The sequence below is a fragment of the Primulina tabacum genome, chromosome 6 (assembly GCF_025594145.1).
Source record: "Primulina tabacum isolate GXHZ01 chromosome 6, ASM2559414v2, whole genome shotgun sequence".
In the NCBI taxonomy this organism is placed as follows: domain Eukaryota; kingdom Viridiplantae; phylum Streptophyta; class Magnoliopsida; order Lamiales; family Gesneriaceae; genus Primulina; species Primulina tabacum.
The window spans coordinates 8,678,609-8,750,697 of NC_134555.1; the positions used below are offsets into that span (position 1 = coordinate 8,678,609).

At 35.8% G+C, this 72,089-nt stretch overlaps 2 protein-coding genes across 2 annotated transcripts; both read left to right on the top strand.

Moving 5' to 3' along the window:
- Positions 1–12,942: 12,942 nt before the first annotated feature.
- Positions 12,943–31,451, top strand: LOC142550007 (uncharacterized). Its single transcript, XM_075659251.1, has 4 exons — positions 12,943–13,990; positions 14,576–15,107; positions 15,683–15,961; positions 31,226–31,451. Exons 1-4 carry the CDS (start codon positions 12,943–12,945, stop codon positions 31,449–31,451), a joined length of 2,085 nt encoding a protein of 694 aa, XP_075515366.1.
- Positions 31,452–47,590: 16,139 nt separating this feature from the next.
- LOC142549104 (uncharacterized) lies at positions 47,591–51,905 on the top strand. Its single transcript, XM_075657870.1, has 2 exons — positions 47,591–50,767; positions 51,181–51,905. The coding sequence occupies exons 1-2, from the start codon at positions 47,923–47,925 to the stop codon at positions 51,678–51,680; spliced, it is 3,345 nt and encodes a 1,114-aa protein (XP_075513985.1). The 5' UTR covers positions 47,591–47,922; the 3' UTR covers positions 51,681–51,905.
- Positions 51,906–72,089: the final 20,184 nt, after the last annotated feature.

Genomic DNA, 72,089 nt, shown 5'->3' on the forward strand with positions numbered 1-72,089 from the left:
TCTGTACTCTTCTATTACTCTGTTTCAAACAACTTTTCGTGCAAAATCGTGACATTCCCTCTCTGATAATGGCAGATAATCAATTTGATCCACTGGATATACGGAGCGAAATGGGCGCTAGTAGAGGTGATTCTCCACAGCGAACAACACCATCAACAACACCACCTACTGTGCTTCCCACTGAAAATCCTTTGCAGCTTGTGCCAATTGCTCAAGAACCCATCCCGTTAGAAGAAATCGCACCAGGGGAACCAGGAAATCCGTGGGATCCTGACAATCCTCCATATTACAACGCATATCGGAGTGCGTTTCCCCCGCAATCGGCAATCGTTCGCCGGAGATCCGAGCGGCAGGCTGGCTACAGCCCCAACTTTGACGCACCAAAGAAGCCACGTATGGCCACCTACTTCACTCTTGATCCAGACTTTTCGTCCGGAGATGACTCAAATGATGATAATTTTGAGTTGGTTCATCGAAAGCGGTCACCTCGTACAAAGAAAACATCTGCTCAGTCATCCTCATCTGCTCCTCCAACTGATAAATCTCTTGAGCCCCCTAACGAGGTATGTTTCTCTTCTGAGGATGAAAAATCTTTGGCAGACTTTATGAACAGTTTGAAAGAGGCGAAAGCCGGGCAGGACGTGGGGTCTGCTGGGGATGAAGCCACACCAGTTGTCTCTGAGGAGATTGAAACAAACTTTGATTCTGACTCTGAAGCCAAAGAATCTGAGACTGCCCCTGCTCCTGAAGTTGAACCTGAAGAACCTACTGATGGTGTTGACATTGGTGTTGAAGATAATATTGACAACACAGAAACTGTAGACTACAATCTTGCCCACTCCTTCTCGACAAGATTTTACTCTGATGCGGCTGTTAGTAGATGGGCTCTTTATGCTCATCGAGAATTTATCGAAGAACGAAATATCGACTTCGAGGCGTACGGAAGGTATAACTTAACTACGTTTTTGCAAAATCTAAGGCTGAGTTCTACTGTTAATTCTGTCATGCCTTATGCAAGAAGACCGATACTTGAATTCTACTGCAACTTGGTCTCCGCTATCGGAAATGGGAGATCTGTCAAGTACGACAGAGTGTTTGTTCGGAATATCATTTACGATTTCTCTCCGTTCTCTATCAATGAATTCTACAAAACCCCATCGGAAGACGATACTGCTGACCTTCCTCACATTGATACAATCACTTCTGTTCTTATTGGCGGAATTGTCACTGCGTTTCCATACCTTCCTCAACGCCTTTCTGCAGCAACTTTGACTTCGTTTTACTCTGTGCTACACAAAACGGCGATCCGTAACTGGACCCCATCTACAAACTCTACTGTGGTTACATGGCCACAAGCCACTGTCTTGTTCACTATAGGCAATGGGCGTCCTTTTAATTTTGGACAGTTGGTCTTCACCGCTGTCATGCAGTTTACTGAAGGGCAGATGAAATCTGTAAAATTACCATTTCCCTATCTTATATTTGGGATCCTTGAATTTCAAGGGTTTGTGCCTGATGAAGATGATCAGCTAACAAAGATTGGAGAACCATTAAAAATCTCTCCTGCTTTTCTCCGAGGAAATCGGAAAGTGGACCTTCCTTGGTCGGCCAATGTGGAAACTGATGTTGTTGTCCCCACAGCTGGTGTTACTCCAAGTGTTGGCAATACTAATCCATCCTCATCCAGGGCTGATGGATTTGTCAAGCTTTCCTCCTCTGCAATACATGCTCAAATTGCCTTTGGGCTTCAACAAATCCAACAGGCACGTGATACGATAACCTTTGCAACACAGCAGATCACTAATGCCACCACTACAATCGCCTATCATGAAAATCTGATTGCTAGGTATAAACTGTCACTTGAGGTAGGCTTGCATTTTGATCAAAAAGGGGGAGATGACGCAGGTGCTGATACTGATGCTGATGGTGATGGTGCAGTGCAGATGGAGATACCTGATTAATTCTTGTTGGGAGTTGTTTTACAAAGTTTCCTTGTTTAGTTTACTGGCGTGCTTTTTATTTGGTTGTGATAGTTGATACCTGACTTATTATCCAGTGTTGTAATTCAGTGTTGTCATAAACCAAATTGACAAATTCAGGGGGAGCCACACTTTAACAACTCAGGGGGAGCTGCAAACTAGTCAACCATCACCTTTGAAATTTTTGTCCAGAAATGCAAAAAAAGGGGGAGTTTGAAAGGAATCGAGAATTACAAATAATTATCAATTTTTTGCCTTTCTAGACACGATTTTGATTTGTTTCCTTAAAAATAATGATAAGCATATTGTTGGGAATTAATTGATATAATTGGGAACTTATCTTTAAGATAATTTACCGTTTTCTTGATTTTCCTTGTTTATAGGGATTTGGAGATCTAGGTCAAGGATATATATATATATATATATATATGGAGAGGGGTGTGCGGTGAAGAGGTTCTTGCGGCTGCTGGAGCTTTGAAGAAATCGTGGAAAAGATCTACATTGAAGATCAACTGAGGGTGCTCGACCAATCCACGAAGATAACTAAGTGTTGCTGCTTGGTGTTAACAACACTCGATGAACAACAATGACGCAGAGTGTTAATCAACGAGTGATTTCGTTTGGTGTTGAGCAATACGTGTTTTTGTTTATTCATCTGGACTTGATTTGTGTTTTCCTTGGAGTGTCAAGGAAAGTTGATTGTGTTATACTCACTAGTATTGATTTTGGTGTAAGCGATTAACTTAATTTTCTAGTGAATTTATTGCCATGAGGCTTCGCACAAGTATTCGTACGTGTGCATAATTTAAATTTGGTGTTTGATTTATTGGAAGTATCGTTGTGTGTTCTACTTATTAAATTCCGCTGCAGTGTTGTGTGACCGTGTTGACAACACCGAACACAACACCTACTTCTGATACACACAATACATTTATTTTTTGTACGTTTATATTAAGTAGACCTTTCAGATTTTTTTACTCAAAACTCTCCAAAATCATACCTTGATGCATTTGAGAATTTATGCTACTGTTTTGGACGAATTTTTCGAATTTTTTTTAAAAAAATAACTCTTATCATTAAAAAATGACACAAAATGTGCACACACATAATACACTTGAAAGGAAAAAAACTAAAACCAAAAAATAACATCATGACTCCGAAAAGCGCTTGATTTTAAAAAACCAAGACTTTGATACCAAATGATACAACCTTTATGCGATGGTGTTTGACAAGACTCAAAACAATGAAATACAAGAATAATATTTAAAAGATTATTTGCCTAGGTTTAAAAATCAAGCAAAAACACAGAATAAAAAATAAAATAATTTATTTAAAACAAAACGCAAAAATAAAAACGACAAGAACATTATGATTGGGAAAAACGTTGCTAATAGAAACAAGAACCTCGCTATATGATTCAACATAAATCCATTGTTGATAATTTAGACAAGAATTTTGGCACATAAAATCGCACGTCGACCAATCATGGCAATGAAAAAACAACCAAAATGTTTCCATAAATATACCTTGAATTATTTCGTATAATCGAGGAAAGAACCACAAGGTATCCAGATTCGAACACCACAATGATTTACTTTGATAAGCTCATGATTGTTCACAAGGACAGAAATTAAAAAGAAAATCATGTATGACTCTTGGAGCCCTCAAATTCAAGGATGAATTTCAATCAAAATTATCTTCTTTCACAAAATAACATGTGTCTGGAAAACCCATCTAGGACAAAATATATTTTCAACATCAGGCAGCTTAGATGCCTTTAAGGATGAAAAGAAGTTGAAGTAGAATTCGATATTGCAAGCCAAAGTAATCAATTCTATTATAATACCATATACTATATAGAACAACCAATAATAGGGACCTACCAAGGAATAATAATACTCAGGAACTTGGAGTTCGATATTAAAGGCATTCCAAGAAAAGAACCTGAACTGGTTCTTGAATTAGAATTTCGTGGGGAACACAAACTTTGGAAACAACTTGAGAACGGAATGAAACTCATTGCAGGAGACCGGATGTGGAAAATCCAATTACCACGAGTCTATTCTCAATATCCATCCTAGTCGGGATGTAATGTGAATAACATGAAAGAAGAATACTTTGTTTTTTATATTGATTCGGGAGATGAAATTTGTACGAAGAAAAGATGATTTTTCCCAAAGAATTGGAAGAAGAATTACCTCAAATAGTATGGCGATATTTCTCAAGTTGTAGCTTAATCTTATGCAAAGGAATTAAGAAAGCAGAATCCTAATATGAGGAGCATGAAAAACATCTTGGTACAAGGTAAAGACTCCGCCGATTTATTTCATGATACATGGACAAACTTTTTGTTAGAAACAATTTCCTAGAGATGTTCAAAAGCAACACTTAAGAAAATGAGATTAGGATATTAGTTTTAACAACATCATGCGATCACAAAACCATGGTCCAAAAAAAAAAAAAAAAAAAAAAAAAAAACTAACAGAGGCATTACAAAAAATGGCAGTCTGCGATCACAAAAGCATGGTCTAAAAACTAACATTGGCATTTACAAAAAATGGCAGTCCAATTTTGAAGCAAGTGTAATGATGAAAGAAAACCTTTACACCAAAAAATGAAAGATTTCAAAAGGTTTGGAGAAACAATGCTCCAAATAAAAGTAGATGAAGACCTCCAACGAGAGGAAATGGTATTTCTCAAGATAGATTTACAAGAGAATGACGTCGAGCTTGAATCCAAAGTATCACCATAAGATGTGAAGAAAAGGCTTAAATAAAGCTACAATGAGAACCCCTTGGCATGTTAGAAAGAAACCAGCTCAAAACCTATCTTAAAATTAAGAAAGACAAAGAGTGTGAGTTCGTAAGATGAAAGACTATCCCGGTGAACATCGTCGATAAGAATGATACATAGATTATTATCAAAGAACACTTGGACCTCAGTTTTATCAAAACAAGAATATCATCTTACAGTAGTCCAGATTTTCTGGTAATAACTCATGATGAGATCAAAAGAAACAAACTCAGGTTAATCATTAATTATCAAGAAAGCAATAAATTATTGAAATTTGATGAATATTTTATACATAAAAGATATTATTTAATCACTTGTATATGGAAGGCTAAAATGTTCTCTAAATTTGATTGCAAGTTCTGGTTCTATCAGATCCAAATAGAGGAAGAAATTAAGAACTTTACAGTTTTTTCATTCCACAAGGTCATTACACCGGAAGGAAAACAACCATTCATATATTGCCGCGGACTATTCTCCGAATCAAAGGCCATACGACGGCACATCAAGGAAAATTAATTGATGAAAAAGGCTTTTAAAAAATGATGATTGTTCTTATTTGCTAAGAAATTTACATTGAAATTTAATATTACACATGTTAAAGCTATTCTTAAAAATAAAATTGAATCTGAACCAGATAAGTCTAGAATTTTAAGATGAGATTCTGCCCGTGGAGCTCGTGAGTGGGATAAGATTTCTCGATTGTCAGAGTTGAAGTCTTTTAGTTAGTCTATTTTTATTATATTGGAGTCTAGTTGGTATTATATCAGAGTCTTTTTACCGGGAGATGTCCCATGTATTTGTATAGTTATTTGAAGTTGTTATGGTTAGTTAGGATTTTGTTTTGTTGTTGTGAGCCTTGTGGGCTATATTTTGAAATGATCTTGTGATTGTTGATTTGCGTCTAGTATGCCTTTTGTGTGTGATTTTTTCTGAATACAGCAGCGTAATCCTTGAGTCATTTTTATTTTATAGGTATTTTAAATTTTTTGTATGTCTTATTTACGGAAAGGTTATGCCGAAATTTTTTCAGGTTTAAGTATTTAAAAAAAAATTGTTGTAGATTTAAATTTAATCAATACTATATGTAATTATAATAACTGGGTCTCACTAGCATAAATTTATAAAATTTTAATATAATTAATTTATTATATTGATCTTTATATATGTATGTTCATAAACTTTTAAAATTATGTTAATATTTCAATCAATCCCACATTATTAACTATCACATTCATGAATTTTGAATTATAATCAAAATTAATATGAAAATTAATTAAATTATTTAAAATATAATTAAACATCAAATGTTATAAAATATTTAATTAAAAAACTAAATTTTACTTATTAAAAATTATTATTATTATTTTAAATTTATAAGCCAATAAAATATTATATATATTTTTGTGTTAATATTATTTTTAATAAATATAATTTTAAATTTCGATAGATTCTATGATCAGAATTTGAAAATAAAATAAATGGTGTTAATAATTTTTATTTTAAAATATTGTTAAAATTAAAAAAATTATGTTTTTAAAAAGTCCAAAGAAAATGAAAAGGACATGGAAGAGAAAAGAATGAATTTTATTTGCATTTATATTATTTTTAATATAAATGAAAGTTAGCACGTAAGTTTGAGATATTTGTTAATCAAATGTCCATTCAAATATTAGGTTGAATCAAAGATATTTTTTGATACTTTATAGTTGTATCTTATGCTTTAATTCTTATGTATAATAGAATTTCATGAAGCCATTAAAAGTCTATAAACATTTTGAATACTTTTAAACTTTTGTTGAGTTTTTAAAGTCAAGTTTGAATATCACATAACTTTTTAAAATTTTACAAAAGTTTATATTGGAAACTATTTAACTTTTATAGAATATATAAAAGTCTAGATTGAATACTTCTAGAATTTTAAACTAAAAAAAAATCGTTAAAATTTTAGAACCAATACACCCCTATAAGAATGTCTTTCACAACTTTCCAATGCAATGGATCGGGTTCACTTGATATTTACTTGAAAAACTTAGTGAATATGCTATATCAGGTCGTGTAGATATCGTAAAATACATAATACTACCAATGGCTTATGTATAGGGAACACACGTCATCGTCTCTATCTCCTCGCCAGTCTTGTGGCACATAAAATTGGATAAAGTCACGGCCTGATACATTGGTAGATATCCTCCATTGGACTCTTCCATAGAGATCTTCGTATGGTATCAATATAAGTGTCTCGGCTGACCCCAGCATCATCTTCGATCTATCTTTATAGATTTGTATTCTCAATATACATGATGCAACACCATGTCTTTCATGGATAATTTTCTTGCTAGCCATATTTTAGTTAATTGTAATAATCCTACACCATTTCCAATGAGTGAGATATCATCAACATAAATTATGAATGTCACTGCGCTCTTACTAATTTTTTTCACACATGATTTCTCAATATACTTTAACAAAACCAAACTTTTTGTTAGTGTTATCGAATCTGATGTTCCAACTTTTTGATGCATGTTTGAGACTGTTGGAACTCTTCAAGTTTGCAAATCTTGATTTTGATGTTAACAAAACTTGTTATTTTGTTACTAATGATTTACCTTAGTGTGCAAAAGCTAGGATCAGTTACAGAGTTGTCTAAATCGCAAATTGAAAACCCAACTGATCGTACAAACTGAATCAGTTGAACTGATATGTCAAACCAACAGTTCAGCTGATTGTCCGGCTGATAGGTGTTTCAGCAGGAGAATCTCAGAAGCCTGGCCAGCCGAAGAAGTGTTCAACTAATAAGAGCCTAGATGACTAGTTCAACTGAACAAGAGTGAAATCAGTTCAATTGACGAGTTAACTGATTTCACTAGCCCAACTGAAGATCAATTCAGCTGACTAGTTCGGAGCATCATTTAGAATTTTTCTGTTGTAGATCAAGACAAGCTCATTCAAGTGGATTACAGCTATGCACAAAGGTATAAAGAAATTGTCCAGTAAAAGGAAAATAATGAACGTTGCATTAGAGCATTAAAGACAAACGTTCCACAAGGACAGTCGAAAAGTCGAGACACAAAGTCCAAGGAACGAATTCAAAATACAACGGATACAATAATTGAGTCTCAATGTACGATCTAGCTTCGCGCCTATAAATAGAAGATGAAGATCAATGAAGACAAGTGAGCATATACACATATACACGAGAGAGTGTGGAAAAAGAAAGAGCACGCTTATTTGCCTATCAGCTTTCAAGAAGCATTCAGCCCAGAGGGAATACTGAAGTTTTATCAGCTTAGTTTAGAAGCCCACTTCCCTCAGTATGTGAGAACACCTTTTTGGTATATTCATTATTCAGTTCTCACACACAAACACACACCTCCACTCAAATACAGTCTTGCACAAAGACAATAAGCTTGTGTATGTAGTCTATGACACATAGATATTAAAGAATTATTGGCTGGAAGGTGCTGCCTTCAGTCTAGACTAGGAGTTCAGTTAGGCAGTGGGTAAGTCCTAAGCTGGGTGGGTTTGTACAAGTAGTTGTATAAATCAAAGTCTTCTAGTGGATCCTACCCGAGATGGTAAAAGGGGTGACGTAGGAGCAGTTGAAGTCTCCGAACTTCCATAAACATATCTTGTGTGTTTAACTGATTAACTACTATTTTCAAACTGTTTGGATCAGTAACAGTATCCGTCAGTTCCATTTTTACCATAACTGAACTGATGTATGCGAAAACTGATATCCCTTATTTCATTTATTCAGTTCACATAAGTTAAAACGCTTTCAAATATAACAGCTTTCTTCACGAAGGATTACTTTGAGTTTCTTCCGCTTGGTTTTTAAACCAAACTCGATTTAATTCATCGGTGTTAACATTCTTAGAACACGAGCCATTGCAGCTCATTGGATAATATTGTGTTTGAAACATCTTCAAAAGTGCTAGCAAAAGATCCTTCAGAGGCCATGATTGATCTATGAATTTTGCATAACCTATATACACTTCCCACTGATGTGAATCCTTCAGGGTGGTATATGTAAATATCTTGCTTATATCCTCTAGCAACCAGTCTAGCTTTGAAGATCAATATATTTTCATCCACCCCAAGTTTTTTCTTCTAAATAAAATTTGCATGCTATCGGAACGATTCACTCATGTGGATCCACTAAGATCTAGACTTGGTTTGAATACATGAAGTATATATCAGACTACATGGTTTCAAGCCATTTTGATGAACTGACATCATATATTTCTTCTTTGAATATCATTGGATCATATCTAGGGTCATGCTTATCATTGCCTTCTTCAAGAAATAGTCCATACCCAAAGATCATCTTAAGTTCCTCTCAGATCTTCTAAGATCTTGTACCTCTTTAATTGGTGGTTGGGGTGTGGGTTCTATAATATCAGTTGTGGTGTATCATTGCCTTCTTCAAGAAGCAAAACCATAGCCCTGATAGAATCCAAAAAAGTAGCTTTTATTAAAACAAATATTTGTGTTTCCTAGGGATAATAAAAATAGTTTCCAATTGAATTTTTTTGATATCTTACAAAGTAATACATAATGGATCTACTATCTAATTTGTCCCTCTTTGTCTGCTTCACATAAGCAGGGCATATCATATTCTTAGATAAGAATATTTGTGAAATTTTCACATACATATCTCATGTAGTGTTTTGTTCACTTCTTTTGTGTGAACATTGTTCAACAACATTGACGTTGTTTCAAGCGCATATCACTAAAAAGATAGATGCAGTTCAGTTAATCTCATCATAGATTAAACCATATCCATCAAGTTTGATTACGACGTTCAGACATACCATTCAGTTGTGGTGTGGCGAGAGTTCACTGTGAGAGAATCTCATTCTTTTTTAGATATAGTCTTGGAATTCAGTACTTAAATTGTAAGGTCCAGAAATTTAATTCTCGTAACCTGAATGCATGTAATCTAGGATTTTAATTTAAATTATGTGTTTAATTATTTTTATGCACTTTATGCATAATAGAATTTAATTCATGAAATTGTAAAGGTTCATGCATTAAAAATTTTTAAGTTTCATTTCGCGCTCAAACGAGGAACGGAGACCGGAGAATTTTCAAGAAAATTATTTTTATTACAAGATTAATTTTTATTAATTAATATAAGATGTTTTAAAGGTATTTTTCAAGAATTGGGATTTATTGGGCATTTTTCTCCGCAATATTTTTATTTTTAACGGTACGCGAATGTTATCAAATCGGGGGACTTTCTGGGGTTTCGGTTAATATTTTTAAAATCTTTCCAACGCGAAATATTTTTCGGGAGTGTGTTTAGATTTAATGAGCCAACTTTTAAGTTCGTTGGACTTAAAAGTCTTTTAAACTTTTAATTAAACCATTTAGGGGCCATTAGGTAATTAATTAATAACTAATTAAATCTACCTACACAATTACCCTCCCCACCAACCGACACCCCTTTCATTAGAGATTATCATCCAGCTGCATTTGTCTTTCAGCTTCATCATTCCTATTTGAAGGCCACGGTTTTGATTGTTTTGCAATCAAGAAGTTCCTCCGGCGCTCCTCTCTTCATTCTTCTCACGCTAATACATCTAAGGCACGCCCCGTACCTTTTTTTTTGTGCATCATTTATGTCATATACATGCTGTGGTGGTTTTATGTGTGCGTAAGTTTTGATCCATCCATGCACAGGGAAGATTTTCGGTTTTTGTTCATATACATGCATTCTTTATTGTGACTCACGGTTTTTGCTCCTGTTTGTGCAAGGGGACTGTCATGTGGTGCGTTGAGATCTGTGAGCACCGATAAGAAGAGAAATGGTAGGCTGGAAACGAGACCACACGGCGTTGAGGAAGAGTGGTTCACGTTTTTGAGGTTTTTGGGTTCGTAGAGAGTAGATCGATGGAGTGGTGGAGGACCAGCGTTGCAGGAGCCATACCAAGCCATGGACCAGACCCTGAGGGGTCTGAACCACGGCCTGGATATGCTCCGCCAGTGCTGGGATGAGCCACGAATCCGATCGAGCACGGGGTAGGAGAGTTTGCCGCGGTAGGAATCTTTTGATGAGTCTCGGTTTTTAGCAGCCAGCGGTGTGCTTGGGGCTTGTGGTGTGGTTCTGGTAGGTCCATTAGGGTCTGATCTTGGTCCCTAGTAGATTGGTTCGTGGCTGACATGAGCTGGTGCGAGCCTAGGAGCGCTAGGATGCGAGTAATGCCATTTCGGGTTTGGGAAAGGGAAGTTGCATTTTTCCAGCAACTGTAGTGGACTGGTTTTGTGGGTTTAGAGGCCTGAATTGTTGGGTTTTAGGACTTTTAAGAGTTTATGAGGTGTGGTAAAAAGTTGGGAATTATTTGGTTAAGTTTCGAGTCGATTCGGGTTAAAACCGGGATCCCGACCCAAGATTTAAAACGAATTGGAAAAGTTGTAAAATGGGCTCAAGTTTACGTCTAGGAATGCTTTTAAATATATTTTGGGATATTTTTAAGAGTTTGGTAACTTTCGGATCAAAATGATGAGTTTTGGATTTATCCGGGATTTAATCGCCACACGAAACATTAAGTAAAGAATTAATTGAAACGCCTAGATTTAAGCTTAATAAAATTATGAAAAATTAGATTTAAACTCAAATAATTATTAGAAGCCTAAGTTTTTAATTTGGGAATTTTATGCTAAGGTTTGGTTTAATTCGGGATTAAAGCGCATTAATATGTTATATTTAAAAATTAATTTAAAAGTCATCGATTTAGGCCAAATAAAAATATGAGAAAATTCATGTAAGCTTAAATAGTTATTTGAGACATGTTAGTGTCAATGGAATTAAGAAAATGTCAAAAAACATGGAATTTTACGTCTAGGACAAAATGATAATTTTTGGATTTTCAGGAGCAAAAATGGTCATTTTGCACCCGGGATGATATTTTGGTCAAGACAGCGCCTTGAGCACAAATGTATGATATTTTAAATGTTCATGCATCATGATCACGATTTTAAAATTTTATGAAGATATATGTCGCATGCTTGGAATTTAAGAAAAATTGCATTTATTCAAGATTTTTAGAAGTGATGAAAATGATAATGTTTTGAATGATTAGAATTAGTTGTGGCTATCGAAGTACATGTAAATGGTTAAGACGTATATGTAAATGCTGATGATGAAGCCTAGGCACAGTGGATGGGTGATCCTGTCACTGATGTTTGACAGCCGCCGGGTACCGCGGTTCTATGTATGATGGATCCATCGATAATGATGTACGATAGTCACCTCTAATGAACTGAATTCACCAATGATAAAGGATGAATGATAAATGATGAATGATGAACGATAAATGGTAAACGATGAATGATGAATGATGATTAACGATGAACTGTTTTGACACATCATGATTTTACACGGCACATTTATGTTACGTTTTTTTAAAGTTCATGAAAGGTATGTTGATTATGGTATTTTTCACTGCTGTGTGCTATGTATATGTATAGCACTATTAACGGTGCAGGTGTGTTGAGTTTTTAGACTCACTAGACGTGTGTGATGCAGGTGAGCTTAATGATGAGGGGACTGGAGGTGTCGAACTCTGAGTCAGTGGACCTGGTGGGCGACACGACCCGAGGACCTTATGCTTTTCCGTACATTTATGATTTCATGTTATTGAGAGAATATGAGTATTTTATATGTTGTTTTATTTTATTGTGTGATGTTAGAATTTTACTCGTTTTATTTCGATATATTATTTTTGGAGTAGTTTGATTATTTTAAACTGCGCTATTTTTTTTACCATCAAATATTTAAAATCATTTTTAAATGTTACATTTTTCTGTATAGCACAAGCATGCTAAACGTTTAAATGTTATTTCGAAAATGTGAGTTTTACTAAAAAAAAAAATCGTATTTTTTTAAAACTAGTAGACATTACAGTTGGTATCAGAGCAAGGGGTCCTGTATAGGGTTGTGCCACCGCCAGCTTCTGCCGCTCAGTCTTCAAGCCTAAAGTCCGTAAGATTTATGTTTCAAATGTTTTAAATGATTGTCTGCTATCACCTGCATGTTTACATGATCTATACTTTATGATGACTTACTGTTCATGTTTAACTGGTTTTATGTTGAAGAATTTATTAAAAAAAAAAAATAGATTAATTGCATGATGGGTTACGTTTATAAATTGGATTATATTCAGATATGCCTCCCAGAGGTGATCTCAATAATGATAGGCATGATGAGATTCCTGGAGGAGACAGAGAACCTCCACCGCCACCGCCAGGGGACCCAGCTACTCGAGTTCTGGAGGTTATGGCTAGGCTACTGGAGCAAGTTCAGCAGGCTCCTAGACCTCAGGTTGATGTTTTTGAGCAGTTTCGTCGGCTCAACCCGAAGGAATTCGGGGGCACTACTGATCCGTTCATAGCAGAGGGATGGATCCGATATCTGGAGCTACACTTTGAATATCTGCAGATGGGGGATGGCGACCGGGCCAGGTGCGCCATCTATATGTTGAGAGACGATGCGTCACTATGGTGGGAGGGAGCCGCTCATGCTGTAAACGTGGCTACCCTTACCTGGGACAAATTCAAGGAGCTATTTTACGGGAAGTACTTTCCAATTGACGTCAGGGGCCGCCTGACGAGAGAGTTTATAATTCTCCGCCAGGGCGACTCATCTGTGGCGGAGTTTATCCGCAAGTTTGATCGGGGATGTCACTTTGTGCCTCTTATTGCCAGGGATGCCGGACAGAAGCTACGGCACTTCATGGATGGACTGAGACCTACCCTTCATCGGGATGTGATGCTGATGAGGCCGACGAGTTACGATGAGGCCACTTCCTGTGCCTTCGAGGCGGAGCAGGCGCTCCGAGACATAGATTTTGAGCTGCAGCGGAAGAGGCACCAGCCTCAGTCCAGTTTCCAACCACAGAAGAAACAGTTTACCAGGCCGCCGAGACAGCAGGGGCAGCAGAAGCCCCAAGGGCAATTTATAAGGCCACAACAGCAGCAGCAGAGACCTCCTCAGGCGCCAGGAGCGCCTAAGCCAGATGACAGAAAGACTTGCCCGCAGTGCGGTAAGTTTCATAACGGCAAGTGCTTATGGGGGACCTACAAGTGCTTCATTTGCGGACAGGAGAGTCACAAAGCAGCGGACTGCCCTAAGAACAAGGGCCCTACTACTGGCTGGGCTTATGAGTTGCATACCGAGGAGGCCGAGGCAGCGCCAGACTCAACACTGATTACTGGTAACCCTTTGATTTAATATTTTAAATTACTATATAATTGCTTGTGTTTTATTCTTGTATGAGGATTTACTTGGAGAATTATAACTTAGAAAGATTTAGGATGCATGCTCTACCTATTTGAGACTAGGAATATAATGGGTGGATTGAGAACCAATTTTATCAACCAATGATTTTTATGGGGTCAAGTTGCAATTTTCGAACTTTAAAGGGGCTATATTACAATTTTCGATTTTCTGAGGTTGAATTTCGAACTTTTGGGAATTGATGTTTGGGTTAATTCACAGATTGTTCGAGAATTTTGAGTTTAATTGCTGATAAGAAGTTCCTTAAGTTCAACTCTATTAGATTTGATGGCATGTTTTATCGCAGGGAGGATACATATTACAGGTGTAGCCACGCATGCATTGCTAGATTCAGGGGCTACGCATTCGTTTATATCTGAATCCTTCGTGAAGCGACTAGGAATCATACCAGTAGTGATGGATTCAATGTTCAGAGTAGCGATTCCATCCGAGGATCAGATGTTCACCTCCTTGATAGTGAAGAGATTGGAGCTCTAATTACAGAAATATGTGGTGCATGCAGATCTGATAGTGCTATCATTACAGGAGTTTGACATCATATGGGGTATGGACTGGCTATCTTCTCACGGTGCAGTCATAGATTTTCGACAGAGGTTAGTTTCTATCAGACCGCCCAGTGGGAAGCCGTTTGTTTTCAAGGCAGATAGACATCAGCAGATGCCACATGTCATTTCTTGCATGTGTGCGAGAAAGCTTATCAAGAGAGGCTGTCAAGCATTCTTAGCCAGCATTGTATCAGTGACAGAGCCAGCCAGTCAGAAGCTGGAGGATGTGGATGTGGTCAGAGAGTTCTCTAGTGTGTTCCCTAACGATGTTTCAGGCATCCCACCAGACAGAGAGGTGGATTTCTCTACTGAGCTTATGCCCGGGACAGTGCCGATATCTAAGGCACCCTACCGTTTAGCGCCTGCTGAGATGAAGGAGCTCAAGGATCAGATTCAGGATCTGCTAGATAAGGGTTTTATTCGCTCTAGTTTTTCTCCTTGGAGTGCTCCAGTGCTATTTGTTAAGAAGAAGGATGGCAGCATGCGACTGTGTATTGACTACAGAGAGCTGAATAGAGTCACAATTAAGAATAAGTATCCACTGCCGAGGATCGAGGACTTATTTGATCAGCTTCAGGGAGCATCAATGTTCTCCAAGATAGACCTTCGATCCGGATATCATCAGCTGAAAGTGAGGGAGTCCGATGTGCATAAGACAGCCTTCCGGACGCGTTACGGGCATTATGAGATTTTGGTGATGCCCTTTGGTTTGACGAATGCGCCAGCAATTTTCATGGATCTCATGAATCGCGTGTTTCAGCCATATTTAGATCAGTTCGTCATAGTTTTCATTGACGATATCCTAATCTATTCAAAGAGCAGGAAGGAGCACGATCATCATCTGAAGACGGTATTGCAGACTCTACAGGATAGACGACTGTATGCCAAGTTCAGCAAATGTGGATGGCATAGAGGTCGACCCCAGCAAAATAGAGGCAGTCAGAGATTGGCAAGTTCCGAATAGCGTGACAGAGATCCGTAGTTTCTTGGGATTGGCAGGTTACTATAGGAAATTCATCCAGGGCTTCTCTTCTATTGCGGTACCTATGACCGCCCTGACGAAGAAGAACGCCAAGTTCATCTGGGGATCTGAGTGCCAAGATAGCTGACAGATTGAAGCGGGCTTTGACCACTGCACCGGTTCTAGCTATTCCAACAGGGCAGGGAGGGTTTGTGGTCTATACAGATGCATCTAAGCTTGGGTTGGGCACAGTTCTGATGCAGCAGGACAGAGTGATAGCTTATGCGTCCAGACAGCAGAAGGTTCATGAGAAGAATTACCCGACTCATGACCTCGAGTTACCAGCATTAGTATTCGCCCTGAAGATCTGGAGACACTATCTGTATGGGGAGAAGTGCAGGATTTTCACAGATCATAAGAGCCTGAAGTACTTCTTCACACAGAAGGAACTGAATATGCGAGAGAGAAGATGTCTTGAACTGGTGAAGGACTATGATTGTGACATTAGCTACCATCCGGGTAAAGCTAATGCGGTTGCAGATGCTTTGAGCAGGAAGCATGCAGTGATTGCTCATCTGTCAGTGCAGAGACCGCTACAGGCGGAGATTCAGAGATTTGAGCTTGTAGTTTATGCCAGGGGCAAGGCCCCGAATCTCGCTACTCTGACTGTACAGCCGACTCTGACGGACAGAATTCGGACATGGCAGAATTCTGACAAGCAGTTACAGAAGTGGAGACAGAGGGATGAGGTTAAGGGCCAGAGACTGTATACAGTTGTGGACGGCATAGTCAGATATAGAGACCGCATATGGGTTCCTGACAGTAATTCTCTTCGAGCAGAGATCTTGAGCGAGGCCCACAGCACCCCATACTCCATCCATCCGGGGAGTACAAAGATGTATAAGGATCTACAGACTCTGTATTGGTGGCCGGGCATGAAGCGAGATATTATGCGATTTGTCTCCGAGTGTTTGACTTTTCAGTAGGTCAAAGCAGAGCATCAGAGACCTGCAGGGAAGCTGAGACCACTCCATATTCTCGAGTGGAAATGGGAGAACATTACTATGGACTTTGTGACAGGGCTTCCGAGGACTACCGGAGGATTCAATGCCATTTGGGTGATAGTTGATCGGCTCACTAAATCAGCTCATTTCTTACCTATCAGGAAGACATTTACCATGAATCAGTACGCAGAGCTGTACATCAGAGAGATAGTAAGACTGCATGGGATTCTAGTGTCCATCGTGTCAGACCGGGATCCGAGGTTCACATCTGCATTCTGGAGGAGTCTCCATCAGGCGTTGGGTACGAAGCTACTGTTTAGTACTGCTTTTCATCCTCAAACAGACGGTCAATCAGAGAGGGTGATTCAGATTCTGGAGGACCTACTCCGAGCTTGCATGATCGATTTCCAGGGCAGCTGGGAGCCGAAGTTACCTCTTGTGGAGTTCACATACAACAACAGTTATCAGGCATCGATAGGTATGGCTCCATACGAGGCTCTATACGGGAGGAAGTGTAGGTCGCCAGTGTATTGGGATGAGGTAGGAGAGCGAGCAGAGTTGGGGCCGGATATTGTCAGACAGACAGCAGATCTACTGGCCAAGATTCGGGACAGGATGAAGACTGCACAGTGCCGCCAGAAGAGCTATGCAGATCAGAGACGGCGAGATCTTGAGTTCGCAGTAGGGGATCATGTGTTCTTGAAGGTAGCACCAATGAAGGGTGTGATGAGGTTCGGGAAGAAGGGAAAGCTCAGCCCTAGATTCATCGGACCATTCGAAATCCTAGAGAGAGTGGGGACACTTGCTTACAGAGTAGCCTTACCACCGAATCTGGAGGGAGTTCATAACGTGTTCCACGTCTCTATGCTGCGGAAATACATGTCGAATCCTTCACATGTGCATAATTATGAGCCACTTCAGCTGACACCACATCTATCATTCGAGGAGAAACCCACTCAGATTTTGGACAGACAGGAAAAGATACTTCGGAACAAAGTGATTCAGATGGTCAAGGTCAAATGACTGAATCATTCAGAGAAGGAGGCTACGTGGGAAACCGAGACCGAGATGAGGAGTCGCTATCCGGAGTTATTTGGTATATTTTAATTTCGAGGACGAAATTTTATTTAAGTGGGGGAGAGTTGTAAGGTCCAGAAATTTAATTCTCGTAACCTGAATGCATGCAATCTAGGATTTTATTTTAAATTACGCGTTTAATTATTTTTATGCATTTTATGCATAATAGAATTTAATTCATGAAATTGTAAAGGTTCATGCATTAAAAATTTTTAAGTTTCATTTCGCGCTCAAACGAGGAACGAAGACCGGAGAATTTTCAAGAAAATTATTTTTATTACAAGATTAATTTTTATTAATTAATATAAGATGTTTTAAAGGTATTTTTCAAGAATTGGGATTTATTGGGCATTTTTCTCCGCAATATTTTTATTTTTAACGGTACGCGAATTTTATCAAATCGGGGGACTTTCTGGGGTTTCGGTTAATATTTTTAAAATCTTTCCAACGCGAAATATTTTTCGAGAGTGTGTTTAGATTTAATGAGCCAACTTTTAAGTTCGTTGGACTTAAAAGTCTTTTAAACTTTTAATTAAACCATTTAGGGGCCATTAGGTAATTAATTAATAACTAATTAAACCTACCCTACACAATTACCCTCCCCACCAACCGACACCCCTTTCATTAGAGATTATCATCCAGCTGCATTTGTCTTTCAGCTTCATCATTCCTATTTGAAGGCCACGGTTTTGATTGTTTTGCAATCAAGAAGTTCCTCCGGCGCTCCTCTCTTCATTCTTCTCACGCTAATACATCTAAGGCACGCCCCGTACCTTTTTTTTTGTGCATCATTTATGTCATATACATGCTGTGGTGGTTTTATGTGTGCGTAAGTTTTGATCCATCCATGCACAGGGAAGATTTTCGGTTTTTGTTCATATACATGCATTCTTTATTGTGACTCACGGTTTTTGCTCCTGTTTGTGCAAGGGGACTGTCATGTGGTGCGTTGAGATCTGTGAGCACCGATAAGAAGAGAAATGGTAGGCTGGAAACGAGACCACACGGCGTTGAGGAAGAGTGGTTCACGTTTTTGAGGTTTTTGGGTTCGTAGAGAGTAGATCGATGGAGTGGTGGAGGACCAGCGTTGCAGGAGCCATACCAAGCCATGGACCAGACCCTGAGGGGTCTGAACCACGGCCTGGATAGGCTCGGCCAGTGCTGGGATGAGCCACGAATCCGATCGAGCACTGGGGTAGGAGAGTTTGCCGCGGTAGGAATCTTTTGATGAGTCTCGGTTTTTAGCAGCCAGCGGTGTGCTTGGGGCTTGTGGTGTGGTTCTGGTAGGTCCATTAGGGTCTGATCTTGGTCCCTAGTAGATTGGTTCGTGGCTGACATGAGCTGGTGCGAGCCTAGGAGCGCTAGGATGCGAGTAATGCCATTTCGGGTTTGGGAAAGGGAAGTTGCATTTTTCCAGCAACTTTCCAGCAACTGTAGTGGACTGGTTTTGTGGGTTTAGGGGCCTGAATTGTTGGGTTTTAGGACTTTTAAGAGTTTATGAGGTGTGGTAAAAAGTTGGGAATTATTTGGTTAAGTTTCGAGTCGATTCGGGTTAAAATCGGGATCCCGACCCAAGATTTAAAACGAATTGAAAATGTTGTAAAATGAGCTCAAGTTTACGTCTAGGAATGCTTTTAAATATGTTTTGGGACATTTTTAAGAGTTTGGTAAATTTCAGTTCAAAATGATGAGTTTTGGATTTATCCGGGATTTAATCGCCACACGAAACATTAAGTAAAGAATTAATTGAAACGCCTAGATTTAAGCTTAATAAAATTATGGAAAATTATATTTAAGCTCAAATAATTATTAGAAGCCTAAGTTTTTAATTTGGGAATTTTATGCTAATGTTTGGTTTAATTCGGGATTAAAGCGCATTAATATGTTATATTTAAAGATTAATTTAAAAGTCATCGATTTATGTCAAATAAAAATATGAGAAAATTCATGTAAGCTTAAATAATTATTTGAGACATGTTAGTGTCAATGGAATTAAGAAAATGTCAAAAAACATGGAATTTTACGTCTAGGGCAAAATAGTAATTTTTGGATTTTCAGGAGCAAAAATGGTCATTTTGCACCCGTGATGATATTTTGGTCAAGACAGCGCCCTGAGCACAAATGTATGATATTTTAAATGTTCATGCATCATGATCACGATTTTAAGATTTTATGAAGATATACGTCGCATGCTTGGAATTTAAGAAAAATTGCATTTATTCAAGATTTTTATAAGTGATGGAAATGATAATGTTTTGAATGATGAGAATTAGTTGTGGCTATCGAAGTATATGTAAATGGTTAAGACATATATGTAAATGTTGATGATGAGGCCTAGGCACAGTGGATGGGTGATCCTGTCACTGATGTCCGACAGCTGCCGGGTACCGCGGTTTTATGTATGATGGATCCATCGTAAATGATGTACTGATAGTCATCTCTAATGAACTGAATTCACCAATGATAAAAGATGAATGATAAATGATGAATGATGAATGATGAATGATGAACGATAAATGGTAAACGATGAATGATGAATGATGATTAACGATGAACTGTTTTGACACATCATGATTTTACACGGCACATTTATGTTACGTTTTTTTTAAAGTTCATGAAAGGTATGTTGATTATTGTATTTTTCACTTGCTGTGTGCTATGTATATGTATAGCACTATTAACGGTGCATGTGTGTTGAGTTTTTAGACTCACTATACGTGTGTGATGCAGGTGAGCTTAATGATGAGGGGACTGAAGGTGTCGAACTCTGAGTCAGCGGACCTGGTGGGCGACACGACCCGAGGACCTTATGCTTTTCCGTACATTTATGATTTCATGTTATTGAGAGAATATGAGTATTTTATATGTTGTTTTATTTTATTGTGTGATGTTAGAATTTTACTCGTTTTATTTCGATATATTATTTTTGGAGTAGTTTGATTATTTTAAACTGCTCTATTTTTTTTACCATCAAATATTTAAAATCATTTTTAAATGTTACATTTTTCTGTATAGCACAAGCATGCTAAACGTTTAAATGTTATTTCGAAAATGTGAGTTTTACTAAAAAAAAAAATCGTATTTTTTTAAAACTAGTAGACGTTACATAAATATTTCAACCTCGATCAGATTGAAGTGGCTTGATTTCTTAATTGTTTCTTTATTTTAACCCCGAATTCTTTAAACCTTTAAAAGACTTCAGAATTTTATTTATCAAATACGCATACTCATAGCTCGAGTAGTTATCAGTATAGGTATTGAACTAAGAATGCTCATATTGTGTGCTAACACTTAGTGTGTCACACACATCTATATGAATCAAATCCAATAGTTCATGTTCACATTCCACTTTTCCTTAGAATTGGACCTTGGTCTTGTTTTCTTTCAAACAAGAATCGCAATTAGCTAGATTTTTTATGTTTGACATCTTCCACTAGGTTGTGCATCCTTATTTAGGAAATATGAGTTAGTATGGCAAGCCATACGTGTTCTTGGTTAAGAATATCTTGTTTTATTTCACTAGTTTTTTTTTATTATGTTTGGGCATTCCCTAATAATATCTAAAACACTTCTGGCCCTGATACTTCTCCAACGTCCAAGTTGATTACATTTAAAATAGATTTGTTCAGTTTTGTCAAATTTGGTTGGCTTCTTATTGGGCTTCTTTTTCTTCATATGTAAGAACACTTCTTTCCCTTGCCATTGGGCATTTTTTTCGACCTAGAATACGAGCCCACATGAAAACAGGTCTTTCCATCTGGTTCTGGCCTTATATGTTGCAAGAAAACTGGTCAACTCTTTGATGTTAGCTTCAAGCTCTTTCACATTAAAGTTCAACAAAAACTCGTCGAACGAGGAAGAAGTGACAACAAGATAATTTCATCATGAAACTCGTGTTGAATCACCAATTTCCAGGCCCACCACCATCAGTAACAGGTACGTCATACTCATGGATCGAGGTCTCATCTAACATACGTGAAGTCATGAGCTCTTTGATAGTAGTATGTCTTACTATACGAGTTTGAACATCATACAACTCTTGCATGTACAGATGAATGTCAGCAACATCAATTATTTCCTCGAACCATCTTTGCAATTCTTTTGACAAATAAACTAGTATATAAAACTTAGCCTACAGATTATGGTCTCACCATCCACAAGCTTATCCAATTCATCAGGACCGACATTTCAGACACCTCTTTTGGAGGATACTTTAGTAAGTGTGTATCTGATCTATTTCCGATACCAGAACAACCTTTGGATTTTTCAGTTGGCCGTGATAGTTAGATCCAATTAGCTTGTTTTGGTTGACAATCGTGGATAATGGATTACGAGATATATAGATTGAGTATGAAACGATAAATATTACTAACTATTTTTAAAAAAATTATATTTTATAAGACAATAATACAATAATTAATGTTATGAATCTCTCTCCAAATATTTTGACATTTTCTTCATATTATAATGATAACGAAAAATCTTATTTTGATGTCGTTTATCTTTCCGTGTCAAACCGATCGACCGATGTCGAACGGTAATGGACAACCTCCACAAGTTTCCTAATAATAGGAGCTGAAGATATGAGAGTTCCACCCAATTCACATCACTATTGTCAGTGGAAGTCACAGCTTTTCGGCGTCCAGACCCTCTAATAATATGAGTCATACACCGACCACATGTAACATTCATTGTTCAATTACTATCGATGGAAGAAAGAAAAATTTAAACCAATTATAGTTTTTTCTTTAACAGCTTGATATAAATTTTAAATCATATTCGAAAAGATAGATTTTAATTTTAAAATGTGTCTCATCATTTAATTTAGAAATTATATAATGTTTGTTTGTATGATTGTCAGATTCATTAAACTTTGTTATAATAATAATAATAAACATACTAATCAGGATTAATTTACTTTACAAAAAAATGATGAGCTAGAGAAGAAAAAGTAAATAAAAATACGTTAAAAAAAAGGAAAACTGGGATTTATGAAATTTTGGGAAAAAACGAGTCAAACATTAAAATTAAAAGGATTATTTTAAGTCATTGAAAAGAAAATGGACTAATTTAGAAATTATCTGAAACTATAAGGATCAATCAAGTATTATCCTTTCGAATTGTATCCAAAAATCACACATCAATAGTGTTTTATGGTTCTTAGGGATGTAAACGAACCAAACCGTTTGTGAGCTATTCGAAGCTCGATTCGATAAAAGCTCGTTTAAGTTCGTTTAATGAGGCTCGTTAAGATAAACAAACCAAACTCAAGCTTTACAGTATTCGGCTCGTTAGCTCGTAAACATGTTCGTTGGTAAGTTCATGAGTAATCTTTTAGATGAAAAAATAATGGTTTTGATATTTGATTTATTGGTTTTGCATATTATTTATGAAATATATAGAAAAATCTATTAAATTTATTTATTATAATAAATTTACAAATTTTAATAAGAATAATATATTTTTCTCTAAATATATAATTTACTTTTTAATTAATTTAATGAAAATTTAAATGTATAATTCATATTTATTAAGTTTGTTTAGGTTCGATAAAAGTTTGAATAAGCTCGTGAGCCATACATATATTCGTTAAATAAAGCTCGAGCTCGGTTCGATTATAAACAAACCAAGCTCAAATATTCAAGAGTTTGGCTCGGCTCAACTCGATGACATCCCTAAATTGGTTCCCATGTTCTGAATATACCCTTACATGGAATTATCCCGCCTAGAGTAATCAAAATCGACAAATTTTCATTTGAAAGCTTTCAATTTTTTTTTTGCAAAAATTTGTGTGAGATGCTCACATGTCGTATTTTGTGAGATGAGTCTCTTATTTGGGTCATCCATGAAAAACATTACTTTTTATGCTAAGAGTATTACTTTTTATTGAGAATATCGGTAGAGTTGACATGTCTCACAGATAAAGATTCGTGAGACCGTCTCATAAGATATCTACTCTTTCTTTTTCCCCCTTTCATCGCACTTTATTTATTAATTTTTTTAAACCTTTTAGAGTATTAAAAAATGTGAAAAAAATTATTATTTTTATTCAAAATGATATTTATAACTTTAAGGATTCTCACCTCCTTCCAAAGTCTATTCTATTTATATTTAACTTCATTTCAACGTACGACTATCTAAAAATAACATCTCATTTACCGGATATTGGGCCGTGCTCAGAATGTGAGTTGGAGAGAGGCCCATCAGGTAACCCAAATGCAGTTGGCCCAAACATTTTTAGCAACCTTAGAATTCCCGCAAGATTTGATATCATACGGTCCATAAAATTATAATATTTTTAGAATGAATTTCATATTTCAAGGAATTTAAAACAGAATTTCATTTAGTTTCTCATATATATATATATATATATATATATATATATAGTACCGAAAGGTAGAAAGCTGGTAAGTTACATTATTTACCTCGAAAGAAGGGAAGAACATTACAAGATTATTATTAATTACCTTTGTACTTAACTTTGTTTTGGGGCAAACCACAGCAAAAAAGTAACACTAATCTCACGATACATTAACTAGTGAATAGTCGTACCTTAAAAGCTAATTAAATCACGAGGTCATATAATAATAATAATAATAATAATAATAATAATAATAATATAATGTGGGAATTAATATAGAATACGTATTATTAAAATTCCTTGTCTCAAAAGCTAAAGTTTACCAAAAGAGTCATAAATAATAAATAGTTTATATTTTAATATTTTTTTTTATAAAAAAATTAAAAGTAAAGCAATCTGTCTTGGAGGCTATAATATAATGCATAATGGCGTGTAATTAGATTATATATCGTACCGTATTGTATCGAAAATTACGGTATAAGCAAATTATAACGATAGCATACCGATTATACCGAAATTTTACGGTATATCAAGATTTCGGTATGGTATCGATATATACTGTTTTATGCCGAAAAATACATTTTTAAAATTTTTTATAAATTTATTGTTTTAAAATATTATATATTTTTTCGGTATTCCGGCATATACTGAAATTTTCAAATTGCATATCGTTACCGTACCGAAAAAATATGTATTTTTATCATACTAGTATCGAAATCTTTGGTATAACGAAAATTCGACGTTTTTTTCGGTATAGTAATCTCAGTATATTGAAAATTGGGTATTTTTTCCCATCCTTAAATTAGATGATTTAAAAGTGATACTAAAATTAGTGCAAGTGACATAAGATGAGTGACCAGCATTTGTGAATCGGTTTCATTTGGTAAATGTTATAAATTATATCAAAATGTAGCAAAGCACTTGGGAAAAAAAATAGCAATGAGTTTTAGTAATTATTTGATGAAAGTATTTGCAGTTTTAGATTCGTATACATGTTAACCATGTCGGATTATATTAAATTATTATTTTTTAGTAAGTTTATATAAAGCCATTGGCTATTTAATTTCAAGGACAACTTTTTCGTTCTCTATGTCTGACTATCTGTGATTTTAATCCGTTGTTTTGAAATTTTAGTTCTTTATTCAAATAAACAAACACTATAGATCGAAGTTTCGATTTTTCATTAACTTACCTTCGATTCGTTTCTTTATAATATGAATTAATCCCTAATTTTTTTTTATACATTTTCAACTAAGTTTTGTTTGTTTATTTATTCAATTTTCGTGTAACTAGCTATAAGCTTTTCGAGAGAAAATGAACTTGCATGCAATTCTGAATATTTATTTTCTTCCATGTTAAATTAATTTTCTGGGTGACAATAATTTAATGCTATCTTTATTGATGCACTTATCTCTTCATTTCTTTTCAACCAAGAAATATCAATGCACACACTTTAATATTCCACCCAATTCTGTTTTTAAATTCTGTGGCCAACGATAGTGTTTTGTGGAGAAGAACATGAAGACAAGGCCTTTCTCTTGAAATTTTGAAAATATTTTCTCTTTTATATAAAATAAATTACAACAGATTTTTGTTCTTTATAATTTATATATAAAAAATCAATTTTCAGTTTCGTCTTACTATTTAGTTTGGCAAAAACTTGTGTGAGACGGTCTTTACAGGTAGTATTTTATGAGACAGATCTCTTATTTGAGTCATCCATGAAAAAGTATTATTTTTTATGCTAAGAGTATTACTTTTTATTGTGAATATTGGTAGGGTTGATCTGTCTCACAGATAAAGATTCGTGAGACCGTCTCACAAAAGACCTGTTCATTTAGTTTTTCCAATTCCAAATCCATCATGAATTTGGTTGATACGCGGGAATGAAAGTATATGTGCTCCGTCGAAAACGCTTAATTGGATACAAATAATGACTTGCTCAAACATTATTATTTGGTATTCCATGTGAGATGCGATGCCGGAAAATATATGTTAGTGCGAACAAATGAATATCATTAAATTTGTTTAAAATGAGCAGAGGAAATTAAATTTTTTGTCTCGTAACTTGCAATTTTTTTCATTTTTTGTCATATTGTCGTTAAATATAAGGTTTAGTTTATTATTTTGTATTTTTTTCAATTTTCGGATTTTTTCATGATGACTTGACATCGAACATTGCTGACATCTTCTTATGCCAAATGAACACTGATGAATAAGTGTGACCAATGCAAAAAAAGATTACCAATGTGCAGCAACCATGTGAAAGTATCTTGGAAGAACACTGGTGGTTAATGACAGTTGGCAAGGGTTGTTATGTTAGTTCTAGAAAACAACTAGAACGGTTGGAACATTTATTAAAGGAAGCTTTCTGGAGATCAAGGGCAGAGGCTATAAATGTTAAGGTTTTGTACTTGAAAAGCTTTGTGATTGTACACTTGGTGAATTGAATCAATAATATGGGTTGTGTTTCTCTAGTAAATGTAGGTCGATCGACTGAACCACGTAATTTGTTCTCGTTGCTTCGTTTGTGTATTTCTGAACCCATTTAGCGTGATTCGTGTTTCCCAGAGATAGCGCCACTTGAAAAACAAGGCTACGCTTTCAAATATGATGTAGAGTATAAAAGTCTCAAAGAGGAAGTTAGTAATAATGAAGGCAATAAGGAAGAACTCTTTATACATCCTTGTAGGTAACACGGTAATAGGAGCGTCGTCTGTTGTTCAGTGGAGACTCAACAAAATTCTAGCATATGAGGTTAGTCACGTGGAAAAAAAGGGTTAATTGAGTTAGCAAAACAGAACCACTGATGTGTTGATAGAATCCAATCTTTGGACTCATGTGAATTCTTTATTCTTGGCAACTCGAAGATTTTACATTTTGATGTTGGAAAACATACCATGTAGGATCGGTTTTGACACCCTTGAAGGTGATTCAAACACAATATTCTCCATAAGCTGCAATAGTTTGTGTGCTAAGAATGAATACATCGATAAATTAAATTGAGTTTGGTTTTCAAACCAAGCGGAAATCACTTTAAATAATCATTCGTTAAGAAAACTGAACAGTTTAAAGCTTTTAGCTTGTGTAAACTGAATAACTGAAATAAGAAAAATCAGTTCGGGCTTGTATTAGTTCAGTTATTGGAAGAACTGTAATGATATCAATTGAACTGATCAGATCAGTTTTAAAACAATAGGTAAGCAGTTAAAGACACAATATATGTTTATGGATGTTCGGAGACTTCAACTGCTCCTACGTCACACCTTCTACCACCTCGGGTAGGATCTACTAGAAGACTTTGATTTATACAACATTGTCGCGTATTTTCTGCTCGCAAGCACACAGTTGTCAAGTTTTAATATATGAGAAGTAAAGTATCGTTCTCACGAGTAGTGTATAAATAAAAATAAATCAATGCTTGTAATTAAAATAGTCATGAATTTATTTAGAAGAATCAATAAAAGGTTTGGTCTATTTAACACGAATTAATTGCAAATAGGAGAAATATCAATGAGAGGAAATATCTAAAGGAGTGATTTCACTAAGTTTCCACGATAATTATTCCCGATTGAATTTATATTCATGAATTCCAAGTATTTAATGGCCAAGAACACTTAATTATTTAATTTCCTCTTTCTCAAGTGATGAATAAATTGTATCATTCAAACTTTGATCCAAACATTCCTACTAAGAATCTAAGTTTAATTGATATATGCAAACGATGATCTTACCTAGGTCTCGCTAAAGTTATACGCCTTTCCGAACGATACAAACATTCAACAATGTGTCTCTAATGATCTATAATACAATTCCCTCTCTCGAGTTCTCTTAGCATTGGAAATACAAGTGTGAACAAAGGAGAGAATAAAGTTGCTATGAGGAGAGTGATCAATATCTTGCGATGTTTTGTACTTCAAAAGCTTTGTAATTGTACACTTGGTGAATCAATAATATTGGTTGTGTTTCTCCCATGGATGTAGGTCGATCGACCAAACCACGTAACTCGTTCTTGTTGCTTCGTTTTTTGTATTTATGAGTCTTGCTTGCATATTGTTTCTTGAAAATATTAATTGAATTCATTGATTGATTCGACACACACTCCAGTGAAAAATGTTAAAATTGAGACTTTAACTTAACTCAATCCCAAAAGCTATCTCAAGAGGAGAGGATTGTCCAAGTCCATATATGTAACTCCCAGGTATTTTATCTAACCGATGTGGGACAACTAACACACCCCTCTCACGCGAAGGAATGAATATCTAAACCGTGAAGTTTACAAATGACCCAACTATGGGAAGAACGAGTCACCCAACTATTGACAGTCCAACACATAACGGTGGAACCTGATCTCTGATACCATGTTAAAATTGGGACTTGGACCTAACTCAACCCCGAAAGCTAGTTCAAGAGAGAAGAATTGTCCAAGTCCATATATGCAACTATCAGGGAATTTATCTAACCGATGAGAGACAACTAACGAACCCCCTCAAGCCCATGAATAAACATCTGGAGTGTGAAGTTTACAAATGTCCCAACTATGGGCAACACATAATGGTGGAACCTGAACTCTGATATCATATTAAGATTGAGACTTGAACTTAACTCAACCCCAAAAGCTAGCTCAAGGGGAGATGATTGTCCAAGTCCATATATACAACTTACATGTATTTTATCCAACCAATGTGGGACAACTAACAAAAAACATACAACTGAAAAGAAGAGCAAATTAATTGACTAAAGTTGTGAATTGATAATATTATGATACAAAAAATGGAAAACCTGCAAGTTGGATGACAAAAATTGTAATTTTACAAATAAAAAACCAAAAGCGTGTTCAAATTGATGTTGAAACTCCAGATTTTTTTTAGTATTTTCCACTTTTTTTGTACGCATTTAGATTAATTTATACTTATCATGGATCAATAAGGATAAAAAAAACTTTGGCTCATGATCTTTACGCGGCGAATTTATCGTATATAAGACAACTTTCACAAAGAAATTCATAAAATAGAGAACTTTCTTAGTCCAAAGGTAGAGTGGTTTGTTCAAAGGGTACTTTTCAATAAAGCACACGAATTACATTATAGTATTTTAGTTCATGATCAATTATTTTCTGGAGATGTATAACTTTTCTCTGCCTGAGAAGTCACAAAGGTGATAGATATTATACAAACATTGTTTCGCACTTTCATCAATCATATCAAATTTTGTCGCGAGCTTATTTGCACATTTACTTGAGAAACATTAGTTTATAGTTAAAAATACGAGTGAGTCGTCTATGCACATATGTAAGACGTACCGATACGAGTTTTTTTAATGTGCTTATATTTTCACTTATACTCGTCCTGAAAAACTTTTTAGGAGTCACCACATCCCATAATTGCTCTAAATCAATCACACTATTCACAAAGTCACTCACTCTAGAACTTTTTCTCTTCGCCTATAAGTCTGTTAGGAGCCGCTCTTTATCTGTAACACCACTTGACACCGTCTAATACTCCCCCTCCATCCAGCCAAGAGCGTCACACAATCTGCTTATGTAAAAAAAACATCTGACACCGCACACAAATCATGTAAGTGTGTAGATAAATTACGCTTCAAATATATCGTAACGATATCAAATCATAACACTGATTTAAAAAAAAAACATTTCTTGTCTTGTATTTTTAGAAAGTACATATGTAAAAGTCGCCAATAAAATTATAAGTTAGAGCATAGTTGCTTTTATCAAACAAAACCAAAATTTTGTGTCCCTCCAAATCTTGACACGAGAAATTTCAACAAGTGATCATAGGAAAGAAAGATTTGATCATATGAAAAAAATCAAGTACTTGTCACAAATAGCTAACTAGTAGGAGATACCAAGTCTATGGTTAAAATTATAAAGACATGTAAACAAAAAATGTGCATATTTGGAAACAATCCCTAATATGAGTGAGGACAAATCTGAAATAAATGGAAGGGAAATAACAGAGTTAAGAAAAAATAAAATAAAGCAATGTGCAGTGGTAGTATTTAATTATACACATGACCATGTTGGTGCTCGCACATGCATATATACTTTTTCATAACCTGCACTCAAATGGCTATCTGTTTCAGAAACTTTACGTATATTAATTAATTTGGATGAAATAACTGAGTCCGAATGGGATATGTAAGGATCAGAAAATTCGTATATATTAGTTGATTTCATTTCGTGTTTAGGTTTCAATATCCGGGTTTTTAATTATCATATAATAAAGTTCGAACATTTTCTTCGGTATGATTATTTTTCGTGCGATCGAATATGTCGAACAAATTAATATACCTTGAAGGGAAATAATATTTCGATTTTAAATCATATATTTTATTTACTTCCCTAATATAGTTTTCCTTGTTGATTTGATTGAGCAAATATTTGATATGATTTTGCCTTCCTTAGATAATGAGATCTTAATTCAAGAGATATGGTATTAGTGTTTAAAAAGAGTTTATTCCTAATAAAACTCACTTTTCTTGTATTTTAGGTTTCCTTGTGGAGATATGATTCTACACATATAAATAAGAGGTAAAGCTCATTGATAAAAGTGGCTTCGATATCGACCATACACACACGTAGCATAGATTTGCAGAGTAAAATTATTCTCGAAGCCGTTGCTGTTTGGAGTGGTGATTCCCGTGTTGCGCTGAATGTTGCTAACATCTATAGACAACATCCGTAACGATGTTGACTGAAGATTGCATCTAATTGATAGTGGTTTCCGGGATCAAGTTTTGCTTTCTTGATTACGTTTATTTTTGTTTTGGTTATTTATTCTAGAGAGCTTTTATTTTCTCAACTTGTTGAGGAAATTGATTTTTGGTACAATCACTAGTGATAGGTTTTTTGTAAACATTGTGATTTTTCTAGTGATTAATTTTTGCCATAAGGCACCGCACAAGTATTTATACTTGTGCATATTTAATCTTGTCCATCTATTTATTTCAAGTCAATTTGTGTTATAAAAGTTAATTTTCCGCTGCATATAGATGTTGTCCGAGATGTTGTAACATATGGCATAACACATAATTCTGACAAAACACAAATTACTCTTTTTTTAATCTTATTCTGATATTTTTATTATTTGTTATATCTGTCGGACAAAATAATTCTTACAAGTGGTATCAGAGCCTACTCTTGATATACTAAGTGCTGATTCTGGTTTTTGTTTTTGTTTGACAGAACTAATCGAATGGACAATTCATTTGCAAGCGCAGCACTTCGACCACCAGTTCTAGATGGTACAAATTACAGCCTATGGAAGGTCAAAATAAGATACTACATAAAATCTCTAGATGAACGGGCATGGCAGCGTGTCATCAATGGATGGACTCCACCAGTCATGATAGATCAAGAGGGTGACAAACGGCCAAAGCCTGAAACTGACTGGACTGCTGATGAAGTGTAAAATTCGAACCACAACTCAAAGGCTTTGAATGCTATATTCACATCGGTTGACATGAACATGTTCAGTTTAATCACAAACTGTACTTCGGCTAAAAGTGCATGGGATATCCTTCAAAGTCACTGTGAAGGGTCTGAGAGTGTGCGACGAACCAGAATAAGGATGCTTACTTCCAAATTCGAGATGATGAGGATGGAAGAATCTGAGAACATACTCGAGTACGATCGCCGCCTACGGGAAATTGCTAATGAGGCATTCAGTGTTGGAGAAGCTATCTCCAATGAGCGTCTAGTTAGCAAATTCCTCCGTTCTCTGCCCGAAAGATTCAACATAAAAATTTGCGCAATAGATGAGGCTAAGGACACTTCTAAGATGGCATTGGAAGACCTTATGAGTTCATTACGTACTTTCGAGATGAACCTGGACATGCAGAAGAAGGATAAAGGGAAGACAATTGCACTCCAAGCTTCAAATGACTCCTACAACGAACTCCTTCAAATATCTCAAGAAGTCAATGATTCTGATCTCTGCGATGATTCGATCTCCTTTATCACAAAAAAATTTGGTGATTACTTGAAAAGAATCCGAGATAAAAAGAAGGATGCACAACCATCTAAATTTCCTAGCCTTCCTGCACCTGAAAAGTCACAAAAGTATCCTGCCATGCAACAATTTCAGCCAAGGGACAATACAATTCAAAAAGGTATGATTCGGTGCAGTGTAGAGAGTGCAAGGGCTTTGGACACTATGCCAATGAATGTGCTAAGCGATTGCGAAAAAACAAAGGCTCTAATGTGTCTCTAAGCGATGAAGAATCCGATGCTGAGGAGAAATCCACTGATGAAGAAAATCAAACCTCCTTGACTGCATTATTGACAGAAAATCGCATACTACAAGTGAATCCTTTAAGTGTTGCCCTAGGTGTTGCCACTCCTGGCCGCAACATCTACAAAAATTCAGTATGTTTGAACTCCACAACTTCTGGAAATTTGAGTGGAGATGATGGATCAGAGGCTGATTATGAAGAACTCACTCTTGAGAGTGTGCAAAAACTTTATGAAGAGCTGTTTGAAGATTGGACCAAAAGAAACAAGTTGAACTCACGTCTCATGAAGGAGAACGTTGAACTAAAAGCCGTAGTTACCAAACTTGAAGTAATTTTGAGCAAAAAGGATTTGGAACTTGGTAAGAACAAAGAGGAACTTCAAAAGGCAACTGAAACCTTGTCCAAGTTTAATTCAAGCACATCCAAGCTTGAATCCATACTTTTGATGGGAAGAAATGACAAGAAAGGCTTAGGGTTCAAAGACAGTGTATTTGAAATAGGTGAATCTTCCAAGTCTACTGTTTTTGTGAAGGAAAAAGGTGATACATCTCCACAACCACAATCCAATTCACCAATCAAAAGCTCTTCATCAAAAAGACAACCTGCTGCACCAATTTCTAAGAAACGAAAATGCAGGTATGTATGTCATTACTGCTTTAAGCCTGGTCATATCAGGCCCTACTGTTTTAAACTCAGAGATGATCGCATGAATCAAAAGTCGAGTCGGATGTTGCCCCGAATGTTATCCAAAATTTCCCGCAACACCTCCTACCATCGACCTACAGTAAGACAAATTTGGGTACCAAAGGTAAAAAATCACTGTAATGTTGTCTATACTTCATTAAAAACTAATACTGCAGGTCATTGGTACTTTGACAGTGGAAGCTCACGCCACATTACAGGTTCAAGAGAATATCTCATCGATTATGTTGAGCAAAATTGTGGTAGAGTGACCTATGGAGGGGGAGCTAAAGGAAAAATTGTTGGAAAGGGTACTTTGAATGTTGAGGGACTGCCAAAGCTCCACAATGTGCTTCATGTTGAAGGATTAAATTCCAATCTTATAAGCATAAGCCAATTGTGTGATGATAATTTACTTGTTAAGTTTGATAAACATAACTGTGAAGTTTTTGATGAATCTAACAAGTGCATTATGACAGGTACAAGGTCTTCGGATAATTACTATCAAATAGGTGAGGAACTTTCGTGCAAACATGTGCAAATCACCGAACTTGACCATTGGCATCAAAAACTCGGACATGCAAATTTCAAAACCTTGAAGAACTTGAGCAAGTACGATGCAGTACGAGGTATGCCTAATCTTTCATCTGGAATATCATATGTGTGCGGAGATTGTCAAAAAAGAAAACAGACGCGCGTGTCGCACCCAGTTTTGCCAACATCTAGGACAACATGCTGTCTGGAATTATTGCACATGGATCTTATGGGTCCCATGGAAGTAGAAAGTGTTGGAGGTAAGAAGTATTCTTTTGTGTGTGTTGATGATTTCTCACGGTTTTCATGGGTTAGCATCATTAGGGAGATATCGGACACTTATTATGTGTTTAAACAATTGCTCACAAGAATCTCAAACTTCCATAATTTAAAGGTGAGAAGGATCAGAACTGATCACGGTAAAGAATTTGAAAACATATCCTTCTCATCCTTCAGTGACAGGAAAGGTATTTCACACGAATTTTCAGCACCAAAAACCCCACAGCAAAATGGCATTGCCGAACGCAAGAACAGGACTCTGCAAGAAATGGCAAGGGTTATGCTAGCTTCAAAGAATATTTCAAAGCGTTTTTGGGCAGAAGCCCTTAATACAGCATGCCATATTTCGAATAGGGTCTATTTAAGAAGTGGTTCAACAATGACTTCTTATGAAATCATAATGGGAAAGAAGCCTAACCTTAAATATTTTCATGTTTTTGGTTGTGTATGTTGCACTTTGAATGACCGGGATCAACTTGCTAAGTTCGATTCAAAAAATGATAAGTGTTTGTTCTTGGGATATGCTACTAATAGTCGTGCTTATCATATGTTCAATCTAAGAACGAGGACTATTATGGAATCAATTAATGTTGTTTTTGATGACTGTGCAGATCTCAAGAAGAAAACTGCTGAAGATGACGTTGAAGACCTTCTGGAAACTCAAACCTCACTGGAAAATACCGATGTTACCCCAGATGTTGCAACATCTGGCACAACATGTGACACTGAAGTCACCAAACCACAAGAAGATGCTCATAGCAATGATGAGGCAGCAGATTATGGACCGTGTATTCCAAGCAAAATCCAAAAGAACCATCCATCATCTCAAATCATTGGAGGAATGCGTGAAGATGTCCAAACCGGGAAGAAAGATAAAGTCGACTACCGAAAAATGGTTGGATTGGTGTGCAGGAGTACTACGTACTCACAGGTAAGATTTTCGTGCTTTATATCTCAATTTGAACCAAAAAATGTCGACGAAGCTTTAAAAGATGAGTTTTGGATAAATGCTATGCATGATGAACTTGAGGAGTTTGTTCGAAATGATGTTTGGACTTTAGTTCCATCTCCTGACCATGGCAATGTAATTGGAACAAAGTGGATTTTTAAAAATAAAACTGATGAGTCAGGAAACATCATTCGAAACAAAGCAAGGTTGGTTGCTCAATGGTACACACAGGTTGAAGGGGTTGATTTTGATGAGACCTTTGCACCTGTTGCCCGCATTGAGTCTATCCGACTTTTGCTAGCTATTGCATGCTTTATGAGAATCAAATTGTTTCAAATGGATGTTAAAAGTGCATTTTTGAATGGGATTTTGTGTGAAGAAGTTTATGTTAGACAGCCTAAAGGATTTGAAGATCCACATAATCGTGATCATGTATACAAGTTGAAAAAGGCTCTCTACGGCTTGAAGCAAGCACCTCGTGCTTGGTATGGCAGACTGACTGAATACCTACTCAAAATTGGATTCAAACGAGGTGAGGTAGATAAAACTCTCTTTATTCAAAAATCCAAAGGTGAGATCCTTATTTGCCAAATCTATGTTGATGACATAATTTTCGGCTCTTCATCCCAAAAGCATGCTAATAATTTTGGTGAAAGCATGTCTACTACTTTCGAAATGAGCATGGTTGGCGAATTACGTTTCTTTCTTGGCTTACAAATCAAACAAATGCATGATGACATCTTTTTGTGCCAATGTAAGTATGCCAAAAATCTGATAAAGAAATTTGCTAATGAGAACACCAAGCACATGAAGACACCTATGGGCTCAAATGAAAAATTATCCAAAGACGATGCTGCCGAAGATGTTGACAACACCCTATATCGCAGCATCATAGGAAGTCTTTTGTACTTGACTGCTAGCCGCCCTGACTTAATGTTTAGTGTTTGTTTGTGTGCTAGATACCAATCGAATCCTAAGATCTCTCACCTAAAAGCCGTAAAACGTATCCTACGATACATAGCCGGAACAATTGACTTAGGATTATGGTATACACACGAAACCAACTCAAATCTAGTAGGGTTCTCAGATGCTGATTGGGCTGGGGATTTAGATGATAGAAAAAGCACTTCTGGGGGCTGTTTTTATATTGGAAATAATCTGATTTCTTGGCATAGCAGAAAACAGAACTGTGTATCACTTTCAGCTGCTGAATCTGAATATGTGGCAGCTGGAAGTGGTTGCACTCAACTTTTGTGGATGAATCAAATGATAGAAGATTATGGGCTTAAGAGTGAACCCTTAATTATGTACTGTGATAATTCAAGTGCTATTGACATCTCAAAAAATCCAGTACAACACTCACAAACAAAGCACATTGACATAAGACATCATTTTATTCGAGATCTTGTAGAGAAATGATTGGTTCGAATGGAGTTTGTTGATACGAATAACCAACTGGCCGACATATTATCCAAAGCATTAGATTTTGAGAGATTCTCCAACCTTCTGAAGTCTCTCAACATGTGTTCTGCCTAACCATTTTTTTTGAATGTTGTATCAGATGTTACAACATCTCGGACAACATCTCATTTGCATATACATTTCCAGGACTTAGACATTCTGCATTGCATTCATACTGTGATATGATGTGTTGAACATGTGTAGCATAATTTTCTGTTGCACCTACAATTCCTTGTTATCTTTTCAAACTTCACACCTTTACATGTGAACTTAGTCACAAAAAGATTTGAAGTGTGGTCACTTGACTCTAACTAATGTGACAAGTAAACTAAGTAAAATTGAAAAATCAAGTGATGGGTCTGTGATTAGAAGGAAAGATGGAAAAAGCTACCTAAAAGAGTCCAATGAAGGCTGTGCTTTTAGTGTGGGAGCTACCCCTTCTAAAATTAACACAGAAATAGAAGAAAATGGAAAAAGCTACCTAGAAGAGTCCAATGAAGACTGTTCTTCAAGTGTGAAGCTACCACTTCTAGGTTAAAAATATTATTAAGTCACTGAGTGTGAAGATTATCAAATTTTGTTTTCAGGAATTGTGGGTGTTGACTGGAGATGTTGCCAACAATTGTGACAACACTTCATCTGTAAACATATCTCATATTTGCTCTCATGTTTCTATCTATGTCCATTCTGTTTTTAGGCATCCATAAGTCATGCATAACCATAACAGTGTGAATTTTGTTCTGTCACAAGGATACTCGTATGTCCAAATTCTAAGAAAATCCAATTTCTGCAGTATTTCGAATTCGTATAATCTTTGACTTCTAGTGGTGCTAAAGTTTGATGTGGAGTTAATTCTGGAAATTTTGAAAAGTTGTTAGTCTAAAATTGTCTCAGTAATTTCTGAAAAGGTGTTAAGCTCTTAAACAGTGCCGTTACCTTTTTACCGTTGGGAGAAATTCAGTGGAATGAATTATTTCGTTTTACCGTTTTTTGGGCTCATTTGACTGTTTGATTTTGTTACCGTTGCACTGTTCATTCACACTTATCTCATCAATTTACACTGTCTAATTGGTTCTCGAATTTCCGTACCGTCTTTACGCTATTTCTCTCTGAAAAAACTTCCTTCTCCGCAAAATCTTTTGATATTTCTCCTTACTTGGAACTTATCTCGTGCACATGGCAGGAAACGGATACAATCGTCACGATATACGAAGTGAGATAAGATACCGTGAAAGTGTTGCCGCTCCTTCACCAACATCTGCCACGACATCTCCTATAAAACCCTCCATGGAAATTGTTCCTGTAGAAGATCAACCCACACCATTGGAAGTAATCGCTCCAGGCGAACCGGGAAATGCTCTTGATGTTGATAATCCACCAATAATTCAAGTGTTCAAACCTCCGCACCAGCAAGTTCGCCGTTCCAAAAGACAAGCAGGGTATAACCCTGATTTGACCACCTCAAAGCGATTTCGGCGTAAAGGAGAAGGGCCAAGCCGTCCATCCCTTGCTGATCCTGAAAACTCCTCAGGGGATGATTCTGATGATGCCAATTACGAATTTGTGGCTCGCAAGACAACTGCACCTCCGCCTAAAAAGAGTAGTTCTTCCTCCAGCACAGCCGCTGAATCTGATGAGGGCACACCCCCTGTTCCTCCACAACAGCCCTCACCCTCTACTACTGAAGAAATCACGTTGGCCTAATTCATGGTCAACTTGAAACATCAGAAACCTGCAGCCTCTGCTGTTCCTGTTGCTCCTCCAGAAACTGAAGACTCTACTGACTCTAGCAGTTCCACTGCCAAAGTTGCCGAAGAAGATGTTTTCTCTGAGGAAATTGCACCTGTTGCACAGGAAGTTGGCGAGGGTGATGCCAACACTGAGGACGATACTGACCTCAGTGCATATGACTTGAACTCCACCTTCTCTGCAAAATTTTACACTGAGCACGCCAATGCCCAGTGGCATCTTTATGCCACTCGAGACCTCATTGAGGAGAGGAATGTTGACACCGATGCCTTTGAGAGGCATAATCTGATAACCTTCCTGAAACATTGCTCCTTACTCTCCACAGTTTCTGCAGTTACACCGTTTAGTCGAGGGCCTGTGTTAGAATTCTACGCGAACCTTACACCTGGTGTAGGTGATGAACGATCTGCAAATATGGGAAAGTGGTTGTCCGCAACCAGATCTATGAGTTCAATCCTACAATCATCAATGCACATTATCAGACTCCTGCTGAAGATGAAGACGGTCTTGCCCCGGACATTCATCTAGTAACTTCCACTCTCACCGGGGGACTAGTTACTCACTTTCCAACCCATCCACAAAAGTTATCCGCAGCAAAATTAACCTCATTTTACTCCGTGCTCCACAAGCTGACAGTACGTAACTGGACACCCTCTACAAATACCACCGATGTCACTCGACACCAAGCTTTGGCCTTATACTCCATTGGCACAAATGGGGTCTTCAACTTCGGGAAACTGGTGTTCCATACAATAATGCAGTATGCTAATGATGGTCTTAAATCATCGAAGCTCTCATACCCAAGTCTGATCTATGGGCTTCTGATCTCACAAGGTTTTGTTAGGGATATCACTGAGCAACTTTCTGATCTCGGGGAACCCCTCAAGATTGCCCCTACATTCATAGGCACTCGAAAGCTAGACCTCCCTTGGTCTGCATCACCTCCAGCGACCACCGCAGGCACCTCTCAAAATGCCTCTACCACAGTACCTCCTGCTACCGGCCCGTCTACTAGTTCCACATCTCGACAACCTAAACCTGGTTATGTTAAGATTACTGTAGCAGGTGCCCAGGCCCATCTCGATCATGCTCTTAAGAAAATTGCCCAGGCTAAGGCCGACTTGGCCTACTATGAGTGTTTGGCTGCTGCCATCAGTGTCATGTTAGAAATGGCCGTTCATGGACAAAAAAGGGGAGATGATCAAACTGGTGCTGGTCCGTCAGGGACCAAGGATGACGAAGAGGAAGAGGACAGTGAGGATGACGAAACTGAGGATGAGGAGGATGAAGATGATGATGTTTAGATTTTGTCGGTTTAAATGTTTCTATTTCTGCTCTTAATTGTCTATTAATGTTTCTGTTTGGCTAATATCTCTGCCCAGGTCTATTTCTAAACTATTGATGAAACTGGTGCAGGTGTTGTGTCAAGTGTTGCCAACAATTCTAACAACACCTTTACAAACAGTAATTTATTCAGGGGGGGAAAATCTAAAACTCAGGGGGAGTTGATTTGATTTTAACAAAGATAAATGGGTTTGATCTCATTTTGTCCAAGAAAGGCAAAAAGGGGGAGATTGAAGGGAAATAATATTTCGATTTTAAATGATATATTTTATTTATTTCCCTAATATAGTTTTCCTTGTTGATTTGATTGAGCAAATATTTGATATGATTTTGCCTTCCTTAGATAATGAGATCTTAATTCAAGAGATATGGTATTAGTGTTTAAAAAGAGTTTATTCCTAATAAAACTCTCACTTTTTTTGTATTTTAGGTTTCCTTGTGGAGATATGATTCTACATATATAAATAAGAGGTAAAGCTCATTGATAAAGTGGCTTCGATATCGACCATACACACACACGTAGCAGAGATTTGCAGAGTAAAATTATTCTCGAAGCCGTTGCTGTTTGAAGTGGTGATTCCCGTGTTGCGCTGAATGTTGCTAACATCTATAGACAACATCCGTAACGATGTTGACTGAAGATTGCATCTAATTGATAGTGGTTTCCGGGATCAAGTTTTGCTTTCTTGATTACGTTTATTTTTGTTTTGGTTATTTATTCTAGAGAGCTTTTATTTTCTCAACTTGTTGAGGAAATTGATTTTTGGTACAATCACTAGTGATAGGTTTTTTGTAAACATTGTGATTTTTCTAGTGATTAATTTTTGCCATAAGGCACCGCACAAGTATTTATACTTGTGCATATTTAATCTTGTCCATCTATTTATTTCAAGTCAATTTGTGTTATAAAAGTTAATTTTCCGCTGCATATAGATGTTGTCCGAGATGTTGTAACATATGGCATAACACATAATTCTGACAAAACACAAATTACTCTTTTTTTAATCTTATTCTGATATTTTTATTATTTGTTATATCTGTCGGACAAAATAATCCTTACATACCTGTTTTTGTTTTGGGATTATTTTGTTCCGAAATTTACCAGTGTAATGTGTGTTGTACAACTAGTAACTATAAAAGTCCTTAATTGGTTAGAGTGTTTGATATTTGAGCATAACTCATAGGTTTGTTTGATTTTTATTTTTTATTTTTAAATCAAGATTGTTTTGATTTTATGTTCAATAAATTACAAAATTAAATTTTTTTTTTGCTATTGGTTTTTTTTTAATGATCGAAAATCCGAAATGATTGACAAAACAACCATAATTAAGATATGTGTGTTGCTTTTTATAATATGGCATACATAAAAAGAAATATTTTTAAAAACAAAAAACAAAAACAAAAACAAAAAACACTCTCTAACACACAAACTTTGTCCGTACTGCAAATCATGAGTTAAAAAATAGAAAATCATGGATGTATGCTACGAAGTTTGTATATTTATACGCTCGCGCACGCACATACGTACATATTTTAAAGAAAATTATATATGTATAAATCTTTTTGAGCGAGAAATTTAAATTTTCTCCACTTTTGATTAAATAATTATTAGGAATAACACAAAAACTCTTTTGAGACGGTCTCATGAGTCAATTTTGTGAAATAAGATAGATCTTCTATTTGGATCGTCTATTAAAATATTATTTAATAGTAAATATGAGCATGGTTGATTCGTCTAGAAAATAAATATTCATGAGATCGTCTCACAAAATATCTATCTAATCTAATCATAATAATGCATATGAATTAGATCATTTTCTTTTTGTTTTAATCAAGTCACGATGTTCGATAATAAATATTATGATATGCGTGGTATGTATTGTTAATAATCAATATATGTGTATGGATTCCACGATGAATTCTCTTATAATATTTGTGAACTTGCCCATTCTTTCTTGTTTCATGTATATAATTTGCAAGTGAAATTAACCCCATCTCCTCGTGCTTCGTTTCCTAATCCACATTCCTGTAACATATTCTAAATTAAATTATATAATTTCGATTGCATGCCAAAGTCACGAGACAATCAATTTAAATGATCATGCATGTGGATCGAATCTACATAGTTTTTTCAATTAACTTTTAATTTCTCTCAAATTTTTATATGTATATATAATATAGTGAGATTTATATATATATATATATAAAAGCAAAAACTTGTATGAGACGGTCTGACGGGTCGTATTTTGTGATAAGGATCTCTTATTTGAGTTATCCATGAAAAATATTACTTTTTATGCTAAGAATATTACTTTTTATTGTGAATATCAGTAGGGTTGAATCGTCTATGCATGCAAATCTTCACTTAAATTCATAAAACATGAGAAAAAGGGTAATTAAATTTGTACTATTTAAGATATTTTTTTAAGTCATTAAAAGCCTAAGACAAGTCCAAATGATTCTCTAACACAGCTTGTTGTCACGCGACATCACGTGATTCTTGGACATTTAAACATGGGTGACGGTAATGTTATTTTGTGGACTTTATTATGCCACCATTAAGTCAAAATGGGCATTTCATTTCTCATTTTATGGGAAAAAATAATAGATGATTCCTCGATAATTTTATATTATCGTAGATCTAGATCTTGGAGCTCTCTCTAAATTTGGATCTAGATCCAAACTTTAGTTTGTACTTTTCACCATGCCTCTTAAACTAAATTATTCCCTACAATTTATTATGTCAAATATATAATTCTCTTATTTCTATTATCTCCAACTTAATTTAGATCAATGACGACCAAGATTAGGTATCGAGATTCAAATGGATTGAATCAAATATAATATTATTTTTAAGCTTGAGTGGTTATTAGGGTTCGAATGTTTTACCTGAAAGCTCAAGAAATATACTCTTTCTGCTTCAATTTTACTTGACCTAGAGTTGGAATTCGAGTTCGAGTCCGATTAATTTTGTCATCAGTTTCTATTAATGAAGTTTATGCCCATACTTTTGAATCCGAGTGTGTGATCATATATATGTTCTAACGATTGATCTAGTTTTTTGGGAAATGAAATACTATCCTTAGAATATAGGATCTAAAATACATCTAAGAGTGAATATTTATGAGTGCTTGTTAATTAACAGATATAATGCGGGATCATGGATCCGTCACATAGTATCCATAGAGAGAATAATCCGATTATTTTTTAATTTTTACATAGTTTCATATAAATTTTTCCTTATTTTAATTTAAATCTCGATTCATCATGTAAATTAAACTTTTTAATTCCATGACAATTAGTTGGGTGGCTTGTGACATTAATTACAATTCGCGTCCGCGTAAAACGTTCACGTACGAAGTAACAATATAATGGAAAATTCGGCTGTGGACTTAACCCTAATTTCATATCCAACGACTCTAATTGATTCGGGGTTATGAGTTTCGATTGGCGTCACGATCCTACAACTAGGGCAATTACTTTATTGTAGGGTTGAATTTTTCCAATATAATTATAATTATGTTGGATGCAATAATTATTTTTGACAAGTAGAGCAACCGAAACATAATGTTTGATATGCTATAGGGTTTAAAATATTTGAGTCGTATCGTTACCATCTGTAGGACCGAGCGCTTGCCGCTTTACCAAAAGCTACAGCTAGTGGTAATAGTGCAACTCAAATCTTTTAAACCACACAGCAGCTCAAGAACCACGGTTCGATCGCTCTACCAAGTAGGAACAATTATTGCACCCAACAATCTCCCTCCCAATAATTGCACTCCTTGCAATCAATAGAAATCGAACCCGTGACCTTGAATCTGATATCAATTGTAAGACCGAGCGCTTGCCGCTTTATCAAAAGCTATAACTAGTGGTAATTGTGTAACTCAAATCTTTTATATAGCATAATAGCTCAAGCACCATAGTTCGATCGCTCTACCAAGTAGGGATAATTATTGCACCCAACAATCTCCCTCCCAATAATTGCACTCTGTTGGAACTTTTCAAGTTCACAATCTTGATTTGATGTTAACAAAACTTGTTATTTTGTGTTACTAATAATCTACCTTAGTGTGCAGAAGCTAGGATCAGTCATGAGCTGTTTACATCGCAAACTTGAAGACTCAACTGATCGCACTAAACTGAATCAGTCTAACTGTTACGTCAATTGAGCAGTCCAGCTAATTGTCCAGTTGATATGTGGTTCAGCAGGAGACCTCAGAAGTCTGGCCAGCCGAATGAGTAGTTCAACTGATGAAGAAACCCAGCTGATCAGTACAACTGAACGAGAGTGAAATCAGTTCAACTGACAAGTCAACTGATTTCACCAGCCCAACTGAAAATCAGTTCAACTGACTAGTTCGAAGCATCAGTCAGAATCTTTCAGTTGTAGATCAAGACAAGCTCTTTCTAGTGGATTCTAGCTATACACAAAGGTACAAAGTAATTGTCCAGTCAATGGACAATAATGGACGTTGCATCAGAACATTAAAGACAAAAGTTTCAGAAGGGCAGTCGAAAATTCGAGACACAAAGTCCAAGAAACGAATTCAAAATGCAACGGATACAATAAATGAGTCTCGCTGTACGATCTAACTTCGCGCCTATACATAGAAGATGAAGATTAGTGAAGACACAGAGAGCTACAATGCAAATACCAGAGAGAGTGTAGTAAAAGAAATGGCACGCTTATTTGCTTATCAACTTTCAAGAATCAATCAACCCATAGGGATACCAAAGACATATCAGCTTAGTTTAGAAACTTATCTCCCTCAGTGTGTGAGAACATCCTTGTTCAGTTCTTACCACCACTCAAATACAGTCTTGCACAAAGACGTTAAACTTGTGTATGTAGTCTTTGACATATAGACGTTAAAGAAGTGTTGGCTGGAAGGTGCTGCCTTCAGTCGTAGCTAGGAGTTTAGTTTAGGCAGTATTATAAGTTCTAGCTTAGTGGGTTTGTACAAGTAGTTGTATAAATCAAAGTCTTCTAGTGGATCCTACCCGTGGAGGTAGAAGGGGTGACGTAGGAGCAGTTGAAGTTTTCCGAACATCTATAAACACATCTTGTGTATTTAACTGATTAACTGTTGTTTTCAAACTGTTTGGATCAGTTAGAGTATCCGTCAGTTCAGTTGTCATCATAACTGAACTGATGAATGAAAAAACTAATCTACCCTTTTTCAGTTATTCAGTTTACGTGAGTTAAAATGTTTTCTAATATAACAGTCTTCTTCACGAAGGATTACTTCGTGTTTCTTCTGCTTGGTTTTAAATCAAATTCGATTTAATTCATCGGTGTTAACATTCTTAGAACACGAGCTATTGCAGCTCACTGAAGAATATAGTGTTTGAAATGCCTTCAAATGCACTAGCACACTCGATCCTTCAATTGATATCAGAGCCAGTTGTTCTAAGAAGAACATTTGAAGAAAACTGTGTTTTAAAATTTGTTACTTTAAAATAGTGTTAAAAGCTATTTAAAAGTATTTCATACAATTTTCAAAACTATTTGAAAATATTTATATATCGCTCTTTAGCAAATAGTTGAGAGGATTGGTTCTGCAACTAACTGTAGTAGCCACTTCTGTAGATTCTTCACTTTGGGGTTTTAATCAGCCTGCAGCGGACTGGGAATCATCTGCAAAGATGCACAGCTAAATTGCTCGCTGAACAAGATTTCAGTTGCAAGCCTACCAGGTCAGCTGTTCTTCAGACAAAACTCATCCATGTTGGGATGTTGGTCGATTTAATTCACCAGCTGAATTCCACGTGAGCCTAGTCAGAATCGGCTCGACCAGTTGAGTAAGCACAGAGGTCAAGTTCAAAGCAGTTTAACTCGTTTCTCTAGCAAATTGAACTCACAACCGATGCAGCATTTCAAGCAGTCAAGACAACCAACTGATGGTATTCCAGTTCTGTCACATAAACCGACTGATATATGATGTTGTTTAAAATATGCTATTGTTGTAGCAAGTTTTCCTTTATGTACTCATATGTAAATACAAGGAAATTTGTTTAAATAAACATCATGTTTATCCAGCTGTGTTTCGTTGTGACTGAATAAATATTTCCAGATTTCTTGTCTACGATGCTTGAATGATTATAACCTCTGAATGAATGATTAGATAAGTATTTTTCAAATACGGGTTTTTATTCAGTCTCCAAGGGGGAGTTTTTCTTTTACCCTCAAACTGAAAAAATCGTTTTTTTTAATCAGTTTTAAAATTCAGTTGTTTAGAAGAATTTTTCTTTTCGTCAACTGAAATGTGCTTTCTTTATTTTTTTTTTATTTCAGTTTTGGAGGAGGAGTTTTTCTTTTATCCTCTATCTCTAAATGGTTTTCAAAACTTCTTTAATTTAGTTCTTGAGGGGAGCTTTTAACAATGTTTGAATATACTAACCCTTGAACTAAATATATTATGCTTAACTGCTCGAGTTTTGTGATCATCAAAAAGGGGAAGATTATTGGAACTTTTTAAGTTCGCAATCTTGATTTTGATGTTAACAAAACTTATTATTTTGTGTTACTAATAATCTACCTTAGTGTGCAGAAGCTAGGATCAGTCATGAGCTGTTTACATCGCAAATTGAAGACTCAACTGATCGCACAAACTGAATCAGTCTAACTGTTACGTCAATTGAGCAGTCCAGCTAATTGTCCAGTTGATATGTGGTTCAGCAGGAGACCTCAGAAGTCTGGCCAGCCGAATGAGTGTTCAACTGATGAAGAAACCCAGCTGATCAGTACAACTGAACGAGAGTGAAATCAGTTCAACTGACGAGTCAACTGATTTCACCAGCCCAACTGAAGATCAGTTCAACTGACTAGTTCGAAGCATTAGTCAGAATCTTTCTGTTGTAGATCAAGACAAGCTCTTTCTAGTGGATTCTAGCTATGCACAAAGGTACAAAGTAATTGTCCAATCAAAGGACAATAATGGATGTTGCATTAGAACATTAAAGACAAACGTTTCAGAAGGGCAGTCAAAAATTCGAGACACAAAGTCCAAGAAATGAATTCAAAATGCAACGGCTACAATAAATGAGTCTTACTGTACGATCTAACTTCGCGCCTATAAATATAAGATGTAGATTAGCGAAGACAGAGAGAGCTACAATGCAAATACCAGAGAGAGTGTAGTAAAAGAAATGACACGCTTATTTGCTCATCAGCTTTCAAGAATCAATCAGCCCATAGGGATACCAAAGACATATCAGCTTAGTTTAGAAACTTATCTCCCTCAGTGTGTGAGAACATCCTTGTTCAGTTCTTACCACCACTCAAATACAGTCTTGCACAAAGACGTTAAACTTGTGTATGTAGTCTTTGACATATAGACGTTAAAGAAGTGTTGGCTGGAAGGTGCTGCCTTCAGTCGTAGCTAGGAGTTTAGTTTAGGCAGTAGTATAAGTTCTAGCTTAGTGGGTTTGTACAAGTAGTTGTATAAATCAAAGTCTTCTAGTGGATCCTACCCATGGAGGTAGAAGGGGTGAAGTAGGAGCAGTTGAAGTTTCCGAACATCCATAAACACATCTTGTGTATTTAACTGATTAACTGTTGTTTTCAAACTGTTTGGATCAGTTAGAGTATCCGTCAGTTCAGTTGTCACCATAACTGAACTGATGAATGCAAAAACTAATCTACCCTTTTTCAGTTATTCAGTTTAAATGAGTTAAAATGTTTTCTAATATAATAGTCTTCTTCACGAAGGATTACTTCGAGTTTTTTCTGCTTAGTTTTAAACCAAACTCGATTTAATTCATCGGTGCTAACATTCTTAGAACATGAGCTATTGCAGCTCACTGGAGAATATAGTGTTCGAAATGCCTTCAAAGGCACTAGCACACTCGATCCTTCACACTCCTTTCAATCAATGTTAATCGAACCTGTGACCTTGGCTCTGATATCAATTAAAAGACCGAGTGCTTGCCGCTTTATCAAAAGCTATAACTAGTGGTAATTGTGCAACTCAAATCTTTATATCGCAAAGTAGCTAAAAATCCAAAAGATTGTTATAAAAAAAAAAATTAAATAACAAAACACAGTTTTTACTTATATAATTATGATGATTAACTATCAAATTTTTTTTTTAAAATACAGTATCTCTAAAATTTAAATTTTTCATATTTTGTAAAAAAATTTAGACAAAAACTACTTGATATAATTAAATTTTACATATTTTGTATATTACACGAATAACTAATTAGTACACGTAAAACATAACATGAATATATTCTAAAAAAATAAAAAAATAAATAAATAACATGAATAAAAATAAAAATTACTAATATATATTTAAAAATTGAAGTGGCTACTCAGAATGTCACATTATATTTCTTCCCATCATTTTCTTTATAAAACAAACACAGAACAGCCATTAACAGCCATTTCTCTTCCCACATAACATAAAACCTCCATTTCAACAAATCCAAGAAAAAGCGCTCCGAAAATTCCATCTCATTGCGCAAACATTGTGGCCTAGCTGTTGTTCTTGGATCCTGAGATTCTGGCTTTCTGAATAATATTATATCCCCTATAAACAACCTTTGTTAACTAAAATCATATAGCCCACAAAACATGATCTCGTGTTCTTCCCAATACTGCTTCGAGTAATCTGTGCGTGGCAGCATAGTTTTGTTTATCCGTAATGCCTGTTCGTCCATGGCGGCCCCGCTCTCTCTTCTTTTTCTTCTGTTCTTTTCTCCCATTCTTCTATTTTTCGCCATCTTTGGCAATCAATCCACAGGGTGAATCTCTTCTTTATTGGAAGAGAAGCTTAAATGCATCGGCGGAGGCGTTGAGTGATTGGGATTCGACAGATGAAACTCCATGTCGATGGTCTGGTGTAACCTGCAACTTCAAGAATGAAGTTGTGGAGATAAACTTGAGGTACATTGATTTGCATGGAAATGTTCCTGATAATTTCACTTCTTTGGAGTACTCTTTAGCTAAACTTGTCCTGTCGGGGACGAATCTAACTGGTTCGATCCCTGAGGGAATCAGCAATCTTCAAGAATTGAGGGTTCTGGATTTGAGTGACAATAAGATATATGGCGAAATACCGGGTTTTATCTGTCACTTGCCTAAACTGGAGCAGCTTGATCTCAGCACAAATCTGTTGGCAGGCTCAATTCCAGGCGAAATCGGGAACCTGACAGCCCTGGTTGAGTTGATCATATATGATAATCAGCTCAGCGGGGAGATTCCAGTCAGCATTGGAAATTTGAAGAATCTTGAAGTGATTAGAGCTGGTGGGAACAAGAATCTTGGAGGTTCTATCCCTCAAGAAATCGGAAACTGCACAAATTTAATATTGGTAGGCCTGGCTGAAACCAGCATTTCTGGGTTTCTTCCTACTTCCATTGGCATGTTGAAAGAGCTCCAGACTCTTGCCGTGTATACAGCTCTTCTTTCAGGACAAATTCCTCCAGAACTCGGTGATTGTGCTGCGCTGCGGAATGTTTATCTCTATCAAAACACACTCACCGGCTCGATCCCGACTAAACTTGGAAGGCTGCAGAATTTGGAGAATCTATTGCTGTGGCAGAACAATTTGGTCGGCACAATTCCTCCAGAGCTTGGAAACTGTAATAAATTACAAGTGATTGATGCTTCGATGAATTCTTTAACCGGTGGGATTCCAGAATCTTTTGGGAATTTGACCCTGTTGCAGGAGTTGCAGCTGAGCGTGAATCAAATTTCCGGCAAGATTCCGGTTGGGCTTGGAAATTGCCGTGCTCTGACTGATATTGAGCTCGATAACAATCAAATAACTGGAACAATTCCTACAGAATTCGGGAATCTGATAAATTTGACTATTTTGTTTTTATGGAAAAATCGTTTGGAGGGGAATATTCCTCCATCTTTATCTTATTGTAAGAACCTGGAAGCTATTGACTTGTCGCAGAATGGATTGACAGGTCCGCTACCGAGCAGTATTTTTGGATTACCGAATCTAAACAAGTTTTTACTGCTGTCAAATAATCTTTCTGGTTCTATACCACCTGAAATTGGGAATTGTTCTTCGCTGATTCGGTTCCGAGCGAGTGACAATATGCTGAGCGGGAATGTGCCCCCGGATATTGGGAGGTTGAAGAATTTGAATTTCTTGGATCTTGGAATCAATAGGCTTTCCGGGATTGTTCCAGTTGAGATTTCTGGTTGCCAAAATCTCACTTTTCTTGATTTACATTCTAATTCGATAACTGGGAACTTGCCGGATGATTTGAATCGGCTTGTTACTCTACAGTTTCTTGATGTTTCTGATAATCTCATTGAAGGAACTTTGAATCCAAGTCTTGGTTCATTGATTTCACTCACCAAGCTCATTCTCGGGAATAACAGGCTATCTGGTTCGATCCCTAGTGAACTAGGTTCGTGTTCTAAGATTCAGATGCTTGATTTAAGCAGCAATGAGTTAGAGGGTAAGATTCCGGGGAGTCTAGGGAAGATTCCTGCATTGGAAATTGCTTTAAATTTGAGCTGTAATAGACTTTCGGGTTGGATCCCGAAGGAGTTCGCCGAGTTGGACAGGCTTGGAGTGTTGGACATTTCTCACAACCAACTCTCCGGGGACCTACGTTATCTGGCCGCTCTTCAGAATCTAGTGGTTCTAAATGTATCATACAACAATTTCTCCGGACAGTTGCCAAACACTCCGTTTTTCGCCAAGCTGCCACTCAGCGTCCTAGCTGGCAACCCCGACTTGTGCTTTTCCGGCAACAAACAGTGCTCGGGTAATGAGGGTGCTGCTGCCAGGCACAAGAAGTCGGCAAGGGTGGCGATGGTGGTGTTGATTTGTACGGCCTGCTTGTTGATGTTGGCCGCTCTCTACATCATCCTCGGGGGCAGGATGCGCGGTCACGGGCCCCACGAGTGCGATTTGGACAACAGGGAAGATGTAGATTTAGAGGGTCCGTGGGAGGTCACATTGTATCAAAAGTTCAATTTATCTATCAACGACGTTGTAAAATCTTTAACATCTATTAACCTAATTGGTCATGGTCAATCAGCCATAGTATATCGAGCAGTAACCCAGTCTGGAACCATCATCGCGGTTAAAAGATTTCGAGCATCCGAGAAGTACTCAGCATCCACATTCTCATCCGAGATCACGACACTAGCTCGTATTCGACACAGAAACATAGTTAGACTTCTAGGTTGGGCGTCCAACAGGAAGACCAAACTTTTGTTCTACGACTACTTGCATAATGGTACATTAGGCGACTTGTTACATGAGGGGCAAGGGGACAAGATCGAATGGGAGATCCGATTCAAGATAGCATTAGGAGTTGCCGAGGGCTTGGCCTACTTGCATTGCGATTGCAGGCCACCTATCCTACATCGAGATGTGAAGACACAAAACATACTGTTGGGGGAAAGATATGAGCCATGCTTAGCTGATTTTGGACTAGCAAGGTTTGTTGAAGATGAAAATGCTGCGTTAGCAGCATATCCCCAACTAGCTGGATCATATGGATATTTTGCTCCTGGTAAATTTCTCTCTCAATGTTCCCTATTTTGCTCAAAAAACCATGCACTTATTATTTGTGGTTTTACACTTTATGAATTATTGAAATACATTTTATTTTTCACAGTATAATCTGTCAGTTTCATATAGTACTGAACATATAATTGGCAGCAGAGATCATTTCAGTTATAATAATTGCTTAATAATAAAATGTGGTTGGAAACTTCTTTGGATATTACATGTAATTGTGTTTGCATCTTATGCTTGCTAATTGTGGGGACTTATGCATGTGAAGTCATGTGATTGCTTCAACTTTATCCTAATTAATTTGTCTTCATATATTTGTCCCCTACTATGATGCCCCAATTAGTTCACCAAGAAATTTTATTTCTAAGCATGTCAGATTGATAAGTTGTGTCCTTTTGAACTTTGCAGAGCATGCTTCCATGTTAAAAATCACAGAAAAGAGCGACGTATATAGTTACGGTGTCGTGCTGTTGGAGATTATAACCGGGAAAAAACCGATCGACCCCTCGTTGGGAGAGGGACAGCACTTGATTCAATGGGTAAGAGACCATTTAAGGGATAAAAAGGACCCAGTCGATCTCGTTGATCAAAACCTCCAAGGCCATCCGGACACACAAATACAAGAAATGCTCCAAGCCCTCGGGATCGCGCTCCTATGCACGAGTAATCGTCAAGGGGATCGTCCCACGATGAAAGATGTTGTGGCGTTGTTGAAGGAGATCAAGCACGAGCAAGTAACGGGAGGCGATCAAACTCAGAAGCCCGCGAGTAAATCGTCCAACAATTGCGAGGTTTCTTCATTTTCTTCCTCGTCTGTGACACCGGCTCAATTGTTGCTTCTCCAAGGGTCATCTAATTGCTCCCTGGCTTACTCCTCTTCCTCCACAAATTACAATGGGAATCAATAAAATACTGTTAGATGCAATGCATTAATGAATTAATGAATAGTGGTGACAGTTTGTGTTTGAACTTGTATAGAGTAATTAGGATAATTGATTTGGTTAAAGGAAAAATTTATCCTTCTTTGTATCCCAAAACAGTGCAAAATCAGAAGGATGTTACTAACTTCGAAGTCAATATTTGCTCCTTAAGACTTGTATTTGATCAGAAACTACGGTGATTATATATATGCATAATTCATTATTTCTGTATAATTTTTTTTTAAAAAAAATGTTTATCTTAAATTTTAGAATTTTTTTTTTGAAAATTATAATCTCACTCGTGATTGTCTCGAATCATTCATTCTATCAATTTTCGATCCATATCCAACTCAGTTAAAAAAATGTTCAAACCATCTCTGCTTCTGTCATCCCAATTTTGGTTGACACACTACCAAAAAGTCAGGAGTTTAATCCATATTTACCTCTATCAACCCAGTTTTGAGCTACTACACAAGGGTTTATCGGCTCAGCGTGGTTTAAAAGGTACTGGGTTGACTATTTGGGTTTACTCAGAGCGCAACAAAAGTACTTAGCATGATTTGCAAGCTAATGTTTTGATCTTTAGAGTTTACTCAGAGCAGAACAAAAATAGCGGTTGTGGAAAAAATAAGATGTTATACATATATGTATATATTGTTTGGTGGAATAAGCTATGTTCAATCATTTCATCGTAGGGATGATTGATGTGACGGATAAATGCCTCATATTTGTACTTACTATCGAATTAAATGCATTTCGTTATAATATATAATGAATTTCTTTGATGACAATTTATCTCCATTGAAGACTATTTATAATGAAGTTAAATGTGGTAGTTCGAGTGGGGAATCAAGGCGATGATAGATCTTATGATATGCAACCATAAATTTAAAAAATTTGTGGCCACAATTGTTATATGGTCTCAAAGTTTCAATACCATATATCACATTCCAACTCCTCGGTCATCGCCTAAATGCGATACAAGTACAATAACTTTATCTCGATTGTAGAAATAATTAACATAAATTACTTGGTAATAAATTTATATAAGAGTGTGCAATCATCCCAATCGTGCACGACCTGATGTACCATTCTTCGCAGATGAAACAAACCCATCACTTGTCTCAAGACATCGATGTTAGAGTAGGTATCTTACGAGCTAACTTGTGGTTTGGACTTTATTGACTTTTATGTAAAAATAATTTTTATTTTAATAATATTTTACGGTTTATCCAATTATGACATTTATTTTATCTGTATACTCATGCAAGTTGCATGACCTTGAATATGTAAATAGTACCATGAAGTATGTCTCTTAAAATAAGATCATGAAACTCATTAGGAAGCGTGTTGCATATTCTAAATAGGTTTCTAGTCGAATGAGAAACCTAAAATAAGGATAAATATCGCTTGAGTTTGAGACTAGACTATCCAAGTGGTTATCACTTATCGAGTGAAATAGTCTGCAGTTATGGTTGTACACAATTAGTCTTTTGACCCGAGACAACATAGAAGTTATACGTACCGGAATGAATTTTAATATGTTTACTGATTCCATTGATGGTAATCAGATGACGAGGTTGGGTGTAGTTTCGAAATACTTAGGAGCCAACACATTATAGTCTGTGATTCATTATTTGCCCACAGATGAAGATATCATATGTGATCTGATGAGTTAATAATGCAAAGAGTCTTTGGCCAGAGAAGGAAATGTGTTTTAGATAAAGGTGTTTTCTTAGTTGCACATACAATGTCATTATTACTCAAATACACATCACATTGTTATCAAATTCATATAAAACTCTCGATATACCAATGATTGCAGATTTGATCGAGATATAGGAGTTAAAGAGACAATATTGTATGCTAACCATCACTTAAGGTTCTTGCAGACACTATCAATGATACCTAAATAATCTTGAAGCGATTTTACTAGACGCTCTTACCATGATTCTATAAGTGCAATCAGAATTGAGTTATGACATTCTTGATCAAGGGATTGATGAAATAATGAGGATAATCAGGATAAGCCCGAATAAGAATAAATGTTATTCTGAATCACATGAAATTGTGAACTCACGGATAGTTGTATTCCTGAACCATTGAGGACCACATAAATATCGGATTATGTGCTCTCGTCGGGATAATCGAGTTCAAAGAGTTGAATTTGACGATTGTAGTTTTATGGAGATCATGTATTGAAAGTTGTGGAAATTAGCTCAACTGATAATAATATGAGGAGAGTGAAACTGCTTGTTTTGGTTTATGATTTCACAAAACTGGCAGCAATTTTCAATTTTCATAATATGAACAATATTTGTATCATCTGTACATCAGCTCTATCTGATCATCGATTGATGTTATAATAATTTTACAATTATTTATTTAGTAAATTTAGAATATATTAGTTAAATAATAATGTTAGTAATGGTGTACGTACATGATTCTCATTGAATATTCTAGAAGGCACTAGAATTGATTAATTAATTTATTAATAATTAATTTAAAAATTAAATAATGGTTATTAATTTTTACATATATGTATTTACATGTACATATGTATATATGCATGTATAGATCTATTAATATAAATATATATATATATATATATATATGTATGTATGTATATGGAGATATAAATATATAAATATATTTGTATTATCAAGAGTTGACTTTGTATGATATATAAAACATGGAAATTTTAATTAATTAATGAAAAATAGTATTCCTAATTGGATTAGGATTATGATCCTAATATGAGTTAGATTTCTTTAGGATCAAAAATCAAAACTTATAAATATTTCATTAATAGACATGAAATAACATAAGTTTTACAAAAAATTGCAAAATTTTGTCAACCAAAATTTTTTTCTCGTCTCTTCCACTTAAAATTTCGGCCACCTTGAATTTTCCCATGAAAAAGTTTCACAGCCACTTTTACGGCCACATCGCCGCAGAATCTCTGAAATTCCGGCGATCTAGTCTTAAAGAAAAAATATTTAAGATCTCTGGTGCGATTTAAACAAGGAATTCAGTATCTGATCGTGGACTCGATTAGGCGATCATAAGGAGAAAGATTTGTTCGTAGGGATTTTTAAGAAGGATCAACTCCATTAATCTTGGACTGATTTGGTATCCAGTGTTAAATACGCAAAGGTAAATAATTCTAAACATCATATGGATCTTTTAATCATATGAAATCCAAGGAACGTTTTGAATGTCATTACTAAAATTTTAAACTCCTGCTGGGTGCGAGAAAACGGTACTTCATCTGTGATACGAGCCAAGGTTTCTGAATTAATTTTATTGTTTAAATTATGTTGATTATTTTATTTCTAACAGTGTTTGAAATTCCAGAAAATCACCGCCTATGAAAATATTTTTTGAAAAAAAAATTGCGGATGCTCAAAACTATTCCAGGCACTACGCGTGTGAGGGCGCAACGAGCTTGTGAGTGGTCAGCGCCTACCTGCCTAGTTTTTTTAAAAATAAAACTAAAAGGTCTGGCAGAGCTGTGCACAGCCCTATTCTCGAAACGGGCTACCCGAACTATTCAGGAATTGGGTATCCAGGCTGCCCGAACTATTTGGGCAGTACGGTACATGATGGGGCACAAGCAGGGTGCCCGAGATACTATCCTTGCCCCAACAGGGATTATTTTTGGGGTCCCAATTCAATTTTTTGATTTTTTCAAAATTTTTGGTATAAATTGATATTTATGAAAATTAATTAAATTAACCCTCAAAAATAAATTTTGATTAAATAGTGAAATTTTCTCACAAAATAAATAATTAGAATTGGATTTTAATTATTTGTGGTAAAAAATATTTTACAAGAAATTTTATTAATTGAAATTAAATAAAAGTGTCTATTTAACTTATTAATTATGACGATTATTGATAATTTACAAGATATATGGTTTGTTGATAATATGAGATACTATGGATTTAATGTAACATTTGATATTATATGGTAGAAGAATGATCTAGAGTCATGACCAATTTACTAGTGTACGTTAGGATATTTTACATATTCTATTTTTAATTATTTGATAGTTATTTGAAGTGGGTCTGGTTTGTGGTCCATCTTCACTCCCTAAATTTGTATCTCAATGTGCTATGGAAATTTAATGCAAAATATTAGACTTGGTGGGAGATCAAGATTTGAAGATAGTGGACCCAAATCTTCAAGAGTTTTAAATACCGAAGACATATAAAATATTGGAAACTTATGTAATATTGCATTTACATCCCTGCATTTACCTAAGTTTTGGACATGGATCAATATATGGATCATATATCAATTATCTCTCGTTTGTCGATCATCTTTTATTATTTATAATACATGTGATATATTATAAATAATCGGTATGTGCGTTATTATTAATATAACAACAAGAGTTGTATGAATCCGGCAAGTATAAAAATAAACATGACACAAGATTTTAAAATTAATAGTGAAACAAATTTTCAAAATTAAAATCCCTTATTTTGGATAAGATTCAAATTTTAAATCAAGCTCATTAAAAAATTAAATGAAAGTTTAATATTTCATTGCCTCCATCAAGGGGTTGCATGATGATCACTACCTGCGCTCAGACCTTGGCCTAAATAATTGGGGAGTGCTGGACGCCAGAAAAATGTGATTTTCACTGACATGTTTGATGTGAATTACTGGAACTTCCATGACTTTTGTCTAGATAATTGGAGATCTCATGACGACCGTCTACTAAGATTCAACATTGATAGGCCGATATTGACACATAAAAATAAACGACACCATATTAGTGGGATCATAATTTAATAATTGGACATTGCATACTTACTAAGGAAATTGGATTTTCTAAATGTCAAAATAGTGAGAGGAAATTTATAAAAACAAAATTTCATATTTTATGTCTTATAAAATATTTAAAATATCGTCAAGACATATCAGTTTCATACTCAGTATATTTATGATTTTGTCACGTAATTTATTTATGTTATTCTCACTTCAAACAAGCTGACCGAACTCAAATTTTTGAGATTGGCTGAGAAAAAATGTTCTGTATTCGGAGAAAATAGCATACACACTAATGTCATTCTTGTTGAACTGTGAATCATGCGAGATGGTGGGACTATAGTATGCAAGCTAAGGTGTAATATGCTTACTTCTATGTCAAATTAATTATGGAGACAGTTTAATAAAATGATGAATGATGCTGACATTTGAATGCACATGAAAGAGTTGTATGGTGCTGAAACTCGTACAGTGATGCGTACTGCTTTCAAAGATCCCAAGACCACACGCATGCAAGATAGGGCCACGACCCATAAGAATGGTGTATATATGATTGGGCTTATTGAGAAGGTGGTGGCTGTAATTGGTGATTCCTAACGAGTTACATGATGACATCATCTTGTTGTCAATCTCTTACTCATGTGACGGGTTCGTAGTGAACTTCAACATCTGTTCATGGAAGAAAAATGGCTCACAAGATACGGGAAAAAAATTTTGTGCCCCTTACAAGAGAAACAAGCACAATAAGATGCAAGCTCCAAATGATACTTAAAAGGCCCACAAAATCCTATAAGTGAGAACATATTTGTTCCACTACAAGACGTCTGGATATAAGAAATTATCTGAGCCAGAAATGTTTTGACATGATAAGTGAATTTTCAAGTAAATACGATATCAACAACAATAACAACAACAATAACAACAAAAAAATATAGTCTAAATCAATCACACTTGTGGTAATTTAGGCTAGACATATTTCTCAAAGAATGATGCATAAGCTAGTAGGAGATGACATATTTGACATGTCAGAAATTACCTCTCTTGAAGCATGCAAATCATGTCTGAAATGAAAGATGACCAAAACCCATTTTCTAGGGAATGTGGAACGTGCACATGACCTTTTGGATTTGATTCATATCCTACTTCATTAGTTTTACTAATGATTTCTCGATGTATGAATATGTGTATTTAATGATATACAAGTCTGGAGCCTTTGAAAGATTCAAAGAATTCAGAGTTGAAGCAGAAAAATAATAAGAAAAGAGTATTAAAACAATTCGATCTGATCGAGGTGGATAATACTTAAGTATTGAGTTTTAAAAATACCTTAAGGAGAATGAGATTCTCTCAGAGTGGAAACCCCCTGCCACACCCTAGTTAAATGGTGTGTCCGAACATCGTAATCGGATATTGATGGAAATTCTCAGTACTTTATATTGATTTCATACTTCTCATTGAAAATGAGGTAGGAATGTTACAGTCAACTAAAGTATGATTAGCTCGTAAATTCTCCATGAAATATATGGGGGAAACATCTTACGTATTAAGAATACAGATCTATATGGATAGATCGAAGAGGATGATATGGCTCACCCAATCTAATTATATTGATATCAGAGATTATCTATGGAGGAGTCCAAGAGATGATATCTCACAATGTGTTATAGTGTGACTCTATCCAAGTCTATGTGTCATAAGACTGATGATGAGAGAGAAACCATGAGTCATGTTCCATATGTGTATGCTATAGACAATATAATGTATGGTATGATATTTACTCGACTTGATATTGTATATGCACCGAGTGTTGAAAGAAGATATCAATCGAATCCCGATCCATTGCAATGGAAATTCATGAAGGACATTCTTATGTACTTGAGAATAATTAAGAATTTGTTCTTGGTTTATGAGAGTGTGGAATTAAAAATTAGAAGGTTATAATGATTTCACGTTCCAATCAGATGTTCATGATTCGCAATCAACCTTTGGATTTGTATTCAAGCTCAATGGTGGTGACATCTCTTGGAAGAGTTCTAAGCAAGACACCACATCATATTTAACCACTGAGGCCGAATACATAGTTGCATCGCTTGCAGTAAAGGATGTGATTTGGATGAGAAATTTCGTTCAAGATTGGGGTGTCATTCCTCAAATAGTTGATCCAATCACGGTCGACTATGACAAAACCAGTGTCATTGCATAAGTAAAAGAAGCGACATCTCGTCAGCAATCCAAATTATACCGAGAAAATTCCACATAATCTGGGAGATTGTAAGAAGATGAGACATATCATTAGAGAGAGTTGCATCTGCGGATAATTCCACTGATAAAGCCCCTGCCAGGATCATGCTTGATAAGCAACGTGAAGCAATGAGCCTAAAATCTATGGGTAGTTATCTATAAGGCAAGTGGATTAGAGTATATGCCTAGTGAACCAACTTGTGGATTGAGATTTATTGACTTTAATGTAAAACAATCTTTATTTTAATAATATTTTACTATTTTATCTAATTATGACATTTACTTTATTTGTATAGCAATGCAAACTGCATAGATAAAGTCCTTGAATATGCAAATGATACCATGAGGTATGTCTCTCAATGTAAGATCGTGAAATTCGTTAGAAAGTGAAACGTCCACTACTAGTTTCTTTAAAACATACAAAAAAATTTTTTTAAAAAAATTCATTCGGCCGAAACACTAACCATTTAAATATAAATATTTTTCACCATTTAAAAATAAACCAACCAACCTAATATTTGAAAATCCAAAGAAAGCATTTAAAATACAAAATCATAAACGTCAACCAACCTACACTAACATTATTTCAAAAATAAACTTAATTATAACATCCTCTCAAAAACATCTCAAAAGCATCATAAGTCATAAAATCTTTAAAGTAGCCTAAATCTTAATCATAAGTGCGGAAAACTAGCGACGGTTTTCGAGTTATGTTCACCTTCAGTCCAGCTGGTTCAACAATCAAGAGCTCCATCAATATCAAGTTCACTTGCATCGATCACACCTATTGAGTCTATTGAATCAACAAACCTTAATCATGATAGTAAGTATTACATATACATTCACAAGCAACAATGAAAATACTTTTAAGAAAATAGCTTTTCATAAACATAAACTTTAAACATTTTTCTTTCATCATATACTTTTTTATTTTCATCATATACGTATACGTTTATCTTTTTATTGAATTCAGATCCTCAATTGTGACTTTCGTATTAGCTGTAGGTCGATGGATCCATCTTCGTATTACCACGGTATCGGGCGGTGGGGACATCAGCGACACTCTCACCCGTCAACTGAGCATTGGCCTTACATATCATCGTATCATCGTATTATCACAATCAATTCACCTCCTTCAATTTTTCATGTTTCCATCACTTATAAAAATTCGTGCACATATAAATAATTTTCCTTTCAAACCAAGCATGCAACATGTCTTTTAACATTAATATTTTATCATAAAATTTCATAAACATTTGACATAAATATTTTAACATTATTTGCAACAATTCAGGGCACTGCCAGAATGTCTAACATTTTTCAGGTGTAACATGATCATTTTGCCCTTAAAACCCTAACTTTCCAAATTTGTCCTTAGACCTTAAAGCAACAACTCAAATCAATCCAAACTTAACATATCACCTTAAAGTACACACCATAAATATTTTTTAGACGTAAACTTAAGCTTCTCGACTAATTTCCAAATTCGTGTTTAAACTTAAACGTACATCCCGATTTTGACCCGAATGGACTCGAAACTTAACCAAAACTTACCAAACTTGAACCATGGCTTATTAAAAACTATTCATACCATATACCACCCATTTCAAGCCCATTAAATCATTGGATCAGCCTAGGACACCTACAGAACTTTGTTCTCCTATTTTTAGAAAACCCTTAGTTCATGTCATGCTAAATCTTTCGAACCTAGACCCTAACCGATTGTACCAGCCCCTCAAAAACCCTCATAGGACCTAGAACAAACCCGTTAGGACCCCCTTAGACTAATCCCCATGGCCCATGCACGAAACGTGCATTGTTCATCCCAATTGCGCAGCCATGGCTAGGAAGGGTCTTAGCCGTGTGCCTCCCTTATCCTGCCCCTCTAGTCTTGCATGGACCACCCTGGCTCGAGGCTAGGACCCTCACAAGCCCAGCCCTTCGCTTGTACGGCACCTCGCGTGGCCTCCCTTCCTAGCACTCCAAAACCGTGACCTAGGTTTGGTAAAATCCCTCCTACCTTGAGGCCATCCCTCTCGTTCTGTCCCTTCATGAACCGTGATCCTATAAGCCCCTTAAACATTCTGAATTTGATCCCTTTTCATGTCCTTACCATGGCAGCCCCTATATGTCACAAAATCGTGAGTTTTAGGACATGCAAACAATAGTTTTTTGATCATGCTTTGACAAAAACGAAAATACACCAAAGGGTACATATTTTTCATGCAATCATGCTTCAAACATATAATATGGTGTGATAGATGAGAAAAAGGGTATTAAGGCGTGCCTTTGCGTTTATTACGCACGAAAAACGAATTGCGATACGAGGAACGTCGGTGGAGAGGAGGCCCTTGCTGAAATATCCAAGTTTTTCGTAATTTATCCTTCCAAACGTTCGTGTGTGCATGTGTCTTGCTGCTAGGAAGAGTCCTAGCTCTTTGAGGGGTGAGGCGTGTGGTTTAGTATGTGTAGAATACGGTTTTAGGGCCTTATTTATTAATTAAAGTACATGACATAAATTTAAGCCCTTTAACCTAGTATAATAGGCCCATTAGGCCCAATATTTAATATTTAAAATATTTTATTTCGGAAAATTTGTGAAAATATTAGTCGAGTTCTCAAAAGATCCCTATTTTTATCGAAAATTGATTACCGATTTAAATACGACTCGGCGTATAAAAACACCTCAAAACACCACATTTTCCAAAATATATATTAAAATATACCATATATTAAATAATTAAAAATAATAATTTAATAAAAATATTTTTCTTTTTTTCAGTCCTCTGTCTTTGTTTCTCGATCGCGTCTCGAATAACCTTTAAAAACACAGTTTTATACATTCTAACAGAAAACCTATTTTAAACATGTAATTATGCACACCATAATCAACTCATGCCATTAAAAGCCATTTAATTGGTTATTTTCTATTTTTCCTAGATTTTCATGTAGTTGGAATACGTTATCGTATTTTAGACCTTACAGAAAGTGTACCGTAGATTCTAAACAAGTTTCTAGTCAAATCAGCTGCCTAAAATAAAGATCAAGGTCGCTTGAGCTTGAAACTTGCATATATAATGTAAATGTCATGTTTCATTGGTAAGGGCAAGGAGATGTCCATTCATACAGATGAGTGGTCATTGATGATGCATTGAACAACACTTACTCGGACTATCCAAGTGGTTATCACTAAAATAGTGGAATAGTCAACGGTTATGGTTGTACAACATTAGTCCTTTGACCCGAGATAACATAGAGACTCTACGTACTAGCATTCATTTTGATCCGTTTACCGACTTCATTGAGTGTCATAAAGTAGCGAGGTTGAGTGTAATTTCAAAATACGTAGGAGCAAATACATTATAGTCGGGGATTTCTCGTTTGCCTGTGAGTGAAGATATCCTATGTGATCTGATGAGTAAATAGTTCAAGGATTCTCTTGTCAGAGCAAGAAATGTATTTTAGATAAATGTGTTTTCCTAGTTGGACATAAAATGTCACTATCATTACTCAAAGATACATCATACCGTTATCGAATTCATATGCAACTCTCGATATAACAATGGTTGCTGGTTCGATATGGATATATGAGTTGAAGGGGCCATATTGTACGGTAACCATAACTTAAGATTCTTGCAGATACTATCAGTGATACCTATGGGGATCATGGAGCGATGCTACTAGACGCTTTTACCATGATCCGATTAGTATAATCAGACTTGAGTTATGAAATTCTTGATCAAGGAGTTTATGAAAAGAATATAACGAATTATGATAAGCCCGAATAAGAATAAATTTCATTCTGAATCACACGAATTTGTGAACCCACAGATAGTTGTATCCCTAAACCATTGAAGGTCATAAAAGTATTGAATTTTGTGTTCCCGTCGAGATAGTCATATTCAAATAGTTGAATTTGATGACAGTAGTTTGATAGAGATCAAACAGATTGCTTATAAAGGAGTTTATATGTGGATCCCATGTATTGGAAGTTGTGAAAGTTAACTCAACTGCTAATTAATTGAGGAGAGTGGAAATACATGTTTTGGTGAAAAAGTTCACAAAACTGACAGCTGTCAAAAATTGATCAGCAGAAATTTTAATTTTCTAAATTTTCAATTTTCATTATATAAACAAGATTTGTACCATCGGTACATAGTCTCTGTCTGATCATCTCATCAAGATTATAATGATTTCACATTTACTTATTTAGTAAATTAAGAATATACTAATTAATAATAATATTAGTAGTTGTGACTACTATATATACATGATTCTATGGAATATTGTATAAGGGTCTAGAATTTATTAACTAATTTACTAATAATTAATTAAGAAATTAAATAATGATTTTACGTAAATGTCTATACATGTACATATGTGTATATGTATGTATTGATATAAATAATGTTTTATATATCATGCAAAGTCAACTCTTGATGAGACGTCTACTTAATCGTTTTCTTAAAAAGTACTAAAATTTTTTTAAAAAAAAATCTCTCAAAATTCGGCCACTACACATACATATACGTAAAAATACCTTTGCACCATTTTAAAATAAAACCTCCAACTAATATTTGAAAATCAAAGGAAATAGTCAAAACATGAAAGCGTTAATCGTTTTACCAAACCTAAAAGCAATAAATGTTGAAAAATATTGCCCATACTAAAACTCTCAAAATCTCTCAAAACATAAATAAATAGTCGTAAAATCTCTAATGTAATTCATAAACTTAAATGCAAAAAATAGAAGCGCTGGTCCTCGGGTTATGTGCACCTTCAGTCCAGTCAGGTCAACCATCAAGACCTCCATCAAACTCACCCACATCAAACACACCTAGTGAGTCTAAAGACTCAACACATCATATCCTTGATAACAAGTAATACGTAATACAGTTCCCATACAACAGTGAAAAATACTTGTACTTAAAATATCATTTTCATAATAATGCATAAACTTTAAACTTTAACTTTTTCATAAACATTTTTGTATCAACATAAACATATTCATATCCATATTCATATTCATATTCATGTTCGTGTTTGTTGAATTCAGATCGTGATTGTGACTCGTATTCTTAATCGTATTGGACGATGGATCCATCTAGAGAAACTACAGTACTGGGCGGCGAGGACACCAGTGACACTCTCATCGGTCAACTGGGCCTTGGCCTACGTATTAACATATTCGTATTCACATTCGTATCTGTATCCAAGGAAACACGATCGTCGGGCTCCCACTGGGACCATAACCCTCACGATATTTCCAACATATCACGTATTTAGACACAATCCCTTCACGTCCTTCAACATGTCGTATTTCCATCACTTAATAAAAACATGCATAACAATATCGTTTTATTTTGAAACCAAGCATGCAACATGTCTTTTAAATGCCCATATTTAAAAGATAAAAATCATAGACATTTAAAAATCGTAATTTAACGTATAAAATTTCATAAACATCCATAACCATCGAAAATAATCATATTAGCATATAAAACAACATTTAGGCACTGCCATGACATTTACTAAATTCTAGGTGTAAAATGACCTTTTTACCCCTAGACGTAAAATTCCACGTTTTCGACTTTTTTCTTAATTTCATTGACTCTAACAATGCCCAAATATTTATTTAAGCCTAAATTAAAATTCTCATAATTTTATTTAGCTTAAATACTAGGCCTTTAATTAATTCATAAATGTCTGCTTAATCGTTTTCTTAAAAGGTAATAGAAATTTTTTTCCCTCTTACTAAATCGGCCGAATACATATATATAATTTAAAAATAATTTGACATCATTTTTAAAAATAAATCAACCAACAACTATTTGAAAATCAAAGGAAATAGTTTAAATCGTAAAATCGTCAAACTTTTACCAAACCTAAAAACATTATTTGAAAGATATAGCCCATACTATAACCTCTCAAAAACAACTCATAATTAAATCGTCATAAAAATATCTTTAACATCACTTAAAATCATAAATCATAACTAGTGCGAAAAACTAGCGTCGGTCCTTGGGTTATGTGCAGCGTTTATAGCTATATTCATGGACTCTAAAATCAGGTAAAACATTGTTGATCGTACCCTATAACATGGCAGCCTCCTTACCACAATTAACACATGAATTTGGAATCAAAAAATTCAAGTTTGGAACACATGTACATGCAAATTCGAAAACAAGCCTTATGCTACTTGTTCTTCATACAAAACATGCATAAAATCTTAATATGGTGTGATGATGTTTGAAGGGAAGGATTATGCGTGCCTTTGCGTATTTAACGGACGATTATACGTTGACGACGGCGAAGAACGGGGCAAGACCTTGGCTTGAACTCTACCTTGACCCTTCGAAATTTTCTCTACCAATTGTGATGAATGTGTGCCGTGAATATGGTGAGTTTGGGAGAGCAAAAATTCTGATTTTAGGCGTGTAAAAAGTGTAGGGTTTGGTGTGGGTTTACATAATATATAGTTAAATAATTTACTAACAAGGCTTTAGGCCTATTAAGCATAATTTAGGTCCATTAAAGCTTAATTAGAATTTAATCAAAATATTAAAAATGTTTTTGTTAAAATAAGATTGTGAATTTAATAGTTGGGTTGCCGAAAAATTCGTATTTTTGTTGAAAAGCCAGCACCGATAAAATTTACGTCCCGGCGTATAAAATCACCTCAAACCTCCTTATTTTCAAAAATATGAAAACCATCAACCATATTTTAAATAATTAAAAATAATTATTTAATAAAAACATTTTTACGTTTTTCAGCCATCGGACTCTGTTCTTCGATCGCAACTTGAATAATCCTTAACAATATGGTTTTATGCACAATGACAATAAAATCCTATTTAACATCTAATCATGCATGCCAAATAATCAATTAAGCAATTAAATCAATTAATTACTTATTTTTCATATTTATTAGATTTGCATGCAGTTAGATTACGTCGTCTTAATTTTGGACCTTACATTACCCCCCTTAAATAAAATTTCGTCCTCGAAATTAGAACTAACCGAATAAATCTGGATAGCGACTCTTCAAGTCCCTCTCGGTTTCCCAAGTAGCTTCTTCTTCCGAGTTATTCAGCCACTTGACCTTGACCATTGGAATGACTTTGTTTCTCAGTCTTCTTTCTTGCCTTGCCAAGATTTGGACAAGTCTTTCTTCATATGTCATATTTGGGGTCAATTGTAGAGGTTCATAATTTAGCACATGTGATGGGTTCAACATGTACTTCCGCAGCATCAAAATATGGAACACATTGTATTCTCCAGAAAGCGTGGCAACGCCATTCTATAAGCTTGTGTCCCAATCCTCTCCAATATCTCAAATGGATCAATAAATCTTGGACTAAGCTTGTCCTTCTTGCCAAAGCACGTAACACCTTTCATATGGGCTATTTTCACAAATACATAGTCGTCCACTGCAAACTCTAAGTCCCTTCGTCTCTTGTCCGCATAACTCTTTTGTCGGCTTTGTGCAGTCTTCATTCTCTCACGAATCTTAACTACCAGCTCAGTAGTCTCTTCAATCACATCCGGACCGATATCTCTTCTTTCTCCAACCTCGTCCCAATGAATAGGAGATCTACATTTTCTTTCATAAAGTGCCTCAAAAGGAACCATCTTGATTGATAATTGATAGCTATTATTGTAGGTGAACTCCACTAGAGGTAATTTTGGTTCCCAACTGCCTTGGAAATCAATAACACATGCTCGCAGTAGATCTTCCAAAATTTGAATAAGTCTTTCTGATTGACCATCGGTTTGAGGATGGAATGATGTACTGAATAATACTTTGGTCCCCATCGCTGCATGCAGACTCTTCCAAAAAGATGACGTGAATCTCGGATCTCTGTCAGAAACAATAGATACAGGAATCCCATCTCTCGAATATATAACTCTGGATACTGAATCATGGCGAATGTCGTCTTGATAGGTAGAAAATGCGCTGCTTTCGTAAGACGGTCAACTATCACCAATATAGCATTGAATCTCTTAATAGTCTTTGGCAATCCCACAACAAAGTTCATAGTGATGTTTTCCCTTTTCCACTCGGGAATAGGAAGTGGCTTAAGTTTTTCCGCTGGTCTTTGATGCTCTGCTTTAACTTGCTGACAAGTCAAACACTCGGATACAAATCTTAAAATTTCTATCTTCATGCCTGGCCACCAATATAACAATTGCAAATCTTTGTACATCTTCGTACTTCCCGGATGGATGGAGTAAGGTGTGTCATGGGCTTCCTTCATAATAAGATCTCTCAAGGAATGGTCACTAGGAATCCGTAATCGATCTCGATAACGAACTATACCATCCACCTCTGAATATAATTTCCGACCCTTGGCTTTATCTATAGCTCTCTACTTTTGTAACTGCTCATCAGAAGACTGCCCATCACGAATCATGTCTCTCAAAGTCGACTGTACTGATAGTGTGGCAAGATTAGGGGCCTCGCCCCTAGCATAAACTGTAAGCTCAAACCGTTGTATCTCGGACTGCAACGGTCTTTGGAGTGATAATTGAGTGATAACTACCACTTTCCTGCTCAATGCGTCTGCCACTACATTAGCTTTTCCCGGATGATAGCTAATCTCACAATCATAGTCCTTTACTAACTCAAGTCATCTTCGCTGTCTCATATTTAATTCTTTTTGGGTGAAAACAGTATTTTAATTTTTTTTGATCGGTGAATATTTTGCACTTCTCCCCATAAAGGTAGTGTATCCAAATCTTCAATGCAAAAACTACTGCTGCAAGCTCAAGATCATGGGTAGGGTAGTTTTTCCCGTGGATTTTCAACTGTCTCGACGCATAGGCTATAACTCGGTCAATTTACATCAGAACTGCGCCTAAACCAAGTTAGAAGCGTCGGTAAAAAGAACATACTCTCCTTGCCCCGATGACATGGATAACACTAGCGCTGAAATCAAGGCTTGCTTTAACTTATCAAAACTGTCTTGACAGTCGGATCCCCAAATAAACTTTGCATTCTTCTTAGTCAAGGAAGTTAGTGGTACGACAATAGATGAGAATCCCTTGATGAATTTGCGATAATATCCAGCTAGTCCCAAGAAACTGCGAATCTTGGTAACACTCTTCGGTACTGGCCACTCTTTCACTGCCTCCAATTTACTCGGATCAACTTCAACGCCATCACTAGAAATGATGTGACCTAAGAAAGCCACTCTATCAAGCCAAAACTCGCACTTGCTGAATTTTGCATAAAGCTTCCTGTCTTGCAGTACTTGCAGTGCTGTCCTCAAATGACGACTATGCTCCTCTTTATTCCTCGAATAGATCAATATATCATCAATGAAGACTATAATAAACTGATCCAGATACGGCTAAAATACGTGATTCATGAGATCCATGAAGATCGCTGGCGCATTGGTCAGCCCAAATGGCATGATCATAAACTCATAGTGCCCATATCTCGTACGAAATGTTGTCTTGTGAACATCCGACTCTTTAACTTTCAACTGATGGTATCCAAAACGAAGATCAATCTTAGAAAATATCGATGCTCCTTGCAACTGATCAAATAAATCTTCAATTCTTGGCAGTGCATACTTATTATTGATAGTGACCCTATTAAGCTCTCGATAATCAATGCAAAGACGCATACTACCATCTTTCTTCTTCACAAATAATACCGGTGCGTCTCACGGAGAGTAACTAGGGCGAATAAAACCCTTATCTAGCAATTCTTGGATTTGATCTTTCAATTCTTTCATTTCAGCGGGTGCTAGACGATAAGGCGCTTTAGATATAGGAACAGTGCCCGACATTAGATCAATAGAGAATTCTACTTCACGATCGGGGTGGAATACCAGAAACGTCTTCGGGAAAGACACTAGAAAATCTCTGACAATATCAACATCCTCCAATTTCTGACTGATAGGAGCATGTGCGGTAGTGACACATGCTAGAAAAGTTTGGCATAAATGCTTAATAAGTTTCCTAACACATAGACAAGAGATAATGTGCGGCATTTGCTTGTTTCTCGCCGCCTCAAAGACAAAAGATTTACCACTAGGCGGTCAAATAGACACTGTTCTTTGACGAAAATCAATCGAAGCTCCATTCGCTGATAACCAATCTATCCCAAGTATAATATCAAATTCAGGCATAGGAAGCACAATAAGATCTGCCCGAACCCTATCTTTGAATAAATGAAGTTTCAGATTCTGGACAATTTTAGACGTGAGCATTTGATCACCGGAAGGAATAGAAACTTTGAAACCCAAATCATATCTTGAGGAGTATTATTCAGTCTTTTAATGAAGGTTTCAGATATGAAAGAATGTGTATCTCCCGAGTCTAAAAGTGCATAGTTGCCACACCTTGAATGATAATCCTCCCTGCGGCGAAAACGTCTTTTAAAATCTTTTCGTGTTGAAGTTTAAGGATTTACTATCAATAATTTCCCAAAATTATGTGAAGATTGCGCGTTGAACTTGAGCATTTCTTGAAAAATTGCTTTTTAACTCTTCAATTTTTCTAAATTTGCATTTTCGTCCCCAAAGTTTCGAATTATTGCAATTTTAACCCTTATATTTTCGGAAATTCTTATTTTAAGCCCTTAAGTTTTGAGGATTGGGTTTGAGGTCCTTAAGATTTCGGAAATTTCACTTAGGTCCCTTATCTTTCGGTTAATTACATTTTGGTCCCTTAATTATCGAAAATTTCATTTTAGACCCTTAAAGTTTCAAAAATTGCATAATGACCCCTCAATAAAATTCGAAACCCCTATAAATTTCTTAATTATGATTTTCCTTTTTATTTTTGCCCTAAAACTTTTATCGGAATATTACATCCTTCACATAAACTAAGGCACAAAATTTCAATACCAATTTCGATGGTTCTAAAATCATATCTTGGTTTCCAACTAAGGTAGAACATGCAACATAATTTTCACTAGGTTAAATCTTGATCCCCATTCAATTCTAATAACCAATTAAACATTTCATGCAATAATAAGCAATATAAAAATGTTAAATGACTAGGTTACCCGTGATAAGAGTCGTGTCTGCTTCCTCCTCAGCTTCCTCTGCATTCATAACATATGCTCGTCCCATAGTAGGTGCATTTTTTTTTTGGGCAATCAGCAGCTTTGTGCCCTTCTTCCTTGCATATGAAGCACATAGTAGTACCCCAAACACATGGTCCATAGTGTAGTCGGTCCTCAGTTTATGTGCAACGTTTGTGGCTATATTCAGGGACTCTAAAATCAGGTAAAACATTGTTGATAGTACCCTATATCATGGCAGCCTCCTTACCACAATTAACACATGAATTTGGAATCACAAAATTCAGGTTTGGAACACATGTACATGCAAATTCGAAAATAAGTCTTATGCTACTTGTTCTTCATACAAAACATGCATAAAATCTTAATATGGTGTGATGGTGTTTGAAGGGAAGTATTATGCGTGCCTTTGCGTATTTAACGCACGATTATTCGTTGACGACGGCGAAGAACGGAGCAAGACCTTGGCTTGAAATCTACCTTGACCCTTCGAAATTTTCTCTACCAATTGTGATGAGTGTGTGCCGTGAATATGGCGAGTTTGGGATAGCAAAAATTCTGATTTTAGGCATGTAAGGGTTTGGGGTGGGTTTACATAATATATAGTTAAATAATTTACTAACAAGACTTTAGGCCTATTAAGCATAATTTAGGTCCATTAAAGCTTAATTAGAATTTAATTAAAATATTAAAAATGGTTTTGTTAAAATAAGATTGTGAATTTAATAGCCGGGTTGCCGAAAAGTTTGTATTTTTGTTGAAAAACCAACGCCGATAAAATTTACGTCCCGGCGTATAAAATCACCTCAAACCTCCTTATTTTCAAAAATATGAAAACCATCAACATATTTTAAATAATTAAAAACAATTATTTAATAAACACGTTTTACGTTTTTCAGCCCTCGGACTCCGTTCTTCGATCGCAACTGGAATAATCCTTAACAATATAGTTTTATGCACAATGACAATAAAATCCTATTTAACATCTAATCATGCATGCCAAATAATCAATTAAGCAATTAAATCAATTAATTACTTATTTTTCATATTTCTTAGATTTGCATGCAGTTGGATTACGTCGTCTTAATTTTGGACCTTACACTTGATAATGCAAGATCTGGTAGGATAAAAAATCAGAACTTATAATTATTTAATTGAGGGTCATATGTAATAACACAATTTTTACATACAAATCTTGCACACAAAATTTTGTCAACTCCTCCACTCAAAATTTCGGTCACCTTGAATTTTCACATGAAAAATTCCACGGCTTCTTCCATGGCCACATCGTCGCAGAATCTCTAAAATTCCGACGATCCAGTCTCGACACAAAATTGTTTAAGATATCTATTACAATCTAAACAAAGAATCATGTCTCCGATCGTGGACTTGATTAGGCGATCAAAAGGAGAAAGATCCGTTCGTTGGGATTTACAAGAAAGACCAACTCCGCTAATCGCGGACTGGTCTGATGTTCATTGTTGAATACACAAAGATAAACAATTCTAAACACCCTATGGATGTTTTAATCATATGATACCCAATGAACATAACTCCATTTTTAAACTTTCGTTGCGTCTATGGTGCGAGAAAATAGTATTCCAACAATCGACCGTCCACAATCATAGGCTTCTAACATTTCGATATCGTTTATCGAGTCACGTTATCTCGATAGTATGAAGGTGGAGACCACGAAGCCAAAAGAATTGAGATGAAATTGAGACAGAGAAACTTCATAAAGACGTGCTATAGATTACACGTTAAAGATCTAGATAGAGCACAAGTTCTTGAATCATATGACAACGAAATCTGAAAAAGTACAAGAAATTTCCATCTCCTTATCCCTCTACCACAAACCCAAGTCCCAATCATTTTGGTGGGCAAAGATGAGAAGAATTGAAATTTGATGCAAATCACTGATGAACAAGCTAGGACCCCATGAACATGTGATGGGAAGATGAAAACAACATGATATACAAAGATGGGTAAATGGCCAGTTTGGCCTTTTGCAAACTTTTGTTGACAGCCACGTTGTGTCTTATTATGTAGCATTACATATGTCTTTATTACCTTGATTTCACATCACGAACTTGACATATATTTGGCCCCATTTTTATACTTGAGGCTTAGATTTTGAGTAAGTTTGATACAGTAACTTTAATTCTTTTTTTTTTAAAAAAAACATTTAAATAAGTTAAGTTTTTTAAATATATATTTTTTTTTAAAAACGAATCGGTTATTACACTTGAATAAATTTTAAAAAATAATTTTATTTTAATTTTTTAAAAAAATTAGAAATAAAAGTAAAAAAAAAATCATAGATTCCTTTAAATATTTGT

Bases quoted from the DNA above. Each gene is read 5' to 3' on its own strand.
- LOC142550007 (XM_075659251.1), top strand. From the start codon at position 12,943: ATGCCTCCCAGAGGTGATCTCAATAATGATAGGCATGATGAGATTCCT. The intron at 15,108-15,682 runs GTGTATTGACTA...GCCCTGACGAAG, and splicing joins AAGGATGGCAGCATGCGACT to AAGAACGCCAAGTTCATCTG. The intron at 15,962-31,225 runs GTATGGGGAGAA...TTTGTTTGACAG, and splicing joins AAGATCTGGAGACACTATCT to AACTAATCGAATGGACAATT.
- LOC142549104 (XM_075657870.1), top strand. From the start codon at position 47,923: ATGCCTGTTCGTCCATGGCGGCCCCGCTCTCTCTTCTTTTTCTTCTGT. The intron at 50,768-51,180 runs GTAAATTTCTCT...TGAACTTTGCAG, and splicing joins ATATGGATATTTTGCTCCTG to AGCATGCTTCCATGTTAAAA.